Source organism: Canis aureus, chromosome 26, assembly GCF_053574225.1.
Source record: "Canis aureus isolate CA01 chromosome 26, VMU_Caureus_v.1.0, whole genome shotgun sequence".
NCBI lineage: Eukaryota > Metazoa > Chordata > Mammalia > Carnivora > Canidae > Canis > Canis aureus.
In genome coordinates this window covers 45334860-45406440 of record NC_135636.1, presented here as the reverse complement: position 1 = coordinate 45406440, position 71581 = coordinate 45334860, and the positions used below count along the sequence as shown (strand labels likewise).

Sequence of the window (71581 nt, the reverse complement as noted above, 5' to 3'; positions counted from 1 at the left end):
AACCTTCCCTCAAAACTTCACATATGCCAGAGAGATGGAAAGCAGGGTCCACCCACTCATCTGTGACCTCCAGTAAACCTCCCTGTAGGTACATATTTTGGAATATTCTGATGACTGAATTTTTCTCCTAAACGAAATCAGAAAAAAGAAAAAATTGCCTGGGTTTACTGAAGTCAAAAGCTGATGCAGGGCAGCCTGGGTGGCTCAGCGGTTTAGCGCCGCCTTCAGCCCAGGGCCTGATCTTGGAGTCCTGGGATCGAGTCCCACGTCAGGCTCCCTGCGTGGAGCCTGCTTCTCCCTCTGCCTGGGTCTCTGCTTCCCTCTCTGTGTCTCTTATGAATAAATAAATAAAATCTAAAAAAAAAAAAAGCTGATGCAAATTAGGAACTCTATCTCTTACTGAAAAGTTTCATCCCCAACAGCTGTCCTGTTACTTTCTCCCCTGTCACCTCCTCCCCATGCTTGTACCATGATCGCCAGAACTTCCTCTGTGCCCCTTCATCACTCTTGACCTCCAGAGGTGCCTTTAAATCTAACTCAAGATTTAATCCGTCCTCTAAAGACGTCCTTGGTTCTCAATATCCTGTTCCATCTTTAAATTCTGCACTTGCCACACAATTTGGTACATTTCTAAGCTACCACTGCATATGCCTTACCATCTCTCTCCTACTTCGTTTGAATATTCTTACTGAGACGGGCAATGTAAAGTAGTGTGAGTTTCTATATGGAGCAACAATTTTGTACATGATTTTGTTATGACCCCCTTTGAAATTCTTCTCTGTCTTCCCATTGCACCTTGGGTATAATTTAGATTTCTTACCAAAGCCTACTCTCAACCTCTGACATTATTTCATACCATCTTTCCCCTCCATATGCTCCATCTTCTTGAGTCTCCATTTGTGAATAATACCTGCTCCCTTCTTCCCCAGGCCCTTTGCACCTGCTTATCTTGCTATTCAAGATGCCCTTCGCCTGTTATTCACCTGGCTAAGTTCTGCCCACCCTCAACACTGAGCCTCTGTGTCTCTCCATCAAGACATCTTCCTTCAACACATCCACCACCCAGAAAGAGCACTCTCCTCTTCCTTGAAACACTGTTAAAAGTCTCTCTAACCCATTTTCTTTTAAAATATGTCTCTTCTGTTACACTGGGAGTACCAAAGGGGACAGATCATGCCTGCTTCTTCATCTCTGTAATCACAGCACCAACTGGGAAAATGGGTGATTGACAGACACTAATGAATAAATAAATGTGGGAATGAATGTGTAATTAGAGATTAGTACAGTAATATATAAAACAACCCTGAACAAGAGTCTATAGTGTATTTCCATTCACTTTGTGTGTGTTGGGGGGCGGGGGGTGTGCTGGACCTTGCACTAGGTGCCTCACACAAATAGTGATCGCGTGGACTCCTTGCCTGAACAAGCCTTCTCTTCACCAGGTGGCGCTGTGATTCCAGGAGCTGACATTTTCATTTCCTCTTTGCAACCTCTCAGGAACTGTCTACACTCTGAAAAACAACATTACACAAAATCAAGAGAGGTTTCTCTTTGGGACAAAATACAATCATTTCTCACTAGTTTGAATTCTTGCCTTAATTTTTACTGGGCAAAAAGCAAAGCATTTTCCAAAGCCCTCAAATGTATACATTGGGTTTGGGCCTTTATAAGATAGACCATTAACGAGTCTGTTTATTTCAAGGGTACATGCTTATAGCAATTTTGATATTGAGAAACAAGTCAGAACTTGTTTATAAGTAACAATCATAACATATCTTCAAATTAAAATATAAATTCCCTACTGTGATTTTTTTTTTAATATTTGTTTATTCATGAGAGATGCAGCAGAGGCAGAGACACAGGCAGAAGGAGAAGCAGGCTCCCCATGGGGAGCCCGATGTGGGACTCGATCCCAGGACCTTGGAATCATGCCCTGAGCTAAAGGCAGATGCTCAGCCACTGAGCCACCCAGGCATCCTCGGTGTGATTCATTTAATAAGAATCTCATTTATAACTAGCACGGAGCCAGGCAAACTCTTCACCATAGATGCTGCTCATAAAAAGATGTTTTATGCTGGGATCCCTGGGTGGTGCTGGGATCCCTGGGTGGCGCAGCAGTTTAGTGCCTGCCTTTGGCCCAGGGCGCGATCCTAGAGACTCGGGATCGAGTCCCACGTCGGGCTCCCGGTGCATGGAGCCTGCTTCTCCCTCTGCCTGTGTCTCTGCCTCTCTCTCTCTCTCTCTCTCTGTGACTATCATAAATAAAAATAAAAAATAATAAAAAAAGATGTTTTATGGTAAAATGGGCATCTCTTCTCTTTTGAATACTTTTCTCCATAGTTAAGGACATTTCCAGGACTTGAGTGTCACCCTTCCGTCCTGGAAGTCAGAACTCAATTTCCTAGCATCCTTGAAGCTTGGAAGCAGGTCTATGGATCTGGGTCCAGCCAGTCAGATTCCCCAGTGGCAGACTGGTGACCAATGAGGAGAGAACAGTGGAGGGAGGTGCCAGGGGCCCAGGAGAATCCACTCCTGATGGTGAGACCAGCCTGGCAGAGGATGCTCGGGTGTCCTGAAGCAGCAGGGAGAGATGCCCTGGCCTCAGTGACTCAGACCCACGGGTGGTGAGATTGTAGCAGCGAGCAGTCCTGCAAGGTCAACTCAATGTCATCCATAGCTGTTTGCCTCTCCTCTGAATCCCTGGTCACCTCACAGAGGGTCTGTGCACATTTCAACTTCCTTTTTCAAATTCTGCTCTATCTAGCTACAGAGTCATGTTGTCGGAAACAAGAACCTCAAAGAGATGTTTCTTCTAAAGGAAAGTTATTCCCTTGTCATTGGAAATTCAGCCCTGATGATCAGGAGATAGAAAGGCAAAAATGCCTCAGTATCCCTGAGGCTGCCGTGGAGGTGGAGCTGTCTGAAGAAAAACTTCCCTGCTACATTGCCAGGGCACAGGCCAATGCCAATTATGGATGCTGAGCTGACTCTCAGTGCTTTTTATTTTATAAATCACATACTCAGGTAACCCGTAGAGTGCATTTGTGTCAAATTGACACAGGCTTTCATGAAGAGGCATCAGCTGAAGACAACCCCTCCCCGAACCAGCACAACCCATGGCCCCAGAATCCTAGTAAGCTGGGAGGGCTCCCACATGTAAGTGGGAAAGCCATTGAGGGAGAGAGAAGGGGTGCTGATGAGAAGTGGTTGCTGCTTGGTGCTTGGAAAGGCGGCAGGATGAGTCTCTGCCAAGAAACCCAACCTGGCTCATTTTTGACAACAAACAAAGGACCGGATTGAAGATGTCATGGGAATCAGTGTTGTCCATCATGAATGCTTCTGTGGTCTCCAAGCAAAACATTTGAAAGACATTGAGGCCGAAGAGGGGAATAAGCAGCAGCCCCTGCCCCACACCCATTCACTGCCCCCAGAAGAGAAATCAGTGCTAAGAAATGTGTAAAAAGCAATTAAATAACATGAATAAACATTTTTATCGTTTAAGAATAATTCCACTGGCCACCTATTCTGAGAAAATAGGTCTAAAAACCATAAACAGACTATCTATACAAGAGCGCTTAGGAAAGCGGTATTTATAAAAATGAGGCATCTCTTAAGAGTTTGGCAAAAGAGACCAGCTTAAGAAGCCTTGTAGGGTGCTCCCCTTCATAAGCACTTGTCACAATATTCATTCTAAAGAGTAGTGGCAGGGGGAAACGTGGAAAACAGGTCAGGTGCAAAATTACAATTCCAGTTTTGTTTCTAAAAATCATATCTATATAATATAGATAGAGACACTTAGTAACATATAGGAATGACATATATAAAAATGTCAATATAATTGACAATTGACATTTGTATGATTTTGTATCTAGATATCAAGAGTTGAATATAACTTTTTTTACTTCCATCTTTATAATTTTCCATATTTAAAAAAATTTTAAAGCAAATATGGGTTAATGTTTATTCAGGAAGAAATTAATGCCAAGGTAATTGATATGTAATCATGCAAGATGTAATGAAACCTGATGCAAGCTATAAGGGGAACACACCATGATTCTAGCTAGAATCTAAAAATCGACCCACAGAATATATAGGAGGAAATATACAGAACTATTCTTAGCAGTTGTCACTGGGTGGTAACATGAAATCCAAATATTTTATCTGATTTGCACTTTCTTAAATTTCTTTTAATGGTTATACATTGCTTTAATAATATCTGGGAAACTTCTTTTTTCAAGATATGACTATATTATTACCCTTTTGAATAAAGAAGGCTAGATAATTCTGACATCCCACTAATCGCAGGAGCTCAATCATCAGAAGCAAAGGATTTAAATCCAAAGGATTTAAGTCCTCCACGTTACTGTCCTAAGTTTCTGAGAAGGAACAGGAAGCTCCCTGAGATATTAAATATTTAACAACAGTTTTAATTTTTTTTAGAAATTCAATCTTTAATGAGCACAAATCTTATATAACACGGTTGCTGTAAGAAGTAGCATTCATTGCATCTATAAATATGTTTGTTATAAGAAATTATTTTGCAAACTTAAGCTTACCTAAATATACTTTTTTATAGTTCATGCAATATTAAATAGGTATAAAGATATATAGAGATCTCTTTCCCTCTCTCTCAAATATATATAAAGATTACAATTTTAGTATATGTGCAGCTGAAGCAAGCACATATATATGAAGATTACATTTGATTTTCTGCCCAAGAAGAATTATTCTTCCTAAATATTTGACATTTGTTTCCCCGTATCCAATACCCCTCCTAGCAGCAACCCTGATTTTAGTTCAGAGATCTTCCTCTTACTCCCTCTAATAGTCAATACTACACGTAACTTGCAGAGACATTTGGCCAAACATTGTTTTGTGTGTGTCTGTGAAAGTGTTTCTAGATGACGTTAATATTTGAATGGTAGACTGAGTAAAGTCCTTCTTAACATGGATGGACCTCATCCAATCAATTGAAGACCTGAATAGAACAAAAAAGTAGAGTAAGAGTGAACTCCTCCTGCCTGGCTGCTGAGCTGAGACACGGGTCCTTTCTAGTTTTCAGGCTTGAGCTGACATCAGTTCTGCGTTCCAGCTTGCCAACTGTGGGTCTTGGGGTTTACCTCTGTAATCATATAAGCCATTTTTAAAAATAATATCTGTCTATGTAGGTATCTATCTATCTATCCATCCATCCAGGTTGCTATTCATCCATGTTCTATTGGTTCAGTTTCTCTGGAGAACCCTGACTAAAATACTCCCAATTGGTCTGTGTGGTCTGGCTGGGCTCTAACACTGTCCTCAAAGTGAAGCATAAGAACAAGTTTCATCCAATCAGTAAGCTGTGGCCACAGGATTGTTCAGGAATCAGCACATGGCCAAACTTAGGCCAATCAGAGCCCGGGCTTCCGATTAGAATGAGTTCCAGAAGCTCTCTCTTCCAGCTAGCTGTGAAACTGTAGGAAAGCAAGTTCTAGAACAGTAGCCAGCATCTTGCCATATAAAAAGTGAGCTCATTTGAAGATGGATCCAGCACAGAAGTGAAGCTGAAGAGTGGAGAGAGACGAAGTAGGGCCTGAATTTTATTTTATTTTATTTTATTTTATTTTATTTTATTTTATTTTATTTTATTTTATTTTATTTTATATTTTTTTAAGATTTATTTATGATAGGCATAGAGAGAGAGGGGCAGAGACACAGGAGGAGGGAGAAGCAGGCTCCATGCTGGGAGCTTGATGTGGCACTCGATCCTGGGACTCCAGGATTGTGCCCTGGGCCAAAGGCAGGTGCTAAACCGCTGAGCCACCCAGGGATCCCGGCCTGAATTTTAAAGTGTTGCCTTGGTCCCACTGTGCTAAGCTAGCTCTCGTCCTGAACTTTTCAATGACAGGAGTCAATTCTTTATTTGCCTATGGGATTTTGGCTTAATTTCCTGTGACTTACAATTAAGAGTGTTAACAGATATGTTCCAGCCACGACAATGTCTCGACAGAGTCTGAGGCAAAGGCTTGCCAAAGGGAGTCAATATTGGGAAATGACTCTGGGAACCTGAGCAGGGGGTGGAGGATGCTAGGAAAAGTGCAAAAGGGGGAGGACAGGAAGCTGTTCCGAGGGCTGTTTACTGAGCCAGTTGCACACAGGGAAACTGGACTTATCCTTCCTGGGAACTCTTTGGGGCACTGTCAACTACATATCACGGAATTGTTCTCACCGCAAAGACAGCACCTGTTCACTCATCCGAGTTCGGTCAAGGGTTGCCCTCGGGTGTTAACTTCTTTGCACTTCCACATTTGTTCTTGTACCCGAATGGCTGCTGGAGCTACCTGAGGCCAACAGCAAATCCCCGAGAGGTGAGGCATAGCTAAGTGACGTGTACCTTTGCACAGCTGTTCATCAGGCCAAAGGGCAGGTTGGAAAGATGAGTCTAGGGAGGGTATCAGACCAGGCACTAAAGATACCAACACCATTAAGTATCAGCTACCAGCAGAACAGATCTGTTCTCTAGGATTGAACTTCACCATTTTTTTTATTTATTTATTTATTTATTTATTTATTTATTTATTTATTTATTTATTTATTTATTTTTACGTACTTGGAAAAAAACTCACAGGCTGACTCCTGTGGAGCCCAAGCAGGACTCAAATACTGACATCTCCCATTGTTCTTGCTTAAGACTAAGTAATCCCCTTTCGGAATTTGCTGAATCAAAGTCTAAGGAAATCCTTCAGATGCAGAACAGGGTCAGACCAGTTGTGCATAGGTAGGGAAGGGCTTTCCCCTGAAATGAATGAATGGCCCCACTGTCATTCATCACTGGAAGAGATCAGTCTGGATCTGACAAGTGAAGGAGGTGAACTTTAGATCAAGTAAAGAAAAAACTTATTTTTTTCACCCTGATCCAGAATTTAAGGAGGTCAGGGGAGAGGGACCTGCCTTGTTCACTCAGGCATTCATGCAGCATCTTATTTATTGAATGTTACCAGAACCAGCCACATAATCTGCAGGGCCGAGTGCAAAATGAAAATGGTGGTGGTGGGGGAGGAATTGTTCAAACATTATTAACAATTTCAGTATGGCAACAACAGACCACTAAACCAAGTCTGGGGATCTTCAGAATAAGGAGCCTGAAATGTCATCTGTGTGTCAGTCACTGGACTGGTTTCGGGCACACACCAGTGAAAAACACACCTCTGGCATCTGTCCTCATAAGGAGTCTAGGCTGGGATTCATGCCATCCCCTCTCGCAGTCTCCCTTTCCAGGTGTCTTGCACAGCATGAGCACTTGCTCGAGTGAGTTTGATTCTATATTAAATAATTTTCCATGCCACCTCCTCCCTAAGCCTCTGGAACTTAACTGAAGAATCAGTGATACATATTCCAGTGAAGAGTGAGGTGGTCTGGCTATGTTGAGGGACATCAGGTGTGTCTCCAGGAAGCACATTTGTCCCAAGGGGGCAGCTTCCTAAGGGATTGTCAAATATAATTTTAATTATTAGCCACAGTTGATGTATACTCTGATTTAGACCCTAACTGCTAAATAATCTATGGCCTCCCATGCCCTGGAGTTCCCACTTTACCCCACAGGAAGTTCCCACTCTCCCTATCCTCTTATATCTGACTGCTTAACATAGCTACCCTGTCTGCACAATCTCTGAAGATCTTTGAGTCCAGGACTGCTGAAATCCATGGTACTCACTAGCTAAAATTTACAGTATCCCTCACATCTACTTTCAGAGAACATCTCTGCAGCCTCTAAAGCTTGCCAAACACCAACATCTGCAAGGGGAAAGAAAGCTGCCAGACCCAGAACCAACCAACTAGTTCTCCTAAGTTGGGGAATGAGAGCAGGTGCCACCATGAGAAGTGTGAAGGGGGCTCAGGTGCAATCAGGACACACTCAGGTGTTCTTAGTAGGGGATTTTCTGTACTTACCTTGCCATGGATAAAACTGTTTACATTACAGGAAATTTATATTTCTTATCGCTGGGTTATATGAATTACTCTTATCATAGTCTTACGCTTTCACTTTAGCTTATGCTGTGATGGGTTCAGTAAATTAATGACTAAAATCGTAGGAATCCTGTGAAGATCATAATTCTGGAAGAGGCATCCCTGTCTGCTGAAAATGCCATGGCATGGTTTTATTTCAAAGAAAAGAAAAAAAATTGAATCCTAAGGTACCTTTCATTAAAAAAAAATCTCTAATTCACATGAAAGTGTGATGCTTTATGTTCAAGTTTACCATACTAAAGACAGTCCCTGATTAAGTAGTAGATATTTTTAAATTCCAAAAATGATCCCTTTTTTATATGTATATTAAACTGCAATAAAAGTTTTCTTTTTAAAACAATTCTTTAAAAAAAATTTATTTATTTATTCATGAGAGACACAGAGAGAGGAAGAGACATGCGGGGAGCCCGACACTTGACCCTGGGATCGCGCCCTGAGCTGAAGGCAGATGCTCAACCACTGAGCCACCCAGGTGGCCCCTAAAACAATTCTATTGTTTTTTTTTTCCCTGGGTTGTATGATTGTAGGTGATTCTTGTTGGCTTATTTTAAAAATTTTTGTTGCATTTCCTAAACTCCAGGGATGAGCTGCTCAAGCCTTAAATCTTTCTCTCAATCCCAATTTTGTCCAAAATCGATGATTACCTAATGAGCATTTGGTAATACAAATGTCATCCACCTGATACTCTAGGCCAACTACTTTCCAGACCAGAAAGGAGATGCATACCTAGCCCCACACACTGAGATAACATTGTTCTTCTGAGCCAAACAAATCAGTTTCAGAAGTTTCCAAGTTACCTAGAACAAAACAAGGAAGTTTAGCTGAGATCATTTTAAAGAAAAATGCTTACTCCTTATAAACCCACCTCCACTTAATTATTTCCTTTGTCTTGGCTCCCTAAGAAGTTTGGTGTATATTCAGAGGAGGTGAAGACGGTGGCATCATGGGGATCCAACTGCAGAAAGCCATTTATTCGGAATGAGAACCAGGGTGATTTCATCAACTATCTTGGGTATCAAATTCAGATGCCTGAGAGGGACACCAAAATGTGGGAACACCCAGTCGTTTGAGAAATAAAAATGTCTAAGCACTTTGAGTCTCAAGATTTTGAAAGCAGGGGTACCTGGGGGGGCACAGTCGGTTAAGCATCCAATTCTTGGTTACAACTCAGATTATGAGATCAGGCTCCATGCTTAGCACGGACTCTCTCTCTCCTCCTCCTTCTGTTCCCCTCCCCCAAGGTAAGTAAATAAATCTTAAAAATAATAATTTGAAAGCAAGAATACTAATCAAATATTCCGCTGGTATTCAAATGACACCTGCTGCATGTCACTCCGGGTCTCGGTGTCCTATAGCCCTGGTACCGATAATTCTTTAGTGGTGGGTTTCTATTTTGGAATCCTTCCACATCCTAACCCTGATCGTCCAGCTACACTTTTGCAAGCCTCTGTCCTATGCCAGATAAATTCCCTCATTGATTAGTGTAGCCAGCACCAGTTTCTGTTGCTTACAATGAAAAGAATCTAAATTGCTACCAAATCCAAAATTTCCATCTCCACCAGGCCTCAAGAAAGGCCTGAAAATAGGAGCTGTTAAACCATCAGGACCCTCTCTGCACTTCTTTCAGATCAGCTGCTCCAACCTTCTTTATATCTGAGAACTTTCTTCCTGTACTGCTTCAGTTATAGGGGTACAGGAAAAGATGATCTCCCCGTAATTCCTGATCAAGAGACCAGTTCACACTAATGAGTGGGTTATTTCCCAAATCCCAAATCAATGCTTGGTTGTAAGAGCCAGGTGGCCCGTTTGAATCAGTTGTCCACCTGTCTTGGTTAATGTATGGCCAGAATCCATGGTCATGTGCCATCATGGCTGTCAAGAGCCCAGGCCAGTGGAGTAGGGAGAGAAGCCACTTCTCACTAACTCACTTTTTTGTCTTTCACATGGGCTCCCTTGAATCATGATTCTGGGAAGCTCTGCACTGGAATCTGTGATCGTTGTCTGGTATCTAGCATGAACCTCTCCATGTGTTTCATGAGACTGGTCATCAGCAGAGGCCATGATTTTATAAGGGTTGTGGAAGGTAGTTCCTTGAAAGTTTATTAGTAATAAAATAGTAGGGGATAGTCACTTTAGAAACAGAGTTTGATCTTTTGTGCCTTCATTCACTGTCCTAATTAAAATATCCCAGTTGATTTTATAAGACAAAAAAAATGGTCTATTTACATCTTCTTGGTCATAGGCATTAAGGCAGCAGAGGGACATAGAAGAACACTACTCTTGGGGATAACAGGGAGAATTGCTTGATTATGATAGGAATAGTTCTCAATCATTTGAATTTCACATCCCCATACATTTTTTTAAAAATATGGACTGGGGAGAAGTATCACCAGAGAGGTGCCAACTTTTTCTTTTGCTAAGGAAGGACATTAAACAAAGGAAGCTTACATCTAAAACCAACAACATATAAACAAAGATTTTACCATTAAAAAAAAAAGGCTGGAACAGAATAAAAACCACCTTTCCCCATATAAATTTGCTCTTCTAAACTTGTTCCAACTTTATAAAAATCCCTAGCCACTGAAGCAGTAGACCACCCAGAAACCCTTTCCAGTGAACTTGCATTTGGAATCCACTCCACAACACAATCTACCTTACCAGAGAGTAAAGTTTAAAATGGGACCAAAGACAATACCACTTCCATTAGAATTATTTCCTCCTACAGCCAAGGTTTTCAACAGAAGTGAGGGTGTGGTCTCCCATCTGAGTGTGGTGTCCTGTGACATGAACTTCTAGCTGGAAGCAAAACAGAGCCTTATATTACCCACTTGCCATGTGTCAGGCCCCCTGATAAGTGGTATCCATACAACACCTTTACCTATACCTTTTCACTGATGAAGAAGCAGAGGCTGGGAGAGATAATACCACTTGCCCACAGGCACATAGGCTGATCAGTTCTGGAGCTGGGATTTGAACCCAACTGCATCTGCCACGCAAGTCCACTTTTCAGATCGTGACTTTTCTCCTTGAAGATTCAAATGAAGATTTTGACAACCAGGACACACACATTCTCATTTTAGAGAAGAGCTATTCATGAAACAACTCATTTTATTTTGGATTCAGACTTGAGACTTCAGAAAAATGTTAATAGCTCTCTTGCCTGAGTCATGGTGGTCATCTTGTTGAATAACAAAATATCTGAGTCACTTAGACTTCATGTAGGAAAACACACACACACACACACACACACACACACACACACACACACATAAGGAGCTTTATTTGTGATTGAATGGTTTTGAAATCAGGTCACAAGCTCAGGCATGAGGATAACATATTTATGTTGGTGAGATGTCCTGATTGTAAGTGTTATGTAAGGAAAAGTGAACAGGTTGGCACCTCTGAGACATGTCAATGGTGAAACTCTATGGACTCATTGATCACATGTCTTCAGAACAGGGCAAGGGAGACTTTTTGTTGCATTCTATCAAATGGTTATTTATCTCAAGGATAAAAAATAACTTCCCTTCATCCCTATGTCTTTGGATACATTTCAACATCTGAATTTAATTCCTGTACATTCACTTGCAGCCCTGACCTTATTATGTTGGTGGAATTGCCATTGAGTTCTAGGAGAACAGACTCTTCTGTCCCTGAAACTATCCCCTGACCTCCTATAAATATCTCCAATTCCTTTACCAGGATTTTCAGTTAGAGAAAAGGCTTCATTTGAGGCTATCTCAGTGAAAGAAACAGTCAGACTGAGATCCATACACCATAGCAGATTCTTTTCTGAAAGCCGGTTTTGATTAAAGACAGAGTAGCAGAGTAAGTGTGCATTAGATGTGATGAAAATATATAAAGAGCTACCCTGGCATTTACTGCGGGTCAGATGTTATTCTAAGTGCTTGACATGAATTAACTCATTTGATCATGTTCATAGCATTAGGAGACAGGTACCATCATAATCCATATTTTATAGATTAAGAAACAGACACAGAGATGCTGAGTGATTTGGCCAAAGTTGCATAGCTAGGAAGTATGAGAGCTGGATTTAAACTCCGTTGGTCTGATTTAAATTAGTTCCTTTTAACCACTACCCTAACTAGGCCGTTGAGATGGAGCGGGGAGCGGCCGGGTGGTGGTACCACGGAGAGAGTGCTGGTTCCCAGAAAGGACTCCAGACTTCCAACCCTACTGAGGACACCTTGCTCTGTTAATATTTATTAAGATTTGAAAAGAAAATAGACAATTCTCTTATTGATTCAAAACGAAAAATGCAAACATTCAAAGAGTCTTTTTGAAAAGTCTGTTTACCATCCTGGCTTGGCAAGTCCCAGGAACGGGCTGCTGCTCAGGATCCTTGCAAGGTTGCGGAAGACGCCTTGAAACATTTGAAGACAATATGGCCTTTTTGCTCTATCCTGTGGTCACAGTTGGTCAGATTTCTTGTTTTACAATAACAAATGCCCAACGTGGTTAACCTGAGCAGAAAAAGGAATTTGTTGATGGCTACCGTGGAGTCCACAGAATTGATAGCAAAACTGGAGAACCAGACCTGAAAAAGTAGGCAAGCCTCAAGGGAGATTAAGCACCCAAACTGTTGCCAGAATTATACCAAAAGGAAAGTCTGGTTAGGTTCACAGTCCCTGAGACCGCCACAAGCCCTGCTGGCATAGCACATTGAATTCCCCAGCTGCCACAACCCAAGGAAATCTCAAGTCTACAGGCTTCTCATTGAACCCCCAGCCAGAGCATCTGATAGACTGAGGTCAGTCACATGCTCTCTCATTGTCCCACAGCTGAGAGAGGGGCTTTCTTTTTAATTCCAGTATAATTCATGTACTGTGTTATATGAGTTTCAGGTGTACAATATGGTGATTCAACACTTCTATCTATTACTCAGTGCTCATCATGATAAGTGTGCCCTAGTTCACCCCTGCCTCCACCCACTTCCCCTCTTGGAACCATAAGTTTGTTCCCTATGGTTAAGAGTCGGGTTTTTTGTTTGTTTCTCTTTTTCTTTGTTCCTTTGTTTTGTTTCTTAAATTCTGCATGTGAGTGAAATCATATGGTATTTGTCTTTCTCTGGCTGACTTATTTCACTTAAACTAATGCCCTCTAGATCCATCCTTGTTGTTGCAAATGGCAAGATTCCATTCGTTTTATGGCTGAATAATATTCCACTGAATATATATACCACCTCTTCTTTATCTGGCAGTGGACACTTGGGTTGCTTTCATGTCTTGGCTACTATAAATAATGCTATAATAAATATAGGGATGCATGTATCTTTTTAAAATAGTGTTTGCATTTTCTTTAGGTAAATAGTAGTGGAATTATTGGGTCATATTCCTATTTTTTAATTTTTTGAGGAACCTCCATACTGTTTTTCACAGTGGCTCCACCAGTTTGCTTTCAAGGGGGACTTTTCTGAGCCCCTTTGGCTTCTATAGTGGTGCAAATATCCCTATTCTAGGGTTCCTTAAAATATTCTAGGTTTGAATGCTGAGCAGAATGGTGTATTTGCCATCTAGATTTAAGGAAAATGCAATACTTTTTAAAAAGATTTTATTTATTTATCTATGAGAGACACAGAGAGGAAGCAGAGACATAGGCAGAGGGAGAAACAGGCTCTCTAGTGGGGGGGAACCCAATGTGGGATTTGATCCCAGAATTCCGGGATCACGCCCTGAGCCAAAGGCAGACGCTCAACCATTGAGACACCCAGGCATCCCAAGGAAAATGCAATAATTACCAAAAGTATGGAAAGAGATATTCAAGATGGGACATGGGAGAGTATGAATAAAGCTGGATGAAGACATGCTCTGAGTCTCAGCTCTCCCACAAACTTACCGTGTGACTGTGGGAAGGTCACTCAGAGTTTCTGAGCCTGAATTTCCTTGTTTGTAAAATGATAGTCAACATGGAATTTACCTTCTGGATTTGCGGTGATTCCCAGAGACGGTGAGAGCAGGGAAATTCACAGCATTTGCAAACCCGAACACTTTACATACTAGTGTATATTGATTCTCTACTTCCACTAGAGGCAAAATTAGCAGGAAGAGAGTCCTGTAGGAAAGGGACTTTAAGTTAGGGGGCGCCATGAGAGATGCAGGGTTGAATTCTGGAGAAAACCTGAAAAATCACCTCCCCTGTTAACATGTATAGAAAAGTCCATTCACATCTTCTTCCAACACCCTTGAGAATGTAATCCCTTAGGTATTTTTTTCCCCTACAACTAACCGGATGGCCATGATCATGGGATGTTCCTTCTAGATGGGCACTTTTCAAGATGTCTTGTAAAAGTTTCGCTTTAGGAATCTTCTCTTTGTTCTCATGTGACAGAGGCTTCTGAAGATAGGATTATAGACATAAAAAATGCCACTGGGCCCGAAAATGCCACCTCAGCTATACCCACCCAAAACATCAACCAAAAGCACTCCTTATGAAATCAAGACAATCCCCTGTCTTTGGACTCGGTTAATAATAATTTATCTGGTATTTATTTGCCAATATTTATCAACTACTTGTTACATGCCTCATACGCGTTGTCTTCTTTAATCCTTGAAATAAGTTGAAGTAAGTTTACAGAAGCAGAAATTGAGTCAGTTTGGGAACTAGAGAATGTCGCTTGTTCAAGGTCATGCTTTATTTTTATTTTTTTAAAGATTTTATTTATTTATTTGACAGAAAGAGTGAGACAGCACAAGCAGAGGGAGCAGCAGAAGGAGAGGAAGAAGCAGACTCCCTGCTGAGCAGGGAACCACATGCGGGCTCCATCCAACCCGAGATCATGACCTGAGCCAAAGACAGACACTTTACCAACTGAGCCACCCAGACACCCCTCAAGGTCATGCTCTAAATCCAGGTTTCTCTTCCTCTAACCTTAACCATTACACTATAGATGATGTATCTGACAGGATGAGTGAGCAGCTGGGGTGCATATGGAGTGTGTGTTGTGGGTGCATGTTCACTAGTTGGGGGGTGTGAGGGCGTGACCACAGGGGCTATGTACGGGTGTACAGCTACAGGTGTGTGGGCAGGTGCATGAGTGTAGTGGGGGTGGGGATGCTCCATGGATGAGCCAGATTTCCTGCAGAAGAACACACTGGGTTCCTCACATCATTGTAGAACTGAGATTCTGAGCTTTGAGATGCAAGTTGGAATTTCAACTTGCCATATGAGATGTTTGGAGGCCCTCATAATTTTACTCGCCCCCCCTGGGAAGGCCACTATAGGCCCTTTACACAATCACTGGGAGATGCTCTCTACTGAAATGCCCATTTTAAGTCTCTAGCTAATAAAGAAGAGTTTTTCTGATGACAACTTGTTTTCTACTAGGTTAGGAAAATCAGAGTCTCAGAGAACCCAGGAGTTCTCCTGGAGGAGCCATATGAATGACCTTAAATGAAGGATGGTTGTCTGACATTTCTCTTTTTGGACTCCACTTTTGAGGGAGCGTCTGACTCAAGCTCCCCAGTGTCGAAGCGTCCATCCAGCTTTCCTGCTGGCTGGGCAGAAATGTGATTTCTGGAATAAGAAGTGTGGGCTTTTTGTCTTTTCTCTTAATGCCTCAAGGTAAGAAATTGTTACATATCTACCACTGACTTTTAAGAGAACATAAGGACACATTAACAATGAAAAAATAGAAAGGAAAAAGGAAAAAAGAGAAAGGAAAGAAAAAGTGCCAGCATGGAAGCATTTGCACCCATGGGGGATCACTTATGTTTTTAGAGACAATAAACTCATTTTTGGTCAATGATGCAGAGTAACTTTAGAGTCAGACAGACTTGGGTTTGAATTGACCACTTTCTAACTTGGACAAAATACTTACCCTGAGTTTCATTTATTTTTCCTGTAAAATAAGATAATATGCACATTTCTCAAACATACATGCACATGTATGTTAATGTGCATACAAATCACCTGGAGGTGTTGGTAAAATATAGATTCTGGGGGAATCCGTGAGTATTCATGCAAACACACAAGATCCCAAATTATCCTATCCAAGTTGCAAAAGGATCAGATTCTGGTCGACTTCCTCCTTGTTGCTGTAAACACCGTCATTTGATATTGCACAAGAACCAGATCACAGGGGTTTGCATAGCTGTTCTCTAGTGTTCTCTCTCTCTCTCTCTCTCTCTCTCTCTCTGACATTTGCTACTAAACGTTGTTTTTCCTAGGGACAAAAGAACTCTTCCAGTGTTTTCTTGTTTCAGAACAGTTCACTTGGCCCACTTCATGAATATTGATAAACATCAGATAGCCATTTCCGTTCATCGTGGAGTTGACTCACCTGGACTTCAGAGGTACTTTCCACCAGTTCCCTTTAGGTGCTTATGCCCCATGGAAGTATGCACTGGTGGTTCATATTAAAGCTTTGGCAAAACACAATCAGAGCTCAACAATGCTTCATGCAAATCAACAGCCATAATAAGGTATGTCAAGGCAGGCTCTTGACATACAGGAGCAAAACAAAATGTATTTTACACCCAAAATAATGAGCAGTAACACCTCTATCATGGAATTTCTCTGATTTTCATCCTGATAGAATTAGCCAAGTTATTATGCAAGAAAGTGTAGAATAGGTATGTATGGGATGATTTTAATGATGATGTAATTTTAAAAGTCAGTTATGAAATATACAGTATCAATGAAATTTTTCAAAATCAATGGATTGCTTCATTAGGCAGCTTAACTTGACCCTAGATCTAATAGTTACACCTGTATCTTCCAAAACTATTCGTGATAATAATAGCTAATATTAATTACCATGGAACAAATACCATTTATCATGGTAACTCATTTAACCAATTATTTCCATTCTCATGTGCAGTTGGTTTATTAAAGAGTGTACATCTTCCTTGTACAGGTTTCTATTTTTTCAGACATTTCAAAAAAAGAAAATATGAAGAAAATGTTCCTTTATATATAAGATTTGTAACCAAACACATTATTTACTAGGAACTGTGTTTCAGAATCAGTCAACTCAAAAAGTGCAGCTACAGCAAATAAAACATTTGCTCTCTGCAATCTTGCAGTATATTATTTAACAAATATTTATTAAGCACCTAAACTGATCCAAGCATAGTTATAGGTACTCAGAACAGAGCAGAGAACAAGACAAACCATCTTCCTGCCTTCGGGGAGCTGACATCCTAAAGCAAGCTAGAATTCAAGTTACAAGATTGTAACTATATAATACTATTATAACCATAATTTATAATAATATAGAATAGGCACTATTATTTCCATGTTATAGATGAGGATGAGGTGAACTAACTAGGTAATATGTGGTGGGGTAGATTTAAACTCAGGTCTGGCTTAAACTCTCTAAGAGCACGTTTTCTCCTATAAAAAGGAAAATAGTACTTATTTTACAGTATGACTGTGTTGGTAGAGACACTAAAACATCTGGCACACACACAGGAGCTCCTCAATAAATTATAATTTGTAATAAGAGGAAAATGATTCATGAACTTGAGTGTGCACACTGTGTTTTTCATCTCCTTCAAAGCAGACAGCTCTTTTAATGAGGAACCTTCTCAAAAGTTCTTCCCATGTAACTCTGGTTTGGAGGATTTAAGATGCATTTTTCCATAATAGAACTTTACCAACAGGACCAAATTCTACTCAGAAATCGTTAGCAAATGGGATCCAACGAATGCTTGCGAAGATAGAGTTTAATTGTGTTTTACCCATTTCAAGTATTCATCTTAACCTTTCTGAGATAGAGGCATAGTAACCACCAATTTTATGAATGAGGAAACTAGGTTCACAGAGGTTAAATACCCTGCCCTAGGCCACACAGCTTGTGAGTGGTGGATCCATGGCTTCATCCCAATCTGTGGAGACCAAAACTATTATTCGTACAGAACTGCTTCCTATATGACACACAAATAAAGACCTCCAGGATTTACCAACAACTTCTCCCTCAGAACACGGAGAATGCATTGATACTGATCTTTCTCTTTTCACTGAGGAATGAGGAAATAATCAATAATCAATGGTCTATTATTTGCTTACTGGGTGCTGGCCAAGGTAAACACCACTGGTGTCCTAAGCTCCAGGAGAGACAAAACCAAGAGAGACAACATCTGCAATTTCAAGGAGGTTTTTGTCTACTCGGGGAGAGAACTCTGAGACAAATGTAACAGAGATAATGACCTTAATTTTTTGACAGCCTAATTCCTGTACTTAATAACTTTAATGCTAAACATTTTAGTGCTTTAGTATATGCCAGGAACTTCCAATGCTTTGTCATCCTCAGAAAAACACCACTCGGTAGGTGCTGCCATTATCCACTTGGAGATGAGGTCCTCGAAGCTTACAGTGATAAGTAAATCATCCCTGGTTTATCTGCCTGCTAAGTGCCGGAGCTGGGATTTGAGCTTAACAGCATTTCTTTGCTAATATTCCTTTGGCTTTATTCAATTATACAGTTTCCCAAATCAAAATTGCAATATTAAGTTGAACACAAGGTGTAATAACTGAGACATTACAAATTGCCTCTTTTGTATGTAGTTCTCAAAAACCAAGGCATGCAATATAGTAATGCCATGAGGTAATACTTACTGAGTGCTTTCCTGTGCTAAGAACTATATATACATTGTTCTCACAGCAAACCCCATGAGATCGGCTATTACTATTATTACTGTTATCATTATTGCTGTTCCCATGAAGTTTGGGCTTTACTCACTGTGAGGTTGGTTCTAACACCATCCATGCTACAGATGTGGAGGGTAAGTCCTCTGTGGATCACAATCAGAAAGCAGACCTAGACCCTATACCAAGTTTAGTCAAAGCTTTGAAGCACAAGACTATATTATTACCATTTAATATATTTGAAAGAATTTTGTGTTTTTCAGTAGTGAAATCAGCTACTGTCCTTCCAAAGACTCTTCCACTCTACCCTCATCACACATGCTCACACACATGCACACACACACATATAACCACACTTTGTCATCTGTGGTAGCCTGGTGTGAGGGCTGGAGTATAATTATCCATTCAGGACTTGGTATGATTTCCCAGAACCAAACAGAGGACCTGGGCCTGTCTCGGTAATGATGGTGGGCATTTATGAGATGCTTCAACATCCCTCATTAGTAATTCCCAGAAGGATCTCGGGCAGGATGACTCATAGAGGCTAAGTAATGAGCTTGGGATGAGGCCCAGTTAGGAAGAGTTTCTGGGACTGTGCTCAAAGTAGTCATTTTGAATTTAGCTGCACCTTGTCAAGGATGGATATGTGTTGATGTCAACCATGCTTCCAAGAACCAATCTTCTTCCCTCTGCAATCCAGGATAAAAATTACTGGTGACTTTCTCCACTGGACATGAGAAACCAATTTCCCTGAAATAAGAATGTTCTTGTTGGCCGTTATGACACTAATGACTGCCTACACTTCCAAGTCTCTACTTGGAGTTTATAAGGAAACAGAGGGCTAAACTCTTGTGAAAATCTAGAAATTATGAAGTTGTTTCCCTTTCTTCTTGAGTGCACCTGCAGAAAGAGAAAGAAAACACAAGGAAAGAGGATAACTCAATGTCTGACTTAACAGAAGAGTTATTTATTGATCATTCACTATGTGCCAAGCATGTGCCAGAAGCAAGGTACACAGTGTTCTACTAAATGTATCTTCTGGGCAACCTAGGTGGCTCAGGGGTTGAGCACCTGCCTTCGGCCCAGGGCGTGATCCTGGAGTCCCGGGATCGGGTCCCACATAGGGCTCCCTGCAGGGAGCCCGTTTCTCCCTCTGCCTGTGTCTCTGCCTCTCTCTCTCTCTGTCTCTTGTGAATAAATAAATAAAATCTTTTTAAAAAACAAAATAAATGCATCTTCTATGTGGGGCTGTTTTTTTTTTTTTTAAATCACTATCAGCATATAAGCAACCTCGTATCACACAGCCCCACACAAATCGATCCCATTACCCTCCTTTTGGTGAAATTCCCACTTAGGGAACATTTCCAATATTCTGAGATGTTCTTGGTTTAACAAAAGGCGATGTAAAATGCATAATATAAGTGGATGTATACAATAAGGGCTAGAGTCAGAAAATCTGGGGTCTGAATCCCAAATGAGCCATGTGTGAAATTGAACTCCCTAAGCTTCAGTCTTAGTGATTCATTTATTTTTGTCATTGGGCTAAACTCAATGGGAAAACTTTCGTAAAATGTCTAGCTTACCTGCCTGGTTTATCATAAGTCTAGAAAGCTCTCATTTGTATACTCTGTAAGATGTATACATTACATATCATATATAATCTCTAATATATGATATAATATGGACTACTGAATGTATATATAAATAGATATCTAAGTAGCTATAATGCATTACACCAATACATTGTAACAGTAGATATAATACATTATATTAATATAAGAAACATTGTAATAATATAGTTATTTTTATTAACATTAGCAATCATGAGCATTTCAGGACAAATCTGAAATGAGTGCGAGCTCAATTTTGACTGCTAAAGGATCTGAAGAAACGAACTATAGAGATTTACAATAAACTCACCAAGGAGGAGTTGCTAACTCTAGGATGGAAAAAAAAAAAAAGCCGGTCACGTGACTGGAGGGGGGGGAAAGGGGTGAGGGTGGGAGAAAACACGCAGCCAGCTGTCGTTCCAGTGCTGGGTCAGAATGACAGAACGCGAATTACTTTATTTTTTAAAAGATTTTATGTATTTATTCATGATAGAGAGAGACGGGGGTGCGCAGAGACACAGGCAGAGGGAGAAGCAGGCTCCCTGCAGAGACTCGATCTTGGAACCCCAGGATCACGCCCTGGGACGAAGGCAGGCGCTGAACCGCCGAGCCACCCAGGGATTCCCCACGAATTACTTTAAAACTATCAACAAAAATCTCCAACTTCTCCTCCTGAGTTGGCAGGACAAGTTCTACTCTTGCCAGCCACGACGGCTCTAGAGGTTGCCTGCGTGCATGGGCCCCAGCGCGGGCCTGGGATGCACTCTGTAGGGGGGTGGGGGGACTGGCGGGCACCCGAGGCTGCACGTGCGCATCTTTGCACAGGGCTCCGGGTGTGCAAAAAGGAAGGGGGCCTGTGGACGTGGGCAAGGGAGCCCAGCCTCAAGGGCAAGCCACGCTCTCCCCGCGCGTTCCCTAACTACCCACAGGCCTACGGACCCTGCGGAGCGCTGACTACGGACGAGGCTCGGCGGTTGGCGCCTCGCCCGCTGTAACTCGTTACCTGGAGCAGCCAGGGACCAAGCCACGACGCCAACCGGCTCGCCTGGCCCACGTTCAGAGCCCCAGGTGAACCGCCCTCCTGGGGTGCATTTCGCTACGTCTCCAGCCCCCCACCTGGGGAGGCGCAGAGAGCCAACCCCGCTCCAAAAGGACTTCCGTCCGGGCTGGCAGGCGCTGGCTCCCGGGAGGCGCGCGGACCCCGGGCCCCCGGAGGCCGCCGGCTGCCTTCCCAGGGCCGCCCTCGGAGACCTCGCCCGCCCGGCAGCGCGATTGTGCAAGCGCCGGGCTGCAGCCGCGGCCGCCACTGCCGGCTCCTGCCCGCCGGGCCAGGGCGGGGAGCGCGCAGGGCGCACCCCCGGTGAACTCCCGCCCGGGGAGCAGCGCACCCGCCACCCGAAGGCCGGGCGCCCTCGCTCACCTCGCTGACTCCATCCTATTTCCACCCCCAGCCCTGCTCCCCCCGCCCCCCCGCCCCGGGTCCCGCGTCCCTCCCGCCCGGCCAGCCGGGGCCCGCTCCGCCCGACCCAGGGTGCTCATTGGCCACCCGGGGCCTGCCCCGTCCGCATAAATACATGGTCCCTGGGCATGGAGCATGGAGACGGATAGGTGGAGACCGCAGCGCCTCCCAGCATCTGTCGCCCCTCCTCGACACCTCCACTTGGCGGCTCCAGACCTGGACGGCAGCCGCGCGGACCCACAGGCGGGCCCGTATCCCTTCGCTTCCTCTTCCAAGAGACACCCAAGCCCCAGAGGCCCGCGCTCGGCCGGCACCCGCGCCCCGAGGCTGCCGTGCGGGGCAGCGCCGAGCATCCTTGCCGAGGTCCTTTCTTCTCCCGGTTCCCCTGCCGCCCGCTGCATCACACACCTGCTGGCCCTCTTCGCCCCCGTCCCCCGCCCCCACCTCCCAGAATCGTCAAGCCCCCACATCCCGCCGGCGCCACTTGAGCAGAATCGCGTTTCCCGGTCCCCGCGCCCTCCCACGAGCCCGGTGTCCCCCGGCTGCCATGAGCTGCCCCATCGCCAAGAGCCGCTCGCTCGTCGCCCTCCTCCAGCAGCTGGGCCACCTGGGGCAGCCCCCCAGACCGGTGGCGTCGGCGGCGTGCGCACCCCCCCGGCCGCGGGAGGTGCCCCTGTGCCCGCCCGTGGAGCCGGGCGAGGCGCAGAACGCGGCCGCCCTGCCGGGCCCCACCAACTGGCCGCTGCTGGGCAGCCTGCTGGAGATTCTCTGGAAGGGGGGCCTCAAGAAACAGCACGACACGCTGGTAAATGCCTCGTCGCGCCCCCATTCCCTCTCCGCCCCCTGCGCTGGGCGAGGCGCGCGGCCCCGGGCGCACCGGGCGCTCCTGCGCGACGGCAGGTGCGGCCCCGGGGGGCGGGGAGCGGGGGGCGGGGGTGCGCCCGGGGCTGCGAGGGACGCGCGCCCACCTGGTCTGCCCGCCGCAGGCCGAGTACCACAAGAAGTACGGCAAGATCTTCCGCATGAAGCTGGGTTCCTTCGACTCGGTGCACCTGGGCTCGCCGTGCCTGCTGGAAGCGCTGTACCGCACGGAGAGCGCGCACCCGCAGCGGCTGGAGATCAAGCCCTGGAAGGCCTATCGCGACTATCGCGAGGAGGGCTACGGGCTGCTGATCCTGTGAGTCCAGGAGGCAGGCGGGGGGGAGGGTAGTGCGGGGGGGGGGGGGGCTCGGAGAGGGTTTCCAGCGGCCGTACCCACAGTACGCACGGGGGGACACGAAAGCCCCTTCCCGGAGCAGCCTCGGGCTCTTGCCTAGACCAGAGGGGGTTGAGAAGAACCCAACACCTGTGCTGTGCACCCAACACCTGCCTTCCCTCTGGCCCCTGGGCAGCGTCCTGCCTTTCCGCCAAAGAAAGACCCAAAGCTTTGTACAGATTGTGGTTTCAGACTCTTGGGCGGGCGAGGTTCGCAAGTCAGAGTGCCCGGCCAACGTATTCTATACGAATTATCCCTTCCCATCATCTCCAATCCCTTCTTGTGAGCGCAGACGCCAGAAAGCAACTTCTTTTGCTTCTGAGAGCTACCTTCCTTTCCGGAGGGGGATGGAGGGTTATGATCCAGGTCTAGTCAGAAAGGTGGGTCAGGGTCAGATTTTTTTTTTTAGATAGATAAAAGCCATAATGTGATGACATTTCTCTGCTTTTTAATTATTAGCGTCTGACAAGTTAGCACCCTTTCTTTTTTTACTCCCAAATCGTAATGCCAAATAGTGGTATTTTTCAGGATGTAATTACTGGAATCAGAAGCCACAGTGATGCATGATGCCTCATAGGCTGTGTGGTGCGATGGGGTGAGGGAAGAAGGTGGATGACTAGAACAGGCTTTTACAGCTCCAGTGAACCTCTGACTGTGTATTATTTGGAGGCAATGATAGAATTCTCGGATTGAGGTGTTCTGTGAATGTGACTTTCAACCCAAGTCAGTGGATTATTAGAGGAGAAAAAAATTTTCTCAAACGGATCTGGGTTGCTGATGAAGGGGATGTTCGGGGCCCACTCTAACTGCTGAGAGTGGAGGCATCTGGCCTCCCAGGTCAGCCCCAGCAAGGGCACCTCAAAAGCCCTGAACCCAGGTTACCTGCCTGGACGTCACCCCCCTAGTGTAATCTTTGGCCAGAAGGAGAGGTGACTTTTTCACTCTGTTGTCAAACCAGGCCCAAATATTCCAACGCTGACATTCTCTGGGTAGTTCTTGGCACGATTCTCAGCGTCCACTTGATTCTATAGTTCACACAGTTGCAGAGCTGGAGATGTCTGTGCCTCTCCCTTCTTTTCCTGTTGATTTGCTCTGAGTGTAATTAATTCTGCTTCGCTCCCAGGGAAGGAGAAGACTGGCAGAGGGTCCGGAGTGCTTTTCAGAAAAAACTAATGAAACCAGTAGAAATTATGAAGCTGGACAACAAAATCAATGAGGTTCGCAGGCTGGGAACAGCTTTCCTGGGTCTCCTGGGGAGGGAGGGATGTTTATGAAGCTTCATGTCATGGCTACAGAGTACAGGCAACCTGGATAGTTCGGGAGTCTTCCTTTTCTCCCTACTCCTCTCCACATCCTCCTCCCCCAAGCCCTTATTCCTCCTTCCTTCACTTTCTTGTAAACAACATCCCAATGAAGGAATGATTATAAGCAGAGACTTTGGTATTTCACAGTCTTGGATTGGAACCTCAGCCTCCACCCCCTAGCTCTGTGACCTGACTATACCTTTAATTTCCCTAAGCTTCACTTTATCAATCTATGAACTGGGCACGCCACAAATTTGCTGGCAGGAATAAGTGAGATAATGCTTATAAAATTCCTAGATCACACACACACACAAAAATTCCTAGGTCGTGACATTTGAGCTGGGTTTTGCAGGATGAATAGGAGTCTTCAAGCCAGAGAAGGTGGAGAAAGGCATTCAGGCAGAGAGAATAGCCTGCGGCAGATAGGGAGGCATGACATAGCGTAGTGCGTTCAGAGAATAGTACATTCAGTGCAGCCGAGGGGAGGCTTTCTCTGAAATAATGCTGGACAGAGGGCGGGCCTTCCCAAGATTTTTGTACCATGATAAGGCATTTAGACATTATCCTTTAGTCAACACAGGGCCAAAGAGGGAAGGATTTAAGCATACAGTATTCTCTTTACTCCCAATCACTTTGGGTGTTTTGAACTGAACCTGGACCAGAGAGGATCATATAGGTGCAAGATTGCAAACCCAGAAGGTTTCAAAGGCCAGGAAATTAATATAAATGTGTAAGGAAGGCCTAGCAGGGATTTTAGCAAACAACAGTGCATGCCCTTTCTAGAAGGGACAGCTGCCCCAGCTGCAATAAACAACTGCCATGTGGGAATGCAGACTCAGTGTCTCCAGATTATGTCATAATCATTATTACTATTGATAAGTAGTGAAAATTCCATAAGTTTATGTGAAATTTCTGGATTTTTTTTTTTATGGTAACAAATTCAAAGTCCTTCTTAACGCACTATGTGGACAAGCTCAGAATGCCCATTGGTCACACGGATGGGTTTGTGGTCATACATGCCTTGTTGCAGGTCCCAGCATGGTCACTTTCCAGTTAGGTGTCAGAGGGTGAGCTCCTTAGCCCTGCTCGAAGCCCTTCTCGCCTCTGTTACACAGGAAATGGGAGTAATGACAGTACTTTCTACCTCACCGGGTTGTTGTGAGGATCGACTAAGATAACACCCGACGTGCAGTGCTTGGTACTATACAAGCCTTGTTAAAAGTAGGCGTTAGTCATCTAAAACCCTGATTTGGGCAGCTGGCATCTAGAGCCCTTCTGTAACTTGTCCCAGGGCACAGAGCTATTTAGTGAAGGAGCCGTGTCCTAAATTTGCAGACTTTTCTGCTGCCAAGTTCCAAGTGCTTAACACAATACCAACCAGTAAGGAGATGCTCGCTGGCGCATTATGGAAGCAGCAAACCTCATAGTGCTTGGCATGTGCCAGCAGGGACACTTGGCTCATTCCTCCTTCATGGTTTATTCCCTATTCTGATTAGAAGAGATGTTTTCCTTTTCTTAAATTTAGATCAAAAGCTGAAACCTAAGCTTTAGGGTGGTTTCGGGGAAAAGCTGAGAAAATAACCCTGGGCCGAGGTTGTTAGGGCAGAAGGTGAGCCCCCAGGGGGAATATATAATTACTGTTGCTTCAGAATGAATAACATCACGGGCAGTGAATACACAGGGTAACAAAACCTGAAGTTAGCTTACTGAGCTTTTAAACTTTTGTTTTCCTTCAATGACTGCAATGTGTCTGTTGTGGTTTCTCTCTTTTAAGGTCTTGGCTGATTTTATGGGGAGAATAGATGAGCTCTGTGATGAGCGAGGCCGCATTGAAGACTTATACAGTGAACTGAACAAATGGTCATTTGAAAGTAAGTCGTCCTCACAGTCTTGTTCGTTTGATTCGCAAGTGGCTCTATCGATAACTCTTCTAAAATCCTATACTGTCGCTGACAAACCAGGGCCATTCAGGCAGTCTTTTCAAGCTTTTGGGCACTCATACTTTGCACTATGGGTTGCTTATGTAGTCATAAACAGACGTTTATTGAACACCGACTATGTGCCTAGCACCGTGCTCGATATTAGGGACACAGCAGTGGATAAAACAGGCGATGCCCATGTTCCCACGGAGCTTAGAGTCTAGTGGGGTTGACAGTCAACAAGTAAACACACTTTAAGAGATACATGACCCAGGGGTCAGGGATTCAAGAAAGAACCCAAGCGCCTAGATGAGGCAAGTCTGCTTTGGGAAGGAGACAATTGAGGTGAGGTCTGAAGCAATAAGCCACAGGGCATCTGTGGGGAGATTGTTCCAGACCTTGGAGACGGGAAGGGCAAATACCCCCGACATGGAAGCATGAGCAATGTCTCTGTAGCTTCAAGGATGCTGGTGTGGGTGGATGATAGGGAAAGGGAAAGAGGGGCTGAGGAAGACCAAGCCAGGGGCTGTAAGGTTCTGGCCAGATCTTGAGCTTTTAGTTTGAGTCAGATGGGGAGCCACGGAGGGTTCCAGACAGAAGGCAGGGGGATGATCCCTTTCTTTGTGGAGCACTCCAGGAACAAAAAGCAGAGCTCCGCCTGGACCGGAATGCTGCCTGGGGATGCAGGCAGGGAAGCAGTTTCAAAAGAATAGGTAAGGCTGAAACCTACTGACTGAGGAGGTTCAAGGCTGTGGGAGACTCTGAGAGAGCTACCTCAGCTGAGCTTGGTCAGGTGGTGCTTCATGGGGTGGCGAATACCTGCTGAGGCCCGGCAGAGGAGTAGGAGGTCGCCGGGGGAAGGCCAATGACGGAGCAGAGAAGATTCTATTGAAGGAACAGAAAGGTGTTTAAAAAGACTGGAGCATGTCCTACAAGGGAGGGGTCCTCTGTTGAGGGCAGAGGATGTGAGGAAGGCAGTGACCAACACCTGTAGACCAGGGATGGGAATTCGGTTCTGAGCTTGGGAGTACCTGGGAGGTACTCCCAGGACAGTGGCTTGGATGGATTTGCTGGAAGGATCACTCTGGCTGCTGATGTGAGGGACTGGAGAGGGCACCACAGGCTGGAAGCTTTTACTGTGATCTGTCCCCCCGTCAGCTCAGCCTCACTTTAAAGATAGCGACCCTTCGCCTAACTTAGCACATTCGAAAGCGCCACGCGAAGGAGAAACCCACAGAAGGTGTTAAAGGAAAGGAGAGAAGCATAAAGTGAAGGAGTGATTACGGAGGAGAAAGGAAGTGTATGCTTTGGAAATTGTCCACTGGAAATACCCAAATGAAGGCATATCAAATGCGTGTCTTTGCAAGTCAAAGAAGATCTGACTATGATGGTTTAAAAATTATTGTCCAGCATTATGAGAAGTCTGGAGGCGGGCGGTCCACAGCTGGCACTCAGCAGTGTCACTGGGGGCTCTATCCTTTGCTCATCCATCCTTAGCTTGTTGGCTTGTTGTGAAATGGTTACAGCCCCTCCTGGTCTCACCTCCGCGTTCTAGGCAAGAACCGGAAGGAAAGAGGGAAGAGCTCAGTCAGCTGCACTTGCCCCTTTTATCAAGAAAGCAAAAGAGTATTCCCCTTAAATACCCTCACTGGCCAGACTGGGGCCATGTCAGGTGGGGGCTGCTACAGAAAGCCTGGGGAATCAGGGAACAGGATTGTCACCAGAGTGTTAGAGCAATCCAGATTTATTGCCTGAGAACGGATACATTGACACTCTCAAATCGGGGTCCTCTTAGAGAAGAATTTGGGGAGAATGAGTATTGGGTAGGCCATTAACAGTATCTACTACACATGACATCAATGATAAACTGTGACAAAAGCAAGGCATTGGCAGGAGATATTCATTCGTGTATAAACTGGCAATATTTTCACTTTGGCTTTTCTGACCAGGAGGTTCTGCAGGGGATGGGGCATTGGACATGGAGACAACTTCTAGAAAGTGAAGAGAGTATCATGCCCCCCTTGCTCTCAGCCTTTTTGCTTTCCCTCTCTTCCTAAAAAAAAAGGTTTTGACCTTGAGTTTGCTAAAGAAAGAATCGAGCCTTTAATGGCCAGCTACTTGTAGACTCCAGTGCTGCTGTGATGTTAACTGTTGATTATTTTAAATGACAGGCATCTGCCTTGTGCTCTATGAGAAGAGATTTGGACTCCTTCGGAAGAATGTGGGGGATGAAGCTCTGAACTTCATCATGGCCATCAAAACAGTAAGCATCCCCTTGAGGAGAGCGATTTTCCTGATTTATAGAACTTAACAACCATAACTTAACAAGCAAACTCCTGTTTCCCCAGGAGTGGCACAGCCCTTCCCCCCCCCCCATTTTATTGCACTAGTTAAGGGTTCGGCTCCAGGTGTCACGTGTTTGCATGTACGTATGTGCATGTATGCTCATAAACCAGGAGCACGCCACCTCATTGTTTAGGCAACTTCAAGTAGGTGTTTCAATTAAAGGTCAGTCAATTAAAATACTATTTGAAAAAGAGTCTGAAAATTTTCCAGGGTAATATTTTTGAATCGTTAAGATCACATGTGGATGTCATAGATGCTATGAAACTTGTGTAGAAATGGCTGAAGTTGGGAAATTAATGGAAATTGAAGTCGATATGAAAGTGATGGGTTTTCCTTTTTTCTACATTTAAAAAAAAATTTAAGTCATAAGATCAAACTTTTTTTTATTAAACACAGCCAGTGGAAGGTCATCCCAAAGACCATTTTGATTGTGCCATTGGGGCTGGGGAGGGTTCTGCTTCCAGGATTGGAGGCTTTTGTGGAAGTGTGGAGAATGCTCCTCTTGAGGGTGACAGTTGTCTTTGAGAGAGGTAGATACCAGAATGAAAAGTCATTGTGTTCCTCACAGATGATGAGCACGTTCGGGAGGATGATGGTAACCCCGGTCGAGCTGCACAAGAGCCTCAATACCAAGGTGTGGCAGGCCCACACGCTGGCCTGGGACACTATTTTCAAATCAGGTAACCTGGCCACACACCACGACCCCCAGCAGCCCTATCTCTGGAGCTGCTGGCAGAAGGCTGGAATGATCTTCTTGGCCTGACGACCTTGATCCTTTGATAGAGTTGCTCCTCCTGATCGTTTCAGGCTTCGTAAACACGAGTTTAGAATCACCCTGGCATAGACAGATTCTAAGGAAAAGACAGCTTTGTGTCATCTTTGGGAGCTGGAAGTGGTTAAAAGCAAGAGCTTTGGAGTCAGAGATGGAGAGACTCAAACTCCACCTCTGTCATTGGTGCAGCAGGTTGACCAGAGGTGCTATATCTCTTTCAACCTCAGTAGTCTTGTCCCTAAAATGGGATAACAACAACAATAATAATACTTCCCTCAATGCCACTGCTTGTAGGTCTAATCTAGATAATGTAAAAACCTGGCTTATCTCAATACCCAATGGATCAGGCTATTTCTGCTACAATATGTGGGGAATATTGGTGCTATGAGTATTGTTCTGTGAGTATATATACTTACCAATACGTACTAAGAGGAAGATCCATAGCATGTCACACCATGTCATATATTTTATACATACACATAAAATGTAAAATAGGTCCTTCTATTAGCCCTGAGTGACTGCACTAAAGCACGAAGAATTAATTTGTCGGGATTACATGCTAGGTGATGGTGAAGCCGGGGTTGGAAGCCAGACAGAAGGGCTCCCAGAGCTAAGCTCTAACTGCTGTACTGCTTTCGCTCATCATTATTACTGTCATCCTCACCATTATTATTATTCTGGTGGTGGCTTGCATAGTGGGTTGAAACGAAGGGATACATGCCTAGGATGCTCTTTACAAGCATTGGAAATTTCTGCTATTATTGTCAGCAGGCACAGCACTACACCTGAGTGTGTGTGTGCATGTGTGTTTATGCTTGAAAACATTGGGGGAGGCTCTCTTCTCCTCGATGGCCCAGCTTCGGGAGCCAAGTCCCACACTGCCTGTATTAGTGAACAAGCCAGCAAGATGACTGGATCTAGGTGCCAGTTCTGATTCTGAGAGTGGACCCAAATTCCATCTCTGTCTCATGATGATCTCTTCCAAACTCTAAGCTCTTACTACTCAAAATGTGATGTGCAGAGCAGCAGCAGCAGCCACCGCAGCAGGAGCCTGTTGGAAATGCAGGTTCCCAGGCCTGCCCTAGACCCCCGAATCAGAATCTGCATTTTAGCAAGATGCCTGGGTGATTCTTTGGCATGTTAAAGTTTGAGGAGCCCTGCTCTTGTGGGTGCTGATCAGTCCTCAGTGACTTAATGACAAGGCAACGTTAGCTCATTGAGCAAATTGTCAGTGTCCCCAAAAAGGCCCTTTAGTGTCACCGGGAGGATTTTTACCAGGGGCTCTCTTGCATTCTTTCTCCTCCTAATCTTCCCCTGACTTCCTTCCTCTCTTCTCTTCTCCAATAGTCAAATCTTGTATCGACAACCGCTTAGAGAAATATTCTGAGCAGCCCAGCACGGATTTCCTCTGTGATATTTATCACCACAATCAGCTTTCCAAGAAAGAATTATATGCGGCTGTCACGGAGCTCCAGCTGGCTGCCGTAGAAACGGTAAGCGTGGGCCTGAGGTTAGTTCACTGAACGAACAGGCTGGGAAATCTTTTTCATGATGAATTGTAAATAGTCATTCATCTCATTCATTCCACAAGGATGATCTGAACACTGGTTCAGCAAAAATAAAAAGTCTCGTACGAGATGCTGCAAAAGACTCAGGGCCTAGCCTCGGTCTTTAAAGGTATGATAGGAGGTGAATTCATGTGCTCTGGAGGGAGGGAATCAAATGCCATGCCAGATACACAAGCTGCTAGGGGAGTTCAGAGGCGATAAATCCCACACCACAGAAGGATAGATAATCTAGATTTTAAAAAATAGAGTAAGTTCTAAGAGGTTGTGCATGTTACCCCAAAGTGCCTGACTGTGGTTGTTACTCTAATAATATTGGAACGCTCTCTGCCAGTCCAATTATTTTTTTCTGATTAAAAGCATAAACATAGTGAGTTAGGGAAAACTTGACTTCAACTTGCATGAAACAACCACTTTTAAATACCAAAATTCTTGGGGCACCTGGGTGGCTCAGTGGTTGAGCATCTGCCTTTGGCTCAGGTCGTGATCCTGGAGTCCTGGGATCAAGTCCCACATCGGGCTCCCTATGGGGAGCCTGCTTCTCCCTCTACCTATGTCTCTGCCTCTCTCTGTGTGTCTCTCATGAATAAATAAATAAAATCTTTTAAAAAATAAATGCCAAAATTCTCTCCCCATTGTGCCTAATATTCATGGTAGGTACACCATCCAGCCAGACTCCAAACCCAAATTCTGACAGGTGTTCAGGTTTAATTGTCTTCGATGCAGTCTTGGCCCTACCCCTGCAGGATGCATATTAATATTCCTCATGGCTCACCATTGCATACACCTATAATCTCTAACAAGAATGCGTCCCAGTTCGTTTCATTTCCATGTTTCCCCTTCTTTAGTGTTTCTCTTCCAAAGAAAAAGTAGAGTTTTCTCCATCCTAGGGAAACAGCAGGGTTATAATTTCTCCTCGTGCTCCAGCAGGCTGTTGAAGAATTCATTTTGCTCACTGTCAAACTGCATGACTTAACCTAAGAGGCTCCTTAAAGTGATAAAAATAAAGCTTCATCCATTATCTTTTGTTTTCAGCTGGAATGAGAGCTCCATAAGGGTGATGATTGGGTTTGTCCCCTGTTGGGTTCCTAGGATGTAGAATAGTACTTGGCACAAAGTAGGTGCTCAGCAAATACTTGATGAATAAATGAAAGGATTCAGGAACTACTGAGGGCCTACTATGTGCCAGGCACTGTTCCAGATGCTTGAGGGACCACCATGAATCAGAGAACAACGTCTCAGCCTTCATGGAACTTAACTGCTGGGAGGGAAGACCAACCAGAGACCCGTAAACACACAAATACATGTGATCATTTCAGATAGTGGTAGGAGACATGGGGGAAACCATCAGAGAGATGGGAGAGAAGGAGATGGGGCTGGGTGGGGGCCGGGGTCTCTCTCTGAGGAAGTGATCCTGGAGCCCGCTGAATCGGTGAGAGCGAGCCAGCCAGCCAGGGGAAGTCTGGGGGAAGAGCTCTCCAGGTAGAGGGAACAGCATGTGCAAGGACCTTGGAGCAGAAAGAGGGTGGGAGCTGGAGACCTAGTAAATGTGGTCAGGTTGACATTGGTGAAGGCAAGGGGCCCTGTGAACCAGAAGCCTTAGTAAGGCTTAGTAAGCCATTTGGATTTTATGACACCTGTGATGGAAGACCCTTGGGGTATTATAAGCAAGAGAGTAGCCTGATCAGATTGATGATTTGAGAAGAGGCCTCTGGCAGGTGGGGTGGAAGATGGAGCTAGAAGAGGAAATGTGGACGCAGGGAGGCCAGCTACAAGAGGGAGCTCCTCCACGGAGGTCAGGCCGGTTACTTAGGGCCTGTAAGGTTTCCCAGGCCACTCTCACTCCTGCCGTTACCCTAAAAGGCCCAGGCTGTCTTACAAGGCTCTGGCGAAAGCGCCAGTCATCTGCCTTTTGGAAACTCTATTTGGTACTTGCGGTAAGGGACCCGCTGATATGGTTAAATGTTTCTTTTTTGGTCCTGGCAGTTCTGGAAGTCACTTTTGGAAAATCAGAGAAGTTTGAAAGTGTATCTAATTTGGTGGCTACGCCCTCTTCCTGTTTTGTAAATTGGACTCTTGTAATGCCACAGTTTATTTGCAGCTGAAGCTGCCAGTCCTCTGACATGAAGAAGCCTGCCTTGGAGGCACCTTCTTCCCAAAATAGTAAATGCCATTGGCCCCGAATCGTCTTGCACTTTGCTCGCTTATGTGAGTGGCACATGGCACTTAGCAAAAGCGTCTTCGTGTCTGCAATGACCATTTTTACAGGAATATTTGGCTTACATTAGCTTAAAAAAAAAAAGGCCTAAAAACAAATACATATGACTACCAGTGGTGAATATGATGAAGCTAAAAGCGAGGCTGTCTGTTTCAGCCAATATTTTTTCTCTTCTTGTTGCCTTTGGAAAGGAAGTAAAGCATGCCACTTAAAAGACCATGAGCCTTTGTCAGAAACTGTGGCTGGTTCCTTGAAATATTCAACTCACAGTTAGAATTTCTTATTTTGGTGTTGGCACCCTCCCGCAAGCGTTCTTTGCCTGTGGCTGAAACCCAGGGTTTGATAGGTAATGCATTTTCATTTTTGTTGTAACTTTTTAGGGGGTGTCCCCCCCCCAAAAAAAACCCTCTCTTCTAAATCCCAGAAATGCAGCTTCTTGTGCGTTTGCACTATAAAATTAAAAAGAAAAAAATCTCATTAGCAACGCTGCCGGGATCTCCATCCCTCTCTCCCACCCAAGTATTCTATCCATTTTCTACATTGAATAATTTTTAATTCGATGCTTTTTTATTTTGAGATAATTATAGATTCACATGCAGGTCTAAGGAAAAATAGAGAAGGGTCCAAGGATCCTTCCCTCGGTTTCTCCCAGTGGTAACATCTTGCAATAATACAACCTTATCCAAAAAAAAAAAAAAAAACACACACACATCTTATCACAACCTGGAAGTTGACACAGATACAATCCCAACCAGCTTGCTTTTCCTTCACCTGCTCTACATGGTTCATTTGTGTTCAAACAATTTTTGTATGTCAAATTGTAAGTGTCCTAATGCAGCTGATTATTTAAAAGAGTCTACGTGGATTAAGCTATCCTTAATTGTCATTATTTTATAAAATAAATCTCACTTTTCATATACTGTATTTGTGTAGCGCACAGCAAATAAGGACACATGAAAAAGTCTCACTAATACATTTGCAGAGCAAGGTGGGAGGCATCAGCTTTTGTTCCGCTTATGACAGTTTGTTTATTTGCAGAAACTCAAGTTCATGTCCACTTGCCTTTCAGACGGCAAACAGCCTAATGTGGATTCTCTACAATTTATCCCGTAATCCCCATGTGCAACAAAAGCTTCTTAAGGAAATTCAGAGGGTATTGCCTGAGAATCAGATGCCCCGGGCAGAGGATTTGAGGAATATGCCATATTTAAAAGCCTGTCTCAAAGAATCTATGAGGTGAGAACACTTGCCTAAGCCAACATGAATATGCTGGGAAGCATAAATACACAATGAGGGGTCTCCAGGCCCACAGATGGCACCTATAGTTGACTTAGAAACATTTATCAAATTGCAAAAAAAAAAAAAAAAAAAAAAAAGCCTTGGGGCCATGTTCTTTTTCTTTTTTCTGTTCTTTCTTTCTTTCTTTTTTTTTTTTTCCATATTCTTTTTCTATTATTCATTCCCTAAAGTGTTTGGGCAAATTCTACTAAATCTCTGAAAAGTCAGTGTCCTCCCCTTTCAATCAGTAATAATAATAGTCAGTAATAATAATAGTCTAATGAATGCTATAAACTCTAAGATTAGGGGCATAACTGAAGAATATGAGAAGTTCAGCAAGAAAACCGTATTATTATTATTATTATTTGATAAGACAAAGAGACATCTTTGTTTTTGAGCCTCTGGTATAAAATGTTCTTGAAAATTCTTTTTACACCCTTTTTGGAAAACCAAACTCACAACATTTCAGCATTCGGAAAGAAAGAGCTTTCACTTCAGGAAGGGCAGATAGGAGAAACCTAGAACAAAAGTCAAGCTTCGGAGTGACATGGGAAACACACACATTTGAAGTCCAGGATGAAACAGGAGAAAACCCCTATTGACAGCCACTCAGCAGTTCCTGGGTGGGGCGGGGGGTGGGGGTGTGGGGAGGGTAACAAACACAATAAGGAATAAAAACAGGAGGTATAAATATCAGGAAGAAAAGACAGAGATTCTTGGGACACCTGGGAGGTCAGTTGGTTAGGTGTCCGACCCTTGATTTCAGCTCAAGTCATAATCTCAGGGTTGTGAGATCAGGCATGGAGCCCACTTGAGATTCTTTCTCTTTGCCCCTCCCTCCCTCCTAAAATAAAATAAAATAAAATAAAATAAAATAAAATAAAATAAAATAAAACTTTCTTTAAAAAAAAGAGAGACAGAACTTCTTTATGAGAGTTGCGATCCTGCTTTTTTGAGTATGAACTTATGCAGGAATTACTTATTTAACCAGTATCTGCATTCCCATTGATATTTGATCTAGAAATTGGTCTGTGCTCACCTCTATGTCTTTAATTTTGTTTGTTCTAGGCTTACCCCAAGTGTGCCATTTACAACTCGGACTCTTGACAAGGAAACGGTTCTGGGTGAATATGCTTTGCCCAAAGGAGTAAGTAGGATTTGTGCAACCTGTACCTTATAGAGCTTTGAAAGATACACTTTCCAAATATTCATCAGATGTCCATGAACACTTTTCCTCAGAAAGCGTCACTTTGGAAATATGTGTATTTTAATATATAGCTGACATGTTGCATTGTATGGTGTTTGGATTAATGGTTTGGGGAAAAAGAGACCTAGGTTCAAGCATAGCCTTGAGTGAGTTGCATAACTTTTGTGAGGTTGAGCTTTCTCATCTGTAAAATGGTGATAATAACGGAACCTCTCACATAGGGTTGTGTGGGAATGTGACGCAAAATCTTAAAGTTCTTTCCCTATATATTACCTGGTATATTTCTAGTACTAAACACAGGCTGGCAATCATCATATTATACTTTTACATTTGTAAGGTGATCGCTTGTGTGAATCTTGCTGTTCAAATGTTTTCTTCTAGTTATTTTAAGTGCTTTTGTGTTTCTGTGTATTTGTAGACAGTATTGATGCTAAATACCCAGGTGTTGGGATCCAATGAAGAAAATTTTAAAGATTCAAGTCAGTTTAGGCCCGAACGATGGCTTCAGGAGAAGAAAAAGATTAATCCTTTTGCACATCTTCCATTTGGCATCGGGAAAAGAATGTGCATTGGTCGCCGACTAGCCGAGCTCCAGCTCCACTTGGCTCTCTGCTGGGTAAAACTCTGATTTCTGCAGTTGTGCTCTGTGGCATTCCACAAGGCAGGAAAAGAGGGGGTAATTCTGTCTCTTTTGTGCATGTGTGTTCCAGATCATCCGCAAATATGACATCGTGGCCACGGACCACGAGCCTGTGGAGATGCTGCACCTGGGCATCCTGGTGCCCAGCCGGGAGCTCCCCATCGCTTTCCGCCAGCGGTAAGAGCCTCAGGTAAGCATCTGGGGTGCAGTGGATGACCAAGGGGGGGTCTGAGCTCAGAAGTCAGCCAGACTCGGGTTTGAATCCCTGCTCACCACTGATTGGCTGGGTGACCTTGAGCACATTCTTAACCTTTCCACCTCCCATTTTGTTTTATCATTTGTAAAATGGGGACCAAAATCTTATCTCTCTAAAAAACTGATATGATACTAAATACTTAGCTGGATCTTGGCATCAATTAAGTGCTCGGATAATCACACATAAGACACCATGTGATTATCAAGGGTGGACAAACTTTTTCTGTAAAGGGCCAGTTGGCAAATATTTTAGGCTTTGCTGGCCATGAGATCTGTCCCACATCCACTTGACTCTTCCTTGTAACTTGAAAGCAGCCTTACAGGATTCATCAACAAACTGGTGATGTTTGTTTTCTATTGCGATAACAAATTACTAAAACACATTACTTACCTGTTACTAAAACTTTTATTGCATAATAAATTTATTATCTTGACAGTTTTTTTAGGTCAGGAATCTGACCTAGCTCTTACCAGGCTTAAGTCAAGGTGTTAGCAGGGCTATATTCCTTTCTGGAGGTCCTAGGGGAGAGTCTATTCTTTTACTAATTTGGGTTGTTGGCAGAATTTAGTTTCTTATGGTTGTAGGACTGAGGTCCCTAATTTTCCTGCTAACAACTAAGAGCTAGTCCCAGCTTCTAGAAGCCACCTACATTCCTTGGTTCATGACCTCTTCCTCCATCTTCAAAGCTAGCCAGAATGACCTGAGTCCCTCTCTGGGCTTCGAATCTTTCCTCCTTCTGCCATTCAGAATAATCTTCCCATCTCAAGGTCCATAAACTTAAATACATTTGCAAAGTTCCTTTTACCATGCAATTCACAGGCTCTGGAAATTAGAGCCTAGATGTTTTCTTAGGGCCATTATTCTGCCTACCACAACTGTACCAATAAAACTTTATTAATAAATACAGGTGGTAGGCCTTATTTGACCCCAGGGCTTTGGCTCACTGACCTTTGGAATGTAAGTGTATATGTTTACTAGCCTGTGTTAAATACTGTTCAATTATATTTCTTTAATATATAATTGTGATTTACTTTATTTTCCAGGATTTTTTTTTTTACCATGACCAAGAGCAACAATTTTTACCCTCCAATAAGAATGTGCTCATTGCTTCTGCGTTACTGGAAAGCAAACTTCAAAGACCAGAACATGAAACAGCACATGAAGAACAGTTAGATCCAGGTGTTTATACTCTTTCTTCAGTACAATTGTTCTAGAAGGCACTAACTGTGTAGGTGATGGTACTTAATAAGATTATATCTTACTCGGGAAAGCAGATTGAGTGTTTGAATACAAGGTGCTCTACAGGGTATACTGCTGGCTTACTTGAACCAATGTTAGCACCATCTTGGCTACATAGATTTACTAACAATCCTGTTTTCTCTTGCATCTTCCATGACATGGCAGGGAAGCTGGGCATTCATCAGTCCAGTAAAAGTCACTAAATGTACCTGTCCCTGCCCTATCTTATTCACTGCTTGGTTCTTTACTTCTCAAAAGTAAGTTTACATCTCACAATGAAAGACCTATGGTATGGCAGCTAAATTGTCTGTGGCTTGAGGTCATAGTGACAGTCCATTTATTGTAACTCTCTTTAACCTAATATCTGGGAAAATACTTGTTTATAACGAAAGTGAAGCTAAATGTTAAAATTATGAGGTCTCTGTGAAACTGCATTTTTCCTGTTTTGAGACTATAGCATTATTGGGAAACTCGAGAATAACTCTATTTTAAGAAGCGCTTTAATGAAGTCAGAACTTCAGAACTTCTTATCTAAGAATGCCTTAATGATTCACTGCGGCATTTTTTATGTCAAAAGATCCTGAAATTATTTATTTAGCTAATGGATTTCCTCTATGGCATTAAGAAGTAGATCAGTAGCTTTTAAATTTTGTATGTGTGCATGTGGGTGTAATGTAATGACAAGTTGCTTAAATCATCTTGATATATATATATATATATATATTTCTTATTTAGGATCTGATTTATATCTGATTTAGAATCTATGATTTAGGACAATGTCCTAAAGTCCAGTTACAGTTTAAAAATATTCAGTGATTTCCCATGCTTTAATTTCCCCCTTTGTAGGATAAAACAGTAGGAAAGTGGGCACTATAGATTAACTGTATAAACCATATTATGTGATTTGAACTCTTTGAGAAAATACAGAGTCATGGTAGAAAATGCATAGAGTTTTGTACAGTACTTAAAACTTTGGAAAAAAATTGTTTACACACTGTTTATTTTTACATATGTTTACTTCTATTTTTCCTAAAAATATACTATATATTTCTGTATATTTGATAAAGATTTCCCTTTTTAGGTTATATCTTTAGAGTATTTCAGAAGTATACATTTATATCATTCTATTTGAATGAATATGTACATATCACTAAAACAGGTGCATGGTTTCTCCCTACTGTGAAATTAATTTTAGAATCACAAAGCCACATGTGTTGTCAGATCTCATCTATTGTCTTAGAATTCTCTGAAAATAAAAGTTTTGAAATATTCGGGAACTGTTGCCTCTTCATTGCATTTGTTACATCAAAATTTAAAATTTGCAACTTCGTCTCACTAGAAAACTTTTTCTTGTGGCCATTTTACAAGCCCGGTATCATGAAATCTGCTCTTACAAAAAACTGGACTTCCCTAAGTTTTACAGGAAGATGATCATTCGAGTGGCAAAATAACTTTCCATTTTCTTGCTGTTTAAATATTTTTTTATTTTTTTATTTTAATTTTTTTGCTTAAATATTTTTCAAGCCCATTTAGTACCAGCTGAACCACCACCTCCCTCCAGATGAGCACAGAAACTCCCAGCTGATCTCGAGTCTGTTCTTTGCACCCTGGCCATTTTGGCCTTCTCAAAATCCAAACCCGATTGTCTCATCCCCGCTTCTGTGGTATCCCGTTGCTTTTATGTAAAGATCCAATTTCTGAAGCCAGACGTCAACATCCTGGAAAATATGGCCCCACTGAACCACAGGCCTCAGCCCACATCATCCACACCCGATGCCTCCGGACCCCACCACACTGGCTTCTGCCTGCCAGTTTCTTTGATTCCTTCAACATTATTGGCCCACAAGGCTGTGCACCTGTGGTCCCTCCTCCTACCATCTTCCCTCCTGGCACATTCCTTCTTTACCTGTTCTTCTCCCATGCACCAGTCAGAGCCCAGCTCAAGCCTCCTGCAGGATGGCCGAGATGCCCTAAGGCTGGCCTTGGCATCGAGGTTCATTCAGGAAGTGATTCCAGATGAGACCGTGAGGGACTGAGGGCCACAGGGTAGAGAGAGGAGCCAAAGGAGGTGCGATGTGGGGGGGCACTCCAGCCTCAGTCTGATCCCCTGGGGTGACCTAGGCATGTAGCTTACAGAATGGTTGGTGTGATCTCCTCATGACATCACTCTTCAGGCTGCACCTTGCAGGTGTCCTCTTCAGGTATCTCTAGCTCTTCGTGATGCCTACACAGAGTGGCTTATAGAAGTCCAGATTCAACCTGTTGGTAGGAGTCATGCCAAGTCATAAAACCTCTCCTTTCAGGCCTGGTTGGTTACTGTAAAGTATGGTGCTTGTCACAGGGTGAATGTAACTCAGATCCACCATGATGGTCACTGATAACACATACTGTTCAGTGCCGGTGGCCCTTAAACTACATCTTCTCCAGTCCCTTTTCTGTCTACCTGGAGGCCAACTCAAGTCTTCAACTTGAACAAGAGTCTAATGGATGCTTATAAGAAACCAGCTCATGATGACACGTGGAGAAGGCAGTCTACTACATTGTGGTGTCCAGATAATTTTTTTGAGAGTGGGAGGGAAGACAAAGCAGAAGGCAAAGACAGGGAGGAAAGGAGAGAATCGAGAGACCAAGAAACTTCCTCAATGTCTGAGACAAAGATTCCACAGACTGGCACTGCTCCTCTGAAGAGCAGAAAATTATTTATGGAGTAACTACTTACACATAGGTGGTGGGGTGGAGTTGTGTCCATTTAACCCATGCAAGCTCAACCACTCAGGCTCAGAGTGGAGGGCCGACTGGAGTCGGTGACATGGGGGTTCCAGCAGCCTCATTCCACGAGGGGATATGTGGAGCCAGAGACCCACTCTTGTCTCATTTCTCATGCACATTGCAAAGTGTGAGCTTCTTGCTCCCCTCCTTGTGGTCCTAGGAGTTAAGGGTGTGCATTTTTCATGTGACATGAATGACAGACATGAGCAAAACACTTCATGGTGTTTTCATCCAAGAGAGCTGAAATGCTTTCCAGCGCTTGAGAAAATGCTAGCAGTGTGGAGGGATAAGAGACGACATTTTGTCTTTATGATGTAGCTTGTGGATGGTTTTAGGGATGTGAAGGTAACTCTAGGCAATTCTTTGCACTGCTTACTTGATCTGAGAACCTAAAGCTCCAGTGTGCCTCCTCTCTAATGAAACGCCTCTGAGTTCCAGGTTCTGTAAACTCCACTTTGGTGTACTAGGAAAAACATGGACTTTGCGTTATTAACTTCACTTGGGTTTCCATCCTAGAGAAGCCATCTCCTAGCTGTGTGACTTGGGTCATGTACTTATAACCTCCCGGTGCCTTAGCTATTCAACGGAGGCTAACATGCCTCATGCAGAAGTCTTCTTGTAAGGGCTAGAAAATCTGAAATGTGCCTAGCTCAGTGCTTGGCACAGAGCAGGAGCAGTGTCCAAAGTCATATTTCTGGATCAAAGAGGCAAAAATGAAACAGCTTCACTTATAAGCATTCCTTACAAAGCTTGTCAAGTGAAATGTTCCAGATCCAGATGGGAAAAGATGGGACACAATATCTAGAAATTCAGTCACTTTTACCTTCTTATGGAACAGAACTTAGGACATGGGGAGTGAAAGGAATTAGTACTATGGTTTTTATTTCTGATCAGGGTTTTCATGAGACTAATGAAGAATTGCCAGGACAAAAAAAAAAAAAAAAACACCATTTATTCCATCAGACCAATAGTCTAACCATGGGAGATTCTGCGCTAAATACTGGAAACTACAAACTCATGGATTACATTCGATCCATTCCATTTGGTCAACACGTGGCCACGAAATACTGATTATTCTAATTCCATTGATCTTTCTATTTGTATTAATTGACATTCTGTCAGGAAGAATTTTTGGTTTGTTTGTTTGAAATGTTTATTTAAATTCTAGTTAGTTAACATAAAGAAGAATGTTTCTTCTGAATGTGTTTATGTATATAAGCATGAGCTTGTGAATTTTTAAAATAAATTATAATTTTTCACTATCATTATTTATTTTGATGTTCAATTTGCCCCAGATTTGGCAGGTGGAAGCCTTTTCTGATAGGTTCCTCTGTGTGTGTGTGTGTGTGTGTGTGTGTGTGTGTGTGTGTGTGTAGAGAGAGAGAGAGAGAGAAAAAAAAAAGCAAAAGTAGTGAAACGCCAATGCTTGAGAGATCTGGGTGAAAGGTACATGGGAATTCTTTGTGCTGCTCTCGTACATTTGAAACTATGTCAAAATAAAAAGTTTAAGAGGTGGTTGAGTGTGTGGTTCAGAACCAAGCACTGAAAGGTTGATTTGGTTCAAATCCCTGCTTCTCTGCCAGCTGTGTAATATTTAGGCAAATTATTTTACCTTTTTGTGCTTTAATTTTCTCCTCTACAAAACAAGGGTAATGATCACAGTGCACCTCATAAAGCTGTTGAGAGAATAAATTGAAACCAGGCATTAAAACTCTTAGAAAATATCTGACCCATTCTGAGTCCTCAATAAAGAGAAAGTCTTTAAAATGCCCCAACAGGGCTGCCCGGGTGACTCAGTCAGTTAGGCGTACAATTCTTGATTTCTGCTCAGGTCATGGTCTCAGAGTCATAGGAACCCCACATCAGTCTCTGCACTCAGCAGGGAGTCTGCTTGGGATTCTCTCTCCCTCCTCTGCCCCTCCTCCACCTACTCCCACTCCCTGATCATTCTGGAACATCCTCTCTCCCTCAAATAAATACGTCTTTTTTAAAAAAAAAATGCACTAGCATCAGACCCTTGTGATATTTAACATATGATTTCAGATGTCTAGCTTCCAAGGATGCCCAGGAGGCCTGGTCTGCAGGACCTACAATCACACAAGGCAATCAGCAGAAGGGCTTCTCGCCCAGAGGCAGAGCATGTGCCTCTGGCCCCACCACTGCCCCCACCCAGCCTGTGCCTGTTCCTAGTACCTGCCACACCTCAGTTCCCAACTCCATTTTGCACATCCTAGGAATCACCTGCATTTCCCCCTTGGTCTTTAGGGAATCTTATAGGATTTCATTGAAACTGTAAAGCCCAAAGACCTGATTAGAACAACCAACACTTACTGAGCATATCCTGCACCTTATTCTTACATAGGCCTTGCCAAGAAGTCAGGAATCTACCTATTTCTTAAATAGGCTTTGAGAAGACAAATATCTTGCTCAGGAAGACACAGTCAGCAGGAAACAGACTCAGACCTGATCTCTCGGACTCCATGGGCCTTACTCATTCCCCCCTTACTTTGTGGCACTCACAGAACCTGTAAATGGGTCATTCAATTAATCTATCAGCAAGTATTTAGTATAAACTTGTTGAACAACATTGGTTGAAAGCCAAGGCTCCATTTATGGTTCAATCTAATTTGTTGAACTTCCCCTAATCTCCTTGATTGGACATTGATCCAAATGACATAATCACTTATTGCTGTCCACGATTGTTCTGTCCTGCAGAATCTCCCTTTATCAGCAAAAAAATATTTGTGGAACTCTTAATCATCACCTTGCACCTGGGGCCTTCCAAGTAGCATCAACTCCCAAGCACTGATGCCTTCTAATTAATTTGAAGATTTGCACAGTGGACACTTTTCCTCCAAATTTGTTTTGCTTTAGTGAAAAAGGATGTGAAGAACTTTCTGCACATGTTGAGCAGAAAGGTGAAATGAAGAGTGGAAACAAGGTCTGGCAGTCAGTTAATAGTGAGCCAATCGCTGACGGCACCGACTTGAATGACGAATACCTTGTCATTGTTTTTCATCTACATTTGCTTTTTTAAAAAATAAGGACATTTCCTCCCTCAGTTCATTCTCCTTCAGTTATGTCCTTGCTTCAGCAGCACATATACTAATTCTCCCTTAGTTATAATTTGCCCAGACCTCTTGACACCAGGTGACATCTATTGGAGGCCAATAGTTGTCTCTGGGGAGTGCCAACACCAACTGGTTGGTGGTGGCTGTCCGAAATACAATATTGAGAAGGATTCTAAAGTTGAGTCCAGAGACAGAAGGAAGAAAATCATGATTAGCCTGCAGAGATTCACACCCTGTGTTCTATATTTACCCACCAAACAATATATTCTGGATACCAAACCTATAAATATGTAATAAGAACAGTTAACCTTGATTAAGCACCGTCTCTGTGATTGGTACTGTGTTAAGTGCATTACATTACATTGATTCCCACCTCCCAGTGTTTTTATTAAGGGTGCATATGTATATATATATATATATATATCCCCTGCACAAGTTATGCAGGATGAATTTTGAAGGTATGCAGACGGATGCTTTTCATTACCGATAATGTGTATGTTTATAATTATCTTCTGGGAATACTAGTTCTTTTCAAATTTCTAGTGGTATTAAATTTGCCTTTTAAATGAGTTGATTTACATTTTAAAGAGGGGATGATAATAGTAAATGCTATTTCATGAGGCATACAAATCAGGCAACAATCATGAAAACGGCGCAAGAGTAGCTGGAAATTAGGAATTGCTGGAAGCTAATGAGCCTGCGATGAACAGGTGAATAGACTTTTCATTTGATGGTTGAGGAAGCTGAGGCTTGGAGATTACTGATGCTTAACATCCATGGAACTAGCATGCGATAGGGCCAGGATTTGAACCCAGGAAATCTGATTGTGGAGGTCAGGAACTCAGGGGGCCCATGGCTTCCCCACCTCCTGGTAATCTCATCTTTGTGATTACAGAGCAAGTCCTGTAACTTGCTTCTAACCAATGGGATATGTCAACAGTGGTGGAAAGATGTCACTCCCTTGATTGTGTTACAGAAGATTTAAACATAATCTGCCATCCGAGGAGACTCTCGCTTGCCGGTTTTGATGAGTAAGTGGCTATGTCGGAAGGCCAACATGGCAAGGGACTGAGGGCAGCCTCTATTAAAACGAAACATCCAAAAAGGAAATTAATAAATCCTAAGTTAATCATCAGAACCAGCATCATGCATTAGTTTACCCAACAAATATCTGTTAAAGCCTGACCTACTAAATTGCATACTTGTTAAGGATAATGGAATTCTGTTCTCATATTACATGAGTTGTTCCATATTCCCACCTTGAAATTCTGTTCTCCACAGTATAATTCACGTAGGGACAAGCTCATCCCACCTTTCAAGCTTGACTTTATTAGTTCTGTTTTAACACCTGCATTGCAGGAAATTGAGATCACTGTTCTCAAATAATTTCCAGGTCAGAAAACCCCACATATGAGTTATCTCACTCCTCACTGGAAATAAATAAGTAGGGGGTGCCTGGGTGGCTCAGTGGTGGAGCATCTGCCTTTGACTCAGGTCATGATACCGGGATCCTGGGATCAAGTCCCGCATCTAGTTCCCTGCATAGAGCCTGTTTCTCCCTCTGCCTATGTCTCTGCCTCTCTCTCTCTCTGTATCTCATGAATAAATAAATACAATCTTTAAAAAAAAAAAAAGGAAATAGGTGAAAGCAAGTAGGTAAACATGAAAGTGAGCAAGAAGAGAAGCACTGATGTTTTTAGGATATCACTGAAGTGATACATCAAGGCTGCCTTCTGGAGCTACGGTGTTGGCTACCTTGAACCATAGAAACAGAAAAAAAAAAAAGCAACACACAAATATGTTGCCACCGTGTTGTTAATGAGATATCTGAGACTAACTCCATTTTTTTTTTCTTTAGAGTTTCCGGAGTAAGGTGCTGAGTCAGACTTGGGACAACCATTAAATGAACTTGCCAAATCTTTCCAAAGTTCATGAGCAAGTGACCTGGAAAAAAATTTACATCAAGGCGTTAAAAGTGTACAAGTGCCGGAAGAGCTTAAAATAGTTAACTTATCAACCTGCCCAGAATGAACTTGGGATAAGCTTGTCTTGCATGTTCTTTGTTGGGACCAGAAAAAAAAAAATCAGAAAATAACTTCATTTGAGGAAAGGACAGTTCCATTGTATAGGTCAATATCAAACTTCTTAGGTAATGAATGACTATGATAGTTACTCATATTCTGGCAGATTTGATGAAATCACATTTTATCCCTTAATTTCTAAGTGACTGGTCAGGAGATCTTGGAAGTTCACTAAGCTACACTACTCTTCTAAAAGGAACTGCATAACTTGCCTTCCACCTTTTTTTTTTTTTCCAGAAAAGCTTTGTATTATCAGTGCCTTAAAAGTTTCTTCTAAAACTCAACTATATAAAAAAAAAAAAAAAACTCAACTATAAAACTATATAGACATGGACAGGACTGGCTACATAATTTGCAGGGTCCAATATACCAAGAAAATGAGGAGGTCCCTGTTAAAAAATAAATAAATAAAACAATTAAGAATTTCAAGATAGTAGCTCACAAAGCATTAAACCAAGCACAGGGTCCTTGTAAGCAGAGGACCCCTTGTACCTGCTGGGCTAAGGTCCCACATGCGTGGGGTCAGCCCTGATGTGGGCACGGAGATGTTTGGCCATAGCATTAATTCCTTTAGTGGTTTACTACCTTATTCAGATTTTCTTATTTTTTTGGGGGGAGTGGAGATCAATTTAAGGAATTTAACCCCTGGTTCTGGTGAGTGACAAAAGCTGCACAGGATACCCCAGGAAAAGGAAACGGAGCAATCAGTGACTTCCCTGGGGCCTGCCTTGTGAATTATATGATTCTAATTCCATCTTGGAGACCGCTGCCACTGTCATCTACATAGAAAAGCTAATAATAATAACATCTTTTAATAAGGCGCTTATTTTTTGCCAAGAAGGTACTCCACACTCTGTATACATTATTTCATGTTAAGCATACAGCAATAAGTCATTACTATTACTAACCCCGGGATACAAATGAATATTACACTCAATCTTAGCCATAAAGCCAAGAAGCAAGAGGGTACAAATAATAAACAGGTTGGGATAAATTAAGAAACTTGTCTGAAGTCATCTGTCTAGAAAGGAAGAGCCCAGATTTGGATCTTGGATTTGATTAAAAAACCCAAAGTCAGGGATCCCTGGGTGGCGCAGCGGTTTAGCACCTGCCTTTGGCCCAGCGCGCGATCCTGGAGACCCAGGATCGAATCCCACATCGGGCTCCCAGTGCATGGAGCCTGCTTCTCCCTCTGCCTGTGTCTCTGCCTCTCTCTCTCTGTGACTATCATAAATAAATAAATAAATAAATAAATAAATAAATAAATAAATAAAAATTTTTAAAAAAGAAAAAAAAAAAACCCAAAGTCATAAGAACTGCATTTTATCACCTCATTTTATATATGATTTAAAAAAAAAAAAAAAACAATTATCCAGACCAACCCCAGTGGATCAGCGTTTCTCAGCCTCATCATTTGTGATATATAGAGCTAAATAACTTTTGTTCTGGTGGTGTTGTCCTGTGTATTGTGAAATATTTAGTAGGATGCCAATTGCATCTTCTCTCCATTGTGATGAAAAGATGTCACCAGACCTTGTCACATGTCCCCCATGGGGAGTGGTGGTGGTAGTGAAATCGCCCTGGCTGAGAATCACTGCACTAGATCTCCCTCTCTCACTAGAATTTTTTAAAAGATTTTATTTATTGAGAGAGAGAGAGAGAGAGAGAGAGAGAGCAGGAGCAAGATCAAGTGAGGGAGAGGGAGAGAGAGAATCTCAAGCAGATGACTCCCCGCTGAATGTGGAGCCTGACCCAGGGCTCCCTCTAACGACTCTGAGATCATGACCTGAGTCGAAATCAAAAGTCAGATGGCCAGCTGACTGAGCCACCCAGGCACCCCGTCACTAGAATTTTTCTCAAGATACTATTTTAGTGCAAATTTCAAGAGTTAGAGGTAAATTCCATTCATTACAGTGAGAATTTTAAAAGGAGCATGCATTCATTCCACAAGCATTTACTGTTTCCCAGAGTCCTGTACACACAACTTTTAAAATACCTACGTTGGCAGCATGAACTTTCCAAGATATGTAGGAATGAGGTATTAATTGTCAGAGATTACAATCTGCAGTATGGATTAGCAATGGAACAAAAAATTGGCTTGTCGGGCCCGATTAGGATGACCAATTTATGAACCACAGGAGCAACTGAGTTAATTGTAACACAAGGTGCAGTTGACAGAATGCATTCCATTGACCCAATTCAGAAAGAATTTCACTTGCCTTTGAAGAAAGTTTAGGGAATGTATAAATTTCCGTGCCAGTGTTGAAATTGCTTTGGGAATCTATTCATTACTAACATATTTACCTCGCAATACAAACAATTCCCATGGATCTTGTATCAGCCCTCGGAAAGCCAACTGAGAAAAATGACTTGTAATCATGATATTATTGCTCAAACCATGTTGTCGGTAATTCAGTTCTAGGCAGTGGCTTTGGGAAACACATTTGTCTCAACAAGTTAATGCATTTGTATCTATTATTGAATAATTGGGCCGCTAATTAACTGGGTACAAATGTTTTATGGGAAAAAAAAATTAAGATTTTTTTTCCCTCCTGCCTACCGCTAGTGCTACTCATTTAATATATAGATGGTAATCCCTCAAGCTTCCAGCCATCTCTGGTAACTTGCAAAAACTTAAGCCATCGGGAACCCTGGGTGGCGCAGCAGTTTAGCGCCTGCCTTTGGCCCAGGGCGCGATCCTGGAGACCTGGGATCGAATCCCACGTCGGGCTCCCGGTGCATGGAGCCTGCTTCTCCCTCTGCCTGTGTCTCTGCCTCTCTCTCTCTCTCTCTCTCTGTGACTATCATAAATAAATAAATAATTTAAAAATAAAAAAAAAAACTTAAGCCATCAAACAAAATAATAAGGGCTATGTGCTCGGTCTGGTCTTCTTTGAACACTATGAACGTTGGGGCTTAGGCCGTTTGTTCTCATCTGCTTTGCTAGAACTTTGTCTGGTATCTGGTATACAGTAAGTGCTCAAAACCTTAGTTGCAAAAATGAATGATCTTTAAAAGTCCCTTAGCTTCATTTCCTAGAAGACTCACCAAAAATATATATATATATGTATATATAATTCGAGGGTGAATATGAAATCCCTTTTCTCATCCCCTGCCATGTTCCAAATAATCTTTTAACACCCTTTAATATAAATACCTGAATCATCAGCTCATTCTTCGGCTTTGAGAGTTGATTAGATTTTTGCATCGGGATTGAACTTAGGTAAGCTCCTGGTGCGCTGACCCAACGCTTGACTCACAGCACAGCTGAGGATGAATGGAGACACTTCCAAATTCTACCATATTGAGGGGGAATTTTTTTTATTACATGTCTGAGCTGCTGGCATCCTGAGTACGCATTCCCAGGTCTCATCAGAAGAAGCAGATTTACTCTGCCTCCGATCCAAACTGACTGCATGCTTGGCTGCCCAGAACTGTTTTCCGAACTTTATGAAAGACTTCAAAAAGCAGCTGTGTGCTGTAGTAATAGAAAAGAGAACACACACCGAAAATGCGTGTGCCAGTCCTTATGGCCGTGCGCTGTAAGAACTTTCTCGCTTTCATCTTCCTATCGATCATGAGCTGTGAGGTAGGATTATCTTGATAAGGGGACAGAAGCTTGGAGAGGTTAAATGTGCCACAGGTCACAGAGCTAATTGGTAGCCTTGGTTTCTGAACCTAGTGTTCTTTATGAACTCAGAGCATAGGTTCACAACCACCATGATTCACGTCCCCAAATGAGTATCTGCAAAAAAAAAAAAAGTAAAAAAATACATCAAAAAAGCAGATAACACATGAGTTTGATTTCATACTTAAAAGGGGTGGAAAGAAGTTCACTTGGTGCTCTCTTGGGTCACTCTCCACGAGGACACTCGAGAAGTCCTATGAAGAGATCCATGTGACAAGAATCTAAGTCCTCTTGCCAACAACCAGGACTAACTGGTTGAGTGAGTCAACTTGGAATTAGATCCCACAGCCCCAGTCAAGCCCTCAGGTATCTAGAGTGCAGGCTAACATCTTGACGGCAATCTCAGGAGAGACTCTCACATAGAACTGCCCCAGTGAGCCACCCGGGATCCTCGATCTACAAACACTGTGTGAGATTAAAAAAAAAAAAAAATCCCTCCCGTTTGAATCCATTAAATATTTTTGTGTGAAATTTGTCACGTGGCAATAGATAACCAATACAGCAGGGGAAATGTTTTCAAGGGAGTGACCATAACGATGAACCATGGACTCAAAGATGGATAAGTAGGGACGTGAAGAGATGCAGGGTGTGCAAAAACAGTTGATGGGTATACTTGCCATAAAATCCCAGCTCCTCATTACGGTCTAGATAACCCAGCCCCTGATGCACTCTGACGTAATCTCTTACATCTCACCCTCTAGCTCACTAAAATAGCCACACACTGACCCGTTGGTGTGATTTATCATAATTTTTTCAGTGAACCAACCTCATTCCTGCCTGACAACTTTTTGCCTTGACAATTCCTTTACCCAGGACACTTCTCTTCCGGATCATTACATGGCTGGCTTCTTCTCTTTCTCCACATAAAAATCACTTATTCAGAGAGAACCACCTCATCTAGTGCTGCCATCCCCCTACTCTTACTGAGCCACTCTACAATGTCACCTGATTTTAGTTCCTTCAGATTTCTTAGCCTTATCTAAAATTTGTATTTGTTTGCTTGTTTGTTTACTTATTTATTTCTTCAGCAGGAATATAAGAGAACAGGGACTTTATCTGGCTTGCTCACCGCTGAATAGTATCCTGGCCATTGGGGGATCGTGATAAACAGCTATGGAATGGATGGATGGATGGATGGATGGATGGATCAAAAGAAGCGACTGGAGACAAAAGCTTGAATCCTGGCTCAGACACACAGTACAAAGTACAGAGACACCCAGGAAACACAATTACTGAGACTACTGAGAGGAACAATGGAGAAGCTGGACAAAGACACTGTTGGCCTTGGAGGATTCTAAACCACTATTCGTGACTCAATTCTGGGAAGGAAGCCAAGCAAATGAAACCAGATCCTGGCTTTATTGAGTGGAAATGGCACATTAGCCACACTAGCAAGGGTATAGACTTGTCAGGGAAGAGCTAGGAAGGAATCTCGCGTGTGTGGTTGACCCTCCATCTTCCTACCCTGTAGCTAATCCTATCTTGGGAAGCTTCTGAAGCACCACAGAGTCATCACGACTCCTTTGGTGCTCTGAATACGGCCACACGGTGACTGAATCTGGAAAGCCATTCCTCCCATTTCATAGAACATACTGCAGCTTCAAAACATGAGTGATCTTGTATTCATTTGCTACCACACAATGTTTTACATTCCACCCTAATTGGACACCCCAAACCTGATATTAACACATTATTGGCAACTAGAGGCCCAGTAGCCTCACCCCAATTAGGAAATTACAAGCCATTGACACATCTCATGTGGGCATTTTTAATCATTAAAGACAAACCCGGGAAGAGTTTAGATTTTATGCCCAACTGCATGTTGCTCAATACCTACAATTGGGCAACTTGAGACTTCAAAGGATGTGAAATCCAATTCCTTGTCTTCATGAGTCACCAGCCTTCAGAGGAGACCTCAGCACATTGTAGGACCGCTAAGCACGTGTTTAATATCTGAACCCAGAAAAGAAATGCCTGTTTTGAAAGGGAAATGGTTTTCCCTTCTTCTGATAAAAGTCATAAGTTTGTGTTTGGAAAACAGTTACCAGAACAATAATGAAATCATCCTTGTATTTGGGAACTGGGATGATTAATAACCAATAATTCTTAATAAGAGGCTGATTTGTGTGGCATCTTTACCAGCCCACGGTAATTGTGTGGAACAACCGAAGTGGATTCATTTCACTGAAGCCTGACACACAGCCTTGGGATGGGTCCCCAGAGTCTCTTGAGGGGCATCGCCCAAAGCTCAGCATAGAAACTGAAAACAGCAAACACAAAAATGTTGTGTAAGGCAATGAGGAAATAGCAACGATCTTCTTCTGGGAAAAGATTTATGGTATTTATGATGTTTTCCCTTTATTTTGGGGATTTTCTATTCTCTTGCTAGAGGAGTTAAGTAGCACTCATGCATCTGAAAGAACTCTGCTGAAAGTCTTTGTTCCTTTTGAAGGTCAAGACCAACGCTCATCTCCTGAAGGAGAATCCCTGAGCAATGTTTCCAGTTTCAAAATTATAATCGTCCTACTGACTCCTTCTACCTCCCTGGAAAAACAGAGTTGATAAAAGAGATTGTTGGTGGTTTCCAATGGAAGTTTATGATCTTGGTTAGGCAGAGAAAAGCTCCGGGTATAGGAGAGATGCTGAGCAGAAGAGACAGAGCAGGAGAAAAGAGGAAGAGTAGAAAACTAGAGAAGAAAATGAAGGGTAGGAGATGCTGAGCAGAGAGGAGATTCACTGGGTGGAAGCAAAACTAAGTCAAAGAAGGTCATGTGCCAATGGGCACGGGTCCTCTGTTGGTGAGAAGGCATGTAGCTATGGCTGGGGCAAAGGTTTTTTTTTAAGATTATATTTATTTATTCATAAGAGACACACAGAGAGAGGCAGAGACATAGGCAGAAAGAGAAGCAGACTCCCTGCGGGGAGCTCAATGTGGGACTCGATCCCAGGACCCCAGGATCATGCCCTGAGCTGAAGGCAGAGACTCAACCACTGAGTCACCCAGGTTTCCCTGGCAAAGGCTTTAGAAAAAGGATGCCCAAGGTGGAGGAGCTTCTCTGGGGTCACATCCCCCTTATCCATCTGTTTGCCTCTCCACCCAGATCCATCTTCACCTTCCTCTATTCCTAAGAGTCTGGAATGGTACCTCTATGGTACACACCAGCTGGACTCCAGATCCTTCACCAGTGGCTGCATTTGGGTTTAGCCAATGAGTGACAGCCAAGAGCAGGATATCAGAGGACAGTAGAGAAGGAGTTCAGAGTATCACTTCTATCACTGCTCTGACCTCATGTCCGGCACTGGCTTCATCCCTCTAGATGACGGCTCCCTCCAGAAGGACTCTCCTCCCCTGATTCAACTCTTTTGCACCTGCAAGAAATACTTCCTCTACTTGCTCCTTCTGGTTATCACCCTAGACCTCAGCACAGATCGAGTTACAAAACAATCTCTCAAATGAATGGAAGAAATGTAAGAAACAAATGTTTGTTTCTGATAACCAAGGGGAGTACATCCCATCAGGTACTCTTTATTGAACTCCTTTCCCACTGAAGGGAAAAAAAGAATTAATGCCCTTTTCCTGAAGTGGCAGGTAAATGACATCATTCCTTTGGTTTTTAAGTAAAGATAAAGCATTCTTCTAAACAGAAGAACTTCAATTCTTAAAGCATTTCTAGAAATGACCTCTAAGAAAAAAGAAATTACTTTTGATGAGGAAAAAAAGAAAAAAACAGAAACGCAGTGAAGGAGTGAACCAGAACCCCAACTTTACTTATTTATTTTATATTTTGTTTATTTTTTATTCATGAGAGACACAAAGAGAGGAAGAGACACAGGCAGAGGGAGAAGCAGGCTCCCTGCAGGGGAACCCAATGTGGGACTCGATCCCAGGACCCCAGGATCACACCCTAAGCTGAAGGCAGATGCTCAACCGCTGAGCCACCCAGGCGTCCCTAGAACCCCAGCTTTAAAGGGGTCAACTAGATGCACTATTCCATGAAGCTTACGTAGAGCCCTAGGACCCCCTCTGGACCACATGTACAGCCCAACATGTTAACCCATTGCTCAAGCCAAGAAAAGAAGCAATCTAGAAAAAGAAACCAAAAGATTTGAACTCCCCTGCTGAGCATTTTATTGCCAATATCCATAAAACAAAGGTCTTTAGTCTTCCCCATGAGATACTTCCTCCCATACATGGTGGCCCATGGCCAGTTACAAACCCCCTGAGTTCAATTATGGCCCAGTAAGAATCACCATCCCCATCAGGGAAGTAATAAAATCATTGGGTGAACTCATCAGGATTTCTGCATATAGAGAAAAAAAAAGATAAAATCGGGAAAATAATGTCCTGTTGGGGAAGGGCCAAAATTCTTTCTTGTGGGCATTTTATCACCTGCTTTTCCATCAGCCATACCCCCAACTAATACGGGCTTGAATGCTGGGGTTCACAGCAACCAGATTTAGGAATACTTTATGCCCCATGCTGGTAATTTTGAGGAAGACTAACAAAAATAACCAATTTAAAAATGGCCAACTGGCCAAAAATAAGTGGCAGAGAGAATGCAGGAGAAATATGAAGGGAAAGCACAGTAACTACTTTAGGCAACCATCTTGTAAAGACCAAACATCCCTCTCTGGGTTGAAGACTTCTCTGTGTCAGACAGAAAAAGCATCCAAAGGCTTGCAAAGATTCTGATTTGACAGTAATAATATTTCTCTTGAAGAAAAGACTAATGATACACTGCTGCACACAGGAATCTTTGAGACCTACTTGCCAAAGCCAGTCATTATCTGCCGTAAACTGAGACCGTGGGGTAATGTCAGGGCTTCTTGTGCTGTTTTTCAAACACAGATTGGGATAATTACAGAATATTATGGGAGTGCCCCAAAACACCTCAAGTAAGGAATGCGCTGCATATAAAACCAGCTCTTCCAAGGAAATCCATATAAGTTCATCGTGTCTGGTGTCCAGAACGTCAAGATTCCTTCACCCCTTTCTGTCTCTCTCTCCTTCAGCACACCTGGGCCAAGTCTGTAATATTTGTGTGGGGAGAGGAATTCATTCTTGACCTAAAGATGATCAGTGCACAAGATGAGACTATGAGATGAACATCTCTGAGTTACTTCATTCCCCTTAGCTACTACCTTTGTAAACAACCACGGATGATGTAGCCTTTTCCCAGATGCGCCCCAGAGCACTTACCTCCATGACCTTCTGCTAAACTCCCTTCAGTTGGGTGCCATTGCGAAGCCTTTTTCCTTTCCTTTCTCCTCTGAGTATTCTTCGACTTTCTGGCAGATATTGGCAATAATTAAAACCTGTACATCTGTTTTCTGTGGCATAGGACCTAGAAGACACTGGTTTGAACTCTTGCTTCTCTTTCTCCTCCCTTGTGGAGACTGTTGGAATCTCTCCAAAATCCCATGCTGCTAAAGACATGACCATGATACAGTTTTCACATTGCTAACCTAAAATGCAAACCTCTTTCCCCAAACTAAAGATGCGTGAGCCACAAATAGTTAAAGCTTACCTTGACATAGCAGCAAATTTTTAAAAATTGCACTCACAAATACTCTTTTTCCTTGGTCCAAATTACCCAACTGCTTGCTTATGATGAAGAAAAATAACCAAAATCACCAATACTATACTGTGACATGAAGAATACAGAGTATAGTGCATGAAAACATAATTAAAAGCATTAAGTCAACAAGAATTTAGGAAATATTCCAGTTCCAAAAACTGCCACAAAAACAAAAGGAGGTAAAATCTCTCTGAAGGACTTATTTTCATTATGTCCATTTTACAGATGAGGAAACCAAGGCACAGGAAGGAGTGACTTACCCAAAGATAAGTGACAGAGATGGGCTCAAACCCTGGCAGGCCATTAACACAATCCCTTGCCACACATATAATGACTACGCTATGATACCTTACTCCAGAAAAGGGGTAAATAAGAGATTTTATTGAGAACTTACTATGTGCCTGGCAATGGGTATAATATGGGAAGCAAAAATAGGCACAGTTCCTACTGCTAGGAAGCTCCCAGTCTGGTGGGAGAGAAGAAGGGCATTCCATTAGACATTGGGGGCGGCGGGGGGGGGGGTGCCCAGAGACGCAAGTGGCTTGAGTGGTATCATGGTTCCAATCACAGGTGAGGGTCTTTGGTCATTGAGAACTGCTCCTACAGAGACCCCCTGATACATTGCCTTCCCTTGAGGATGACATTTCTAAGAGCATTTGATTTGCTCAAATTCAAATTATTGAAAGCATACACTCCTCTCAGCTCAAAATGTCTCTTTCCAGTCCTCAGTGCACACAATGGACCTCCTTTCCACGGGTCAAAGACAGCGTGGTGTCCAGTCAGCCAGCCCCAGGGCACCACCGAGATTTATCAAGTCTATGAACTGAAGACCTTGGGCATTGTCCAACCTTAGAGGAAACTCCAGAGTGAGTTTCTGTATTGATGAGGCCATAAAACCTCTATTTCCCTAAAGGTCATTCATCTCAGCTACATTAGAACTCTTTGAATTAGGGTCAGGTTTCCACAGGATCTAGGTTGGGACTTAATATGAAGAAAAAAGGAATTGTGTGATAAAAGAAACATCAAAATCTCATGCAATCGATATTTAGCTAAATATGTACAAAACAATTCCCTTGTTCCTCAGACCCGTGCGTATATGGGGTGTACATATGTGAGGGTGTACGTATGTACAACACGAGGGTGTGTGTATATATAAACATGTGAGCTAGTGTGGGATGTGGTTGAGGTCGCATCTGTCGTAGCATGTGGTATAACAATCCAGATTTGTGGGAAAAAGGAATTTGTGAAAAATCGTGGGGTCGAAGATTTAACTTCATTTTGGATTAGGCTTCCGAAGAGTGACCCAAAACAATTTTTTTTTTCTGTTTGCTGCTGGTCTGATTTTTAAAATATTTCTTTTACTTAATTGTCTGAATCGAGTGGCCCATTTTTGGTGGCAGTGGTTCCCTTGAATTCATGCCCCAGGTGTTCATAGAGCGCCCACTGCCGCTGAATGACCGTCCCTTTCCTCCTCAACACTTAACCTAATCTGTGTCTTCAAAGCTCTCTTGGGTTGTGCTTTGGCACCCAGACACAGAGACAGAATCAACAGTGTCTTTTTGCCTGACTCTAGCAAGAGACAACATGACTCCCCTTCCCGGTGAGGGTGAGGAATGTTGCCCCATGAACCTGTTCACCTCGACTCTCTCCACCTGGCGAGTGATTCAGAGGGAGACCTGCCCTGCTATGTCTCCTCACTGGATTTGGCCAGCCCGATAAACAGGCAGCTTGCTTTTTGATGTGTCTAGACACAGAAATGATTCAGAAAGTCCCTCTCAGGAGCTCCTGCAAGAGGCCCTGAGAAACTCAGGCTGCCTTCATGCCCCCCTGCTGCACTGGGCAGCCCCCAGCAGGGCCAAATGCTCCTCAGTTACTCCTTCTGCCCTTGAAGGAACCAGAGGGTGAATCAGCGGCCTGAAAGGTCCTATTCTTTCCTCCCTAAAAAACAAAAATAAAACTTTCAAGTGGCCAGTAAAACGTTCCCTCTAACAGTCCCTGTTTTCCTATTTATGCCGCCACGGTGCAGGGAAGACTGTGCTATCCTGACTGAGACCAAAGTGGTTTGCGTATGTAAACCTGACTTTGAGGTGTTTTCTAGACAGATGTTCTGAATCTGGAGGCTAGGGGGTGGGTGTAGAGATCTGTGAACCCTTGAAAAACCATCAAAATTGGGGGGTGCATGAACACTTGGGGGGATGGGGTCCCTCGCTGGGGGCTCGGAGGTTCAGAACCTGTTAGCTCTCTGGAGAAACTAGTATTGCCCGTATTTCTTGAATTTGTACTCGAGGCCAGGCATTGTTCTGAGTATTCACTGAATCCTCCAACCAGCTTATGAGTTCTTTTCATTAAGCAAACCCCAAATCCACAAGCCAATAAAAGTGGCAGGACCAGAAATCAGATGCAGGCACCCTGGTTCTAGCATTCGTGCTCCTTGGTGCTGACCTGTTCCGTCTTGCAGAAGTGAAAGGAGGCAAAGTGACTAATTTATTCCCATTTTAGCTGTACCAGGTCTGAGTGGGAAACTATAGAGATAAAGTGGATCCGACAAAGAAATGCTGAATTATCTGGGTGATTTTTTTTTTTATTAAAATACCACACTATTGGACTGTCTGGGTGGCTCAGTCGGTTAAGCATCCTCCTTCGGCTCAGGTCGTGACCTCGGGGTCCTGGGATCGAGCCCTGCATTGGGCTCCGAGCTCAGCAGGGAGTCTGCTTCTTCCTCTCCCTTTGCCTCTCCCCCTGCCTGTGTTCTTTTTCTCTCGCTCACATACATAAATAAAATCTTTAGAAAAGAAAAGAAAACATCACACTATGTAGCAAACTGTCCTGTGCCTTAGATGCATGGCTTCTATAAGACCTCATGAGGAACAGCCACCTGCAAAACTCAGCTAATGCTTCCAGAACTATGTTTCTTCCCTTGGGACTTCAACGTCCCCATAGAGATACTACTGGCTCTTACAGAAAGCCACAGAGAATATATGCCTCATCGGGAGCCCTACAATGAGCCATATGGGCGTTTATAGGCACAAACACTGTCACAATTAGTGAGACAAACATTGCCCAATATTCTCTGCTTTCCTCTCCTGCTGTGATGTGGGAAGCTGGCTGGGGTGGTGATTTCTGTCCTAGGTAACCTGCTCATGGGCCTTGACAGGAGGTGTGCTCTGGATTTAGACAGCTGTGTCTGCATCACTTAATGGCTGGAGGCAAGGGGCCTGTAAGAACATCAGTGGTGGAAAGATTTAGTAGCACTCTGGCAGTTCTTACATTTATAATGTTTTGCCTAGGCGCCAGCTTTTGGGCGATGAGCACTACGTGTTTTATATCATTGTTATTTTCACAACTCTCTGATGGGAGGTACCAGTACTATGTATATCTTACAGACGGGGATCAGAGGCAAACTGAAGTTGACTAAGACTACAACCTCACAGGTAGTGAAGCTCAGAGCCATGAAATGAGCCCATGTGACTGACTGGTCACACTGAATATTTGCTCACAATCTTGTGTCTCGAAAGTGTGTGTGCAGGTGTGTGTGTGTGTGTGTGTGTGTGATTTGTAAGTCAAATTTTAATAGGTGAAAACTCAGATTTCTAACCCCAATTATTTTATTCTAGCGTATTTTTCTATTCTAAAGTGCTTGAAGCTGGTAAGTGTTCTAGAATTCCTTTGAAAGATGATGTCTGTGTAATGACTTGATTGATAAGTATTTTAAAGTGAATGCATTTGGAAATATGCCAATCGGAGAAAGAGAATTATGGTCATATGGTCTCCCTCATATGTGGAATATAAGAAATAGTGAAAGGGACTATAAGGGAAGGAGGAGAAACTGAGTGGGGAAAAATTAAAAAGGAAGACAAGCCATGAGAGACTCTTGACTCTGGGAAACAAACGGAGGGTCTCTGGAGGGGTAGGGGAGGGGAGGATGGGGTAATTGGGTGATGGGCATGAAGGAAGGCAGGTGATGCGATCAACACTGGGTGTTATACTGTATGTTGGCAAATTGAATTTAAATTTTTAAAAAAGGGTAAAAAGACAACTCAAAAAAAGAAAAAAAAACATAGGACCCATGAAAACATTTTACAGTAAAAGAAATGCAAATGGTCATTTCACATATAAAGAGGTACCTATCTTCGATGATGGTCAGAACAAGTAAATCTTACATGAAATTTAAATTTAAATTTAAACAAAATATCACATGTTTGTTGTGTGACCACAAGCTTGTTTTAAGAGTTTGCTGAGGTGCCTGGGAGGCTGTATTTGTTAAGTGTCTGACTCCTGATTTTGGCTCAGGTCTTGATCTCAGGGTCATGAGTTCTAGCCCCACATTGGGCTCCATGCTGGGTGTGGAGCCTACTTATAAATAAAATAAATAAATAAATAAATACATACATACATACATAAATGAGTTAATGAATTGAAGTAAATACATTTGTTCACTAAATAGGAAAAATTATAACCTGGGGAAATTGTTTTGTCTTAAATGAAGGGAATAACTGGAAACCGAAGTTCCGGAAACCAAAGCTCATGAGTTGATGACTCGCATCTGACTCACTTTCCAGGTTTGCATGGAAATCCAGGAGAAAGACTTATAATTAGCCAGGTGAGGTGTTAAGCTGCTGTTTTTCTTATTATTGTCTTGTACATGCTCAAGTGGCATCAAGAAATAGAATCAAGGGGCGCCTGGGTGGCTTGGTGGGTCAAGTGTCTGACTTTGCCTCAGGTCACGATCTCTGGGGTCCTGGGATCGAGTCCCACATAGGACCCCTCGCTCAGTTCACAGTCTGCTTGTCCTTCTCCCTCTGCCCATCCCCCCACTCGTGCTCTCGCTCTCCCTCTCTCTCTCAAATAAATAAATAAAATCTTTTTAAAAAAGAAAATCGAGAGTACGTGAAAAGTGGAATTAACCTCCTGGTCAGTGTCTCGCTTCAAGTACAGAGGTGGAAACCAACCGTTCCAGTGGCTGCTTTAATGCAGGGAAGGAGTAGTATTTGGGCATTAAAGATTTACCAAATTATATCTTTGCAGTTCTATTTTGGGGCTCTGCTGATCAAAAACCCTGCACCTTATGAACCTGGACTCTGAACATCCTCTCTCTAGTTTACTATAAAAAGAAGATTGTTTAATAAAAAATAGAGCTCAGATGGGAGTTTACAAGGTTCTTCAGTTCTTAGTTTCCTTTGCAGGTCCTGTATTTCCTGCTGAACAAGCAGAACCCGGTGGGTGGTGGGAAGGAAACAAAAGTGAAATACTGCCTTTATTTGAGGTCCTTACTCAGAATGAAGAGTGAAAGAAATGATCAAAACAGGGGTTCCCAACTTAAGGGGACAGTGCTTCCTCGGGAGAAAAAAAAAAAAGACTTGGCAGGAAGTGAGATGAGAAGTACGTTATCAGGAAACTAGTGGGGTGCTGGAAGATTCTCAAACACAGGTCACAAACTGGCAGATTTTGAGCCAGATGTGGACCTCAGGAATGCTTTGGCTTCCATGGGGTGTTTTAAACTACAAATTAGTTGACAACTTTTAAAAGTCAGATTTCCTTCTCAAAATTGGGATTTGCAAAATTGGGATTCTCTTCAAAAGTGAGAACCATCTGCAGTGGAGCTGCTCCTGGCTTGGCACAGCGGGTAGCACAAGCCCCTGTGGGCAGGGCAGGCCCTCTCTGGTTCACCCAGGCTCCTCCATTCCCTAATGCCTCCCCCTGGGTCTGTCTCACTCATTTGAATTTCTTGCCTTGCCCTCATGCATTTGGGTTTCGAGCATGTGCATGGGACAAGTCCTTTATCCATTCCAATCTCCATTTTATTTACATTCAGAATGAAAAAAAATAATAAAGTTGAAAAAGTAAAGTTTTTAAGGGACACCTGGGTGGCTCAGTCAGTTAAGTATTCGACTCTTGATGTTGGTTCAGGTCATGATCTCGGGGTCCTGAGATCGAACCCTGCTTCGTCCTATGTGCTCAGCAGGAAGTCTGCTAGAGATACTCTCTCTCTCTCTCCCTCCCTCCCTCCCTCTCTGTCCTCCTCACATTCTTGCTTTCTAAAAATAAATAAATAAATTTCAAAAAAAAAAAAGGTAACGCTTTTAGTTCTTTAGTTCTGTTCAGCTGTAAAATTCTGTAAGAGAAGTACTTCCCTATACTCATGAAAAATCTCACTGAGGATGATAGGAAGACAGACTCAACATTATTTTCCGGGTGATTCCTGGCTTTAGGAATTTCTCTAGAGAGCTCTGATTCACACGTCTGATTTTTCTTTCTTCTCCTATTTCATCCTCCTTTATTTTTTCACCTAAAAAACATCAGTCTGTTCTCCAGATCCTGCTTGATCCCTCACACAGCTTGGCCTTCTTTTCCTACTGACATCTTCAGGTTCCCAGCCCGGCAGTTTCAGCAATGATGTCAGACTAACTTACTGAAAACTCCTTTCTTGGCCTACATGAACTATGTCCCCAAAGGAATCTTTAACATCATCCCTAAAAGCACAGAGATTCTTGTACACACGCTACCAGGGCACCTACCAGCCAGGCAGATGCTGATTGGACATTAACTTTCCATTTAAAGCTGATTATAGGGGCCCCAGGGTGGCTCGGTCGGTTAAGCATCTGCCTTGGGCTCAGGTCATGATCCCGGGGTCTTGGGATCAAGTCCCACATCGGGCTCCCTGCATGGAGCCTGCTTCTCCCTCTCCCTGTGTCTCTGCCTCTCTCTGTGTGTCTCTCATGAATACATAAAATCTTTTTTAAAAATCATAAAATAAAATAAAGCTGATCATAAACTAGTCATACACACGCACACATGTGTACACATGCACGTGCGCACATAGGGCCATGCCCAGCTTTGTAGATGTGTTTCACTTATTCCATTTTGTGTTTTAAAACAATGTACTCTATTGCTAACAAAAGAGACGTTTCACATAAAATCCAGATATCTGGCCACTCTTTAAACAGAAGGTACATCGAATGTGTGGGCATATGCCCCCAAATGCCAAGAATGGGCCAGGCTGCCTAGCAGCTGCCCCCAAAAACAAGTCTGCACTCTCCAAGCTGCCAGAGGCCCATTCGAGCACTTTTGCCCACTTACCCACTTTTCCAGTTCCAGAAAGCAATGGAATCTGATCTACAAGCTCCTGTCTGGATCTCTATTGTACTCTAAGGATAAGATGCAAGCATCACTTTGGAGGCTCCCTGGCCTCTGCCTTTTAGATGCTCGAAGCCTCTCCTCACATCCCCAGCTGTGACAAACCAAAGTGTCTGCAGACATTGGCACCTGTCTCCTGGAGGGGATCCACTCGTCTAACACGTTTCATGTCCTTAAATAATTAGCCTCAGTCATCAACATTCCAGCATCTTCTTGTCCTTCCCTTACCAGGAGTGCAAAGAGAAAAACGACTCCCCTCATTAGATTGTGGTTCACTTTCCCACCTGTTAGCAGGCAGTGTTCTCACTGATGGAGGTTGTGATCGAGCTCCCCTCTCTTGTGTTATTTCCCATTATTAAAAAGCAGTTATTCATTAAGTTCTCACCTCATGAATACAAAAGGGTCAGGTTTTGTGTTTCCCCCCTGAGAAGCCCCCTGGCATCGCCACTGTCCGAGCACAGTGACAGAACTTGAGAGGGACTGAGAGGTCAGCCAACTGCCCCAACACAGAGAGACCTCCTTGTCTTTCATGCCTTTCAAATGTGTCCTATGAATAACACCTGAATCCACACCAGGCGGATACACAAACTGCTGGTTCATCATACCCTGGGGGAGGGAAACAATGGTCCCACGGGGCACGGGCTGCTGATTCACTTGCTCTTCCTGGTACTTTCTCTTTTTTAAAGATTTTTTATTTATTTATTCATAAGAGACACACACACACACACACACAGGCAGAGGGAGAAACAGGCTCCATGCAGGGAGCCCGACGTGGGACTCGATCCCGGGACTCCAGGATCAGGCCCTGGGCTGAAGGCGGCGCTAAACCGTTGAGCCACCCAGGGATCCCCTCCAGATACATTCTTAAAAAGATAACTAGCAGCGGTACAGTAGAGCCGTGAGGGGCTCAGCTCCCCAGTGGGAAAGATGAACAAACGAGCAGACAGCCTTGAACCCTGGTCTCAACCTCCTAATGGCTTCTCAAATGGGAACAGTCCTAAGAGCTAAAAACAACCAGGCACGCAATGCACTTATCTCAGACCTTTGAACATGGCTAATCACCATGATAAGGTAGCAATAATAACAACCAGTATTCACTGAGCGCCTACTATGTGCTAGGCTGCTGATTGCTTTTCATCCATGATGACATTCAGCCCGCACAAACAGTTCAATGCAGCGGGTACTGTTGTTCCCAGGCGTGGCCTAAGAGATCCAGAAACAGATCCAGAGACGCTAGGTGATTTTTCCCAAGGTCACACAGTAAGTAAGTGTTGGTTTCCACAAGCTGAATCTAATGTTTGCCATTCTAATCACGCCACTGTTTATTCATTTAATGTTCATGAAAACTTCACCAAGTGGATGCTATTAATAGTCCCATTTTACAGATGAGGAAGCTAAGGCACAGGAAAGTTCATTAACTTGGTCACCTAAGTCAGACATTCCCTTATTTGCTGCCCTGGGTGTCAGGCACCGCGGAGAGTCCTCGGTATATAGGCCCACTTGACCTTTGCAAACACTAGAAGAAAGGGATGATTGCCCCACCCTATAAAACAGCATACTGAGCCTGCAAGGCACACTGTAAATTCTGTAAATTGCTTTTGGCTACACAGCAATTATACAGGGTCATTGAGATCCAAATCTGGTTCCGGCTGACCACAGAGCTTGAGCCCTTGTCACAAAACCCAGTGGCCTCTCCTCCCTGTCCCAATGGCCTAGATCTCATAGGGACACTTCTTTTCCTCTCCTATGTCTCTTTCCCCATAAATCCCTCCCCCCCAAAATTAGGATCCTCTAGATGTGGCCTGAAACGGGAACTGAACTTTAATCTCAGGAACTCAACTTAAAAGTCACAGCTCCCAAACAGAGAAGCCAGGGGCCTGCCAATGATTGCCAGCTGAACTTGATCACCTCCACGACTCACCGCGGAGTCATTCCGTTCACGTATTGCAAAACTGATTCAGAGACACATTCTTCCGTTCCTCTCAGACAAACAACTAAAAACAACTCTGACCAAATATCTACACACCCCACGAAGAACCATGTTGATCCATTTGAAAGCTCTTTTTGTGTATTTGAATAAGCATTGTTAGTTGCAGAGGAAATGAGATTGATCAATTATATTCATAAACTTATCTTAAATAATTATAATAACTTATCTTAACTAATAGTTTTTCTCTAGAACTCATTAAAGGTCAAGAAACTTCAAGATTGGTAAATATTCAAAATCAGCCTGTATCCTTTAGGGGAGGTTTGTTCAGGGGAGCAGAGCCAAGACGGGGGGTACAGAAAAGGGATTTGTTATGGGATTAGGCCTCGTGCAATTGTGGGAGCTGAGAAATGAGTCTCAAATGCCCTGGTTCTGGTGCTAGACCTGAAGTCAGCAGGATTGGTGGCTGGGAAGATGGACAGGAAGTAGGGGAGCCCAAAGACCATCTGAGATCTCCAAGATACACCCGAACTTTGTCTTTTCCCCTTTGCCTCTGATCTCCATGATGTGGGTGGCTTGCAGGAGCAGTTGACCCTTCTCACGAGGGAGTTACACACCTGCCTGGGGGGCTGCTGGAGACACCACCCCACACGGACAGGTTGAGCCCATAGATCAGCAACAGCTTGACAGCGCTGCAGGAGTGTCTGCTATCCTAACCTTCAGAGCCCTTAAGGAAATGGCTGCTCCTTCATTTCCCCCTTCTGAACCAGGGGCAAATATTTCTTGCAGCCAACCCCCTTCTGGAAATCTACATGAAAGCCAATTTTAGGGGAATGTCGCTAAACCAACCTAGCGCAAATCTGCCATCCATCTGATGAGCTGCTAATGCTTGAAAATTAATAATCATAGAAACAAATGTATTGTTTCATTCACTCAGCCGGCCAGCCAGCAAGCATTGAGCATCCCTTGTTAGGCACGGGGACACTCAGGCGAACAAAAGGAGCTCACAGTCCTAGAGACTACTCCTTTCATCTGGATACTAGTGTCCCCGTGTCCTTGGGCACAGCCTCGCCCACAACCCCACACTGGGCTCTCTACAAAATCGCCCAAGTGACACTTTTATTTTTTTTAAGATTATATTTATTTATTCATGATAGACGTAGAGAGAGAGAGAGAGAGAGAGAGAGGCAGAGACACAGGCAGAGGGAGAAGCAGGCTCCATGCCAGGAGCCTGATGTGGGACTCGATCCCGGGACTCCAGAATCATGCCCTGGGCCAAAGACAGGTGCTAAACCTCTGAGCCACCCAGGGATCCCCCCAAGTCACACTTTTAAAACATGGATCACGTCGCTCCTTGCTCTTAGCCTACCAATGGCTTCTCATTGCAAGAAAGATAAAACTTGAATCCTCGCCATGGCCTAGTCTCCACCTAGCCACCCCTGGATTGCCGTGTCCCGGGCTGCTCTGCGCACCGCACCTGCACCCCACCTGTGAGGCCTCCTGCTCTCCCTACACCTCACCAAGCGGGGCCCCATATACGGGTCTGCGCACGCACCGTGCCCTCGGCCTGAACCCCACCCCCAGGGCCTCCTGGCACTGGCCTCATCTCCTTTCAGTATCCATCAGATGTCCGCTCTGCAGCAATGTCCACAATAGCCAAACTGTGGAAGGAGCCTCGGTGTCCATCGAAAGATGAGTGGATAAAGAAGATGTGGTTTATGTATCCAATGGAATATTCCTCAGCCATTAGAAACGACAAATACCCACCATTTGCTTCAACGTGGATGGAACTGGAGGGTATTATGCTGAGTGAAGTAAGTCAATCGGAGAAGGACAAACATTATATGGTCTCATTCATTTGGGGAATATAAATAATAGTGAAAGGGAATAGAAGGGAAGGGAGAAGAAATGGGTAGGAAATATCAGAAAGGGAGACAGAACATGAAGACTCCTAACTCTGGGAAACGAACTAGGGGTGATGGAAGGGGAGGTGGGCAGGGGGTGGGGGTGACTGGGTGACAGGTACTGCGGGGGGCACTTGACGGGATGAGCACTGGGTGTTATTCTATATGTTGGCAAATTGAACACCAATAAAAAATAAATTTATATATAAAAAAAAAAGATGCCCACTCTGCTCCCAGTATAGACCAGACCGCTCCCGGATGCCCTCCACTTACCCGCCTTGTATCTCCCCATGACTCACTATGAGCTGGTTCAGTTGCTTATCCCTGGGCTTCCCCACAGCCAGGGAAGGGAAGGCCCGGACTCTTATCTGGAGTGACTTTGTCCTTGCCTTCCTCTCTGTCCCATTGCCCGGTTTTATTTCCTCCACAACACTTATCACAACTTCAACTGACTCATTATTCACAGCACTTGCTTGCTGCCTGGCCCTCCCCCAGCAGAAGGTAGCTCTGGAGGCAGAGGCTGGCGGACACTCAGCTCTCTTCGGTAGGGCCCTCCTGAAAACAGACATCCTCTACGGCAACTTTGATGCTCAAGCAACCAATCATGGCAATAAACTTTCCAGTGAATTACATCTGAAAAAATGCTAAAGGCCCCACCTCACCAACACCATCAAAATTCACATCGCGGGCCAAGGGACAAACCGATGGCATGTGCTTTCTGGTCCAAGGCCCTGACACACCCACAACACTCCTCATGGAGGCTTCCGTTGAGTGCTTTAAATAGCACTCGGGGGTGGGGCACAATTGAGAGATTTGAATGTGGACCATACTGATACTAGCTTTGTATCAACATTCAGTTTTTGGAATTTGGTAATTGCATGGACCCATAGACAGAATGCCCTTGCTCTTATGTGAGACTCACCAAGGTTTTTAGGAACAAAAGGAGGTGATTGATGTCTGCAATTTGCTCTCAAATGACTTAGCAGAAAAAAAAATTCATACATATATTTTATTATATACTGTAGCTGTTACGTGATATATAGTGCATATACTAAAGAGAGGGAGAAAGCAAATATGGCAAAATGCTAATAATTTGAAGAATCCGGATGAAAGGTTTAAAAAAATGCATTTTATGGTGCTATTCTTCCAATGTTTCTGTTGCTTGAGATTTTCAAAGTAGAAAATTGAAACATTTTTGACAAAATGGACAAATGGATAAAGAACATGTGGTCTATACATAAGAGGGCACACAACATTGGGCCTATCGATAACAATCTTGCATAACACACTTAAAATATCTGCTAAGGGGGTAGATCTCATTTCTCAGTGTTCTTACCTCCATAAAAAAATTTTTTCCCCTTAGTCCAGCCTACCACAAGCCACCCCACAGAGAATTCTTTTGTGTTTCCACCTGGCTTCCTTGGAGTATAAGCTCTTGAAGGGATACAAAAGCCCTCCTGTCTCTGATGAGTCGTTACGGTGTTTGTCAGCTCATGGTTAGACATTTTACATATCACAGTGGGCTGAGTTGGGAATTTATAAGCTATTATATACCAAGTTATTTACATTAGATTTAATGCATTTATTTTAATGCACCGTTTCACTTATTCACACACACACACACACACACACACACACACACACAGAGTCACCCGGTTGGATCTGTCCTCATTGACACTGATCTCATCCATGAACTCAATGCCTCACTTGACCTGATTGTCCTCTTCACCTTCCATGGGCAAAGTCACACTTTGACCAGAAAGTCAGATCTCCTTGGCCTCTCTGAACCCTCCCTCAGTAGGTCAGTAACAACTCCACAAACACCTGACTCCCTCAGTAGGTCTCATCTGCGTTGTTGTCCGGTTGAGGCAAGCAGCAGAGACGCTGACAGGTGACCAGGAGGGATGCTATGAAGCCGGCCTTTTGTTCTCCCCTCTGCAACCACGGTGGGTGGAGGCGGCTGTCAGAACAGCTCCCCGAGCTCCCACACGCCAAGTGGGAACCGTGCTAAATAATTAACTCAACCCCGACCCCACTTGCACTTACCACTTCTCATCAGAACACAGCACAAAACAAGCCCTAACACTTGGCACTGAAATCTAGAAGCCCAGAGCCTTTTTACAAAAGGTTCGTAGCAAGAAGAAAACGCTGTTCCCAAAACATGCACGTTAAAGCATAAGGTTGCTAAAGCCACTGAAACCCTAAGACAGACAAAGAGGAAAAAAATCCAGCTGAATTGCTTGGATTTCTTTTCGGCAAATCTAGCCTTATCTCTTCTTTCCCAGAAATTATTGCTACCCCGAATTCCTGAATTTGGCGGTCACGGTGTCCGAGCATGTTTCACACGATTGCCATATAGGAACATACTCATGATACATAAAGGGCATTGTTTGCAAGTTCCATGAGGCACATATCTTTCTGCAAGTTGCTTTTTATCTTTGAGATCTTACCTTGCTGATACTCAGGGTTCCAATTCATTGGTTTTAACTGCAATATAATATTCCCCAGAAGGGCTTTATCCCAATTTATCTACCTGCCACCTTGTTGCTGGACCTTCTGGGTGTCTCCATGTTCTATTATTTCACACCTCCGCACGGTCACCATTCCCATCTGTCTCTTTGTGCACATTGAGGGGGGCTCCCCCGGGGTAGGGTGGGATCTCTGGGTCACAGGGGTGCACATCCTCATCTCTATTGGCCCTTGCCACAGTACTTTCTAAAGTGGTTGCTGCACATTGTGGCCCCCACCAGTAATCTCTGAGAGTTCCCACAGCTGTACATTTCAATATGATTTCTGTTCCAAGTGTTTAGCGCACATAAAACTGTTCGGGAACACTTTTAATACACTGGGGGGGAAAGTATATAAACTTATGACCTAAAGGAGCATAACTTTTATCCCTCATCCCATGTACACCGAATTATATTTGCATTTTATATGGAAAGCACTTACCTGAGATAGAATAACAGCCTTGTTAATATAGTAATAATAATGATGATTTAATAATACTGACATATATTGAGTACTGACCATGTGTCAGGGACTTTCTGCAATCACCCTGATATTTAGATACTATTATGATTCCAATGTTGCAAAGGAGCTAACAGAGCTTCAAGCAAATAGACAACGTCCCCAGGGCCACATGGCTAGGAAGTGGTGAGCTCAGGTTTTGGACCGTCCTCCTAATATTGGAAAATTGACTCAGTTACTCTGTCTCCATTTCCTCACCTGCAAAAGGGCGGAAAGTAATAGGACCTGTCTGGTAAGGACAGAACCGTGGCTGGGTTGCAAGTAGACAAAATAGTACCGAGCACACAGTAGGCACTTAGTAATTAGTAGCCATCGTGATTTTTCTGCTTAGCAGTTCAGTGATTTAAGAATATTATAAATAAGACAATATTAAAAGGAAAAGCTAAAGTGAGAGATGTTTGTTGTCACAGCTGTCCTGTTCTGACTCAAATAATTCTGACCACTCGACGTCTCAATATGTCTTAATCTGCGTGACAGGGCCCATGTTGGGGCTGGCTTGTCATCATCTTCACGGTTACTCAGAACACCAGGAGCCACTTTCCCCTGGACGCTAATGTAGAGTTCAATCCTTTATCATCTACAGGAGCACGTGATACAATTACAGCGTCTATCCAGGTTAATGGGGGGCGAGGGCGGATAACTAAATAATCGCATCTGCCTTCAGAGATAAAAGAGAAAGAGGTCTTGCCTTATCAACAACCTTGAGTCATAACCAGAAACATTTTGTCGCTGTCCTCTAAAAAGAACCAGCCATTCGGGGCACCTGGGTGGCTCAGTCGGTTGGGTATCTGACTCCTGATTTCAGCTCAGGTCATGGTCTCGGAGTTGTGAGATTGAGCCCTGCATCAGGCACTGCGCTGAGTGTGGAGCGCTTGAGATCCTCTCTCTCCCTCTCACTCTGCCCCTGCCCATTAACATGCTCTCTCTCTCAACACACAAAAACAAACAAACAAAATCCCAGCCATTCTACATGGCCCAAATATTAAAATCACAGAATTTCAGGTCCAGGAGGGCTTCACGGATGATACAATAAAATGATTCCAAAGTGTCTTTCAAACAAGTGTGGGAAATACTGTCCACCACATGCCGTCTTGGTGCCATATACATGGGTGCATTAAAGGCTCTGAGAAGTCCCATAATCATAATTTAAAAGTCTATTTAATCTGCTTAGCACATAATTTCCCTAAATAATTGGATCACAGCATGCTGTAATTATTAAGACCTCTGTGCCCATCCCTGGAAACCAATACCCCACAGACCTCATTCTCCTTGGAGGTCATCCATCTAAAGAAACCTACTTTATGCCATGAGGACAGCGTGGCCCAGAGGCAAGGGGGCAGATGGCAGACGGGATTCTAGACACGGAGTTTAGTGCCTTCTTCATCATCCCACACGTCCCGCTTTCCATAAATTAAGAATCACCTGCCTAACCCTCCCTCGTCCACTGCTCAGAGAAAACAAGTCCCCTTTTCTTACAGAATTCAGCATCCCTGGTTGGAGACAATTGCTTTCCGTCTCCTCTTCTGCACGAATGGTGGTCATAGAGTCACCATCTATTGAGTTTCTACTAAGGACTGAACTAAATGACTTAAATCATTTAATTCTCTCAACCTAGACATTATTGACACCATGTTCCAGATGGGCTAATCAAGGTTTCATGAGAACACTAGCAGAGCTGGCGTCTGCCTCTTTGAAAGCCCCGCTCCTTCTATGTCTGGTGGAAACCTGACTTGGCCTGTTCGTTAGTGATGGACGGGAAGGCTTACGATGTACTCTCGAAAAGACAGAGAACTTTACAATTGTTCGTTAGTTATGCTGCCAAGCAAAGAGTACATCACCACTTATACGTGAGCTAAGGGTTCAGAGAGATTAAGTCAGTTTCGTGGTTTCAGAAAAGGTAAAGGCATGGCCCACTTCTGGCTCAAAAGTTCTACTTTTCCAGTATGATGGGGACATCTAAGCTATATTATTGTCATCCTCTTGGCCAGGCCTTAACCTCACCCAATGGGAGCAACTGGAGTTTGGTGTTAGGTCGAGACCTGTATCCTGGTGCCACCGTGTCCTAGTGGTGTGCCCTTGAGTGAGTTCTGGCACTACTTTGAGACTACTTTTCACATTTCTAAGAGGAGCACCTAGCACAACACTTGGTACACAACTGGACTCCAATAAATGGTAGTTATGTCTTTTCTTACATACCTGGTGGTTTCTTGCCTCATTGTATCATCTGCACGTCATTGCTTGCTATGTCCCCATACGCGTCACTGTCACCCTTGCGTGTGAGCGCCGACAATGGGGATGTTTTCCCATCACTGTCACTAGGGACCTGCTCCAGGCCGGGGCATCCCACCACCTGTGCCTTCAGTGACCTGAAAGCAATTATTGCTCAGAAACTCCCAGTGACCCTGCCCGGAGATTTGCCTCGCTCCAGCTGGAGGACATCCATTCTCAGGAAGTCCTAGCTAGACTTGCAGCTCGGCACCCTGCAGAAGGAACACAACCTGTCAACTACCATCCAAAGGTCGAAGGAAAGCTCAGCGGTTGTCAAGTGCTGATCCTGTTGCTTTGCTAGTCGCCTGCCCAGAATTTCCAAAAAAAAAAAAAAAAAAAAAAAATCTGCTCACTCTCATCTTTTAAGTTTATCCAAGTGATTAATGCCACAATGTATGACTAGTCACATTTGCTCTCATTCACTCAGCTTGAAGCTTGGGACAAATCCAA

At 43.6% G+C, this 71581-nt stretch overlaps 2 protein-coding genes and 1 long non-coding RNA gene across 10 annotated transcripts in view; 2 read left to right on the top strand and 1 right to left on the bottom strand.

The window, feature by feature from the left end:
* LOC144298552 (uncharacterized) overlaps positions 1–1757 on the top strand; it is a 6830-nt gene extending 5073 nt beyond the window's left edge. The window contains exon 3 of the long non-coding RNA XR_013365486.1: positions 930–1757. This is a non-coding gene — a long non-coding RNA (uncharacterized LOC144298552). The remainder of the gene's footprint in view (positions 1–929) is intronic.
* A 20042-nt stretch (positions 1758–21799) lies between these two features.
* CYP24A1 (cytochrome P450 family 24 subfamily A member 1) lies at positions 21800–38960 on the top strand. The gene is made up of 11 exons (XM_077873619.1): positions 21800–22489; positions 22671–22861; positions 24063–24156; positions 26018–26114; positions 28334–28425; positions 29077–29188; positions 30628–30773; positions 34133–34299; positions 35410–35488; positions 35967–36164; positions 36259–38960. Exons 1-11 carry the CDS (start codon positions 21800–21802, stop codon positions 36367–36369), a joined length of 1977 nt encoding a protein of 658 aa, XP_077729745.1. The 3' UTR covers positions 36370–38960.
* On the bottom strand, positions 28882–71330 carry LOC144298550 (uncharacterized). Of its 8 annotated transcripts, XM_077873622.1 has the most exons (6): positions 66110–66439; positions 54493–54581; positions 48762–49349; positions 39818–39942; positions 39590–39715; positions 38730–39401 (listed from the first exon to the last, which is right to left on the bottom strand). In XM_077873622.1, the coding sequence occupies exons 1-3, from the start codon at positions 66403–66405 to the stop codon at positions 49330–49332; spliced, it is 405 nt and encodes a 134-aa protein (XP_077729748.1). In that variant the 5' UTR covers positions 66406–66439; the 3' UTR covers positions 38730–39401; positions 39590–39715; positions 39818–39942; positions 48762–49329. The 8 variants fall into 8 exon arrangements, 6 of the variants coding, with proteins under 6 accessions (XP_077729751.1, XP_077729748.1, XP_077729747.1 ...); XM_077873621.1 differs by having other exon boundaries at positions 38737–39401; positions 39590–39942; XM_077873625.1 differs by lacking the exons at positions 38730–39401; positions 39590–39715; positions 39818–39942 and adding an exon at positions 28882–29359.
* Between the last annotated feature and the right edge of the window lie 251 nt (positions 71331–71581).

What these genes read in the sequence shown, in the direction of transcription:
- CYP24A1 (XM_077873619.1), top strand. Translation starts at nt 21,800, where the DNA reads ATGGTCCCTGGGCATGGAGCATGGAGACGGATAGGTGGAGACCGCAGC. An exon ending in TGGACAACAAAATCAATGAG is followed by an intron (nt 24,157 to 26,017) that starts GTTCGCAGGCTG and finishes CTCTCTTTTAAG; the next exon opens with GTCTTGGCTGATTTTATGGG. An exon ending in GAACAAATGGTCATTTGAAA is followed by an intron (nt 26,115 to 28,333) that starts GTAAGTCGTCCT and finishes TTTAAATGACAG; the next exon opens with GCATCTGCCTTGTGCTCTAT.
- LOC144298550 (XM_077873625.1), bottom strand. Translation starts at nt 66,405, where the DNA reads ATGTCTGTTTTCAGGAGGGCCCTACCGAAGAGAGCTGAGTGTCCGCCA. An exon ending in CATGGGGAGATACAAGGCGG is followed by an intron (nt 54,582 to 66,109) that starts GTAAGTGGAGGG and finishes AATATCTGCCAG; the next exon opens with AAAGTCGAAGAATACTCAGA. An exon ending in TTTAGCAGAAGGTCATGGAG is followed by an intron (nt 49,350 to 54,492) that starts GTAAGTGCTCTG and finishes TTTTTTTTGCAG; the next exon opens with ATACTCATTTGGGGACGTGA.